The sequence below is a fragment of the Diplotaxodon limnothrissa genome, linkage group LG5 (genome assembly GCF_057381915.1).
Source record: "Diplotaxodon limnothrissa isolate DT_005_m linkage group LG5, D_limnothrissa_male_GT1.1, whole genome shotgun sequence".
NCBI lineage: Eukaryota > Metazoa > Chordata > Actinopteri > Cichliformes > Cichlidae > Diplotaxodon > Diplotaxodon limnothrissa.
The window spans coordinates 8,504,688-8,569,240 of NC_140600.1; the positions used below are offsets into that span (position 1 = coordinate 8,504,688).

Here is a 64,553-nt window from a genome sequence, read left to right on the forward strand (position 1 = left end):
GATGAGTACTAAGCAGTGAATCCTCTGCAAGGTCACAGACTAAACCAGCATTCATGCGCTTATACAGGAAGCACCTTTTACTCCGATTGTGCTTTTTTTGAAACATTTTTAATCACGCTGTCAGAAAAGTACTGTATGGGCAAAACGCAAACTTTAGTATACTACTTTACACCGAGTCATCCAATATTAATGAGAACCCTCCACTTAACTTCATTTTTGTGGAAAAGCATTCAGCATTAACCTGAGGGTGAGAGATGATGATGGGGATTAAAAAGCCTATTGCCTACCGTGCTTTAAAAAGCACAATTATTTCAGATTAGGCTCTGCATGTACACTTCTTTGGACCCTCTGAGGTCTAAGTCAGCATCAGTGATGAACCCTAACCTGATATTTAGACGAAGGCAAAACGTTTGTTTTGGAAAAAAATGCAAACAGCTTTTAATATGCGTCAGTTATAAGGATTACTTTCTTTGCGCCAGCACAATTCCAAAACTACTGATAGCAGTGTTTGTGTGATGACCAATGAAAATGTACTTTCAGCTCCACACTCAAAAAAATATTTTTTCCCAAAATGCTGACTTAAAGTAATTTGATTACATGTAAAATTCCCATGAAGTTTAGTTACATAGGTACAGTGTAAAATTTTAACTTAAATGGAATTTTATTGGGATATATTGAGTCTATTTTCCTAATTATTAATGATTACTTCTTTGAATAAGTAAATCTTTGACTTAATATACTTTAGGTGCATTTCACTCAGAATATCATGCATGTTTATCATAGAATCATTTTTATTTTTTTGCATGCATTGCTTGTAGGTGTCATCATCATCTTTGTGTGATTTCCCCCTTCACAGCTGATTATGTGACCACCTGAAAAAGTACTGTGGAATATCTTAGGCCATGTCCACACGAATAAGTTTTCGTTTGAAAACACATCTTTTTCTCTCCGTTATGGCCTTCGGTCCACACTGAGACGGCATTTTTCATCAAGGAAAATTGAGCTTTTTGAAAACACTCTCCAAAGTAGATACATTTGAAAACACAGTTTTCGCATCGCAGCGTGGACAGCGAAAGTCTTTTGAAAACGACGATGCATTTTAGTCATATAATGCAGTCATGTGACCAATTCAGCTAAGATGGCGGTCGGCATTGTGTAGCAGTTGTTTTGTTTGCTCTCAATTTTGAAAGCCCTATTGAAAGATTGCACATGCTTCAGATAAAACTCGGCACTTTTCCCCAACATTTTGCCGCAACGTTTCAAAGAGCCGCAAAGTAAATAAACGGCAGACGGAAATGACGCAGGTCAAATCGTCTTACGTTTCACGTATGCGCAATACAGCAACGTAGCGTTTTCAGTGTGGATGAAAACGATGGAAAACAATAGTGTGGACGTGGAGCGTTTTTAGACAAAAACCCCTTCTTCAGATTTATCCAGATTAGTGTAGATGTAGCCTTAGTAATAGTAATTTTATTAGTGCTTACATGGGTGGTTTTCATATTTTCACTTTAGGTGGCATAATAAAATCCAATCAGTTGGAAAAATGCATCAAATTTATTAGAATAATTTGTACTGTAGATGTTGCCAAGTTGTGAAATTGGGGGATATACTTAGATAAATACCTTGTATGTACTGAATATTATGTATGATGAAAAAAATCCCATTATTAATACCTCTGCACTCATGCTTGAGGTGCAGCTGGTTTCTTATCTTATCTTATTATCAGCCAATTATGTTTACTATGGATTATATGCTGGATTACCCTCAGGCCAAAGTAGCACCTTTGCGCTTGACTTTCTCCTTCTCCGAGCACGATGCTGTAGTATGAGTGTTTTTAGAGTAATTAATCAGAATTTCAGTAGACTGTAGCTTTATCTGAACGCACTCTTTATCTTTTGATGAAGGCTGAGTCAAAAGATTACAAAAAGAGCCTTCTTCTAGCATTAGCTGACTTTCTGCGTCTAATGCTCTTTGGAGGTGTCACGGGGCGGCTCTTCATGTCTTAAGGACGACATAGAAGTTGGCTTTAAGTAGAAGCATGCATTATTCATCCGGTTGCACATGGGAAAAGTAAGGGGGGAATCATAACCAGAAAAGAAGCTCCTGATCTGAGTTTCCTCTGATAGCTCCTCATAAACAGAGCCAAGCATCAGTATGAATGTGGAGCATTTTAGAAAAGGGATTTAAACATCGCGAGTTTGTGTGACATGACAACTTTGTGCTGCCAAGTTTTCCCGTAGTTAACTCAGAGCTTTTGACGATGGAGGAGAATCATGGGTAGCGTGCCTCTTCTTCAATTATTCATCCGCTCTGGTTCCAGGTCAGGCCTTGCTTAGCACAGACTGATAGATTTTATAACTGGCAGGTTTTTACTAAAGGTTCCAATTATACTCCAGGCTCAGGACAGGCATATTAAACAGGAGATTATGTGCAATGCCTTCTGCTATCGATCTGTGAGGGTCTCTGAGGTGACAAACAGTGCAGGAGAAGATCTTGGTGAAACACACAAACTGTTGCACACATACGCAGTGCTGTCAAGCCCAGATTTAGGCTGAGGGAGCAGTTTGTGCTGAATTAGAGGCCGAGAGCCGATCTAGGATCGACCTTCAGGTCACCCTAATTGAACCGAATGTGAGTTCAGTACAGATTTGTGTGTTTTAGATGTTCTACAGAGCTGCAGCAGAGATATGTCTGTGTGTGTGTGTGTGTGCTTTGGGAGTGTGTGTCAGGTCTCTAATGTGGTGCAATTACCTCATTATCTCCTGATTACCTTTGTTCTATATAAACCTCGCTTTTGATTCACTTTCTCGAATTCCTGATTTGTCGTTCTGTTCGTGTTGCTGTTGTATGTTATAGCATTTGCTTGCTTGCAACCCTTGATCTGATTTTTTGGGTACTGCATTTATGTAGACATTCACAATTTGTAAGGTAACATTTTCATGCATAAAAGTCAAGCACAGCAGTATTATGTAAAGTCATGTTTTCAGATATGTAATTATTCACGACTGCAGTGACATACAACAGACAACAGACACGAGTCAAATGTCATATATGTGGATACAGCAGCAGGCAAAGTGCTCGTCCCTTGAAGTGGATCATGATATGTTGGCTGGACATACTTTAGATTTAGTCCAAATGATGTTAAGCAAGAAGAAATCACTTGCAATGAATGCAACACAGCTGACTTATTCTGCGGTTGAATAAGTTCATGACTGCAATTACACTACAGTTTAATTACAGTTAATTAGATTGCAGTGAAATTAATGAACAAAGGCTAAGAAAAACAGTGTTGCTGATCCACTGTCAACTCAGCAAGCCTGTACAGCACATCCATCCAGCTCACAAAGACTCACTGAAATCCCCAACACAATCTTATTCCATTGGACCAAACATTTGGTTAAACACAGTGAGTGACTAAGACTTCAGGAAAATAGTCGACGTGCTGGACAATTGATATCTTATCACCTTGTGCAATTATTTTTCCAAAGTGAAAAGCCTACGCTGTCACAGGGGAAATAGAGAGGGAGCTCACATGCCTGTCTAGTACATACAGGTGTAATGAATACGTTTCTATTTTGCTTCTTGGAGATGAATAAACATTTTTCTCTACAAAGATAAATTAATTTTAAAAAAGTCAAAAATTCATTGAGTAATCCTGATAAATAATCCTTATCTCGGTATTGGTCAAAATAACTGTTTAATGAGCCCCGCTGAATGATTGCTCTTTTTTAGCATTAGCTTAAAACATCTGAAGCTAGTTAGCTGTAGCAAATTATTGTGACTATCTGAGTAACTATCCATCAAACTCCTGCTTTAGTTATTGTCTAATTGCCTGTGTTGTTAGAAAAGACAAGAGAGACTCTGGTGTTTTAAAAGACCAGCTCATCCGTTAGCTTATTGCATATCGTTTCACACAGCTAGCTTGTAGCAGTTGAGTATACATTTCAAACAGCTTGTGCAAAGTGAACACTAATACAATAAAGACTGTGTATTATATTACATGATGTGAGCTATCAGCAATATTTTTCCAGTGAAAACAAGTTAGAGCTACTATCCACTTAGGGTTGACTTTGCTTTGAGTGCTGCTGTGATAAAAGAAATTATGTTTTAGGTGGTTCATTTCATACCGAAGTCAGAGATTATGCTCATGCAGGTTAATGTTCAGTTTATGAAATAATTGCAGGTTAAAATTCCAGCATGTTATTTTTGTAATGTGCTTTAAAGTGAGTCTTTTTTATACGCCATGTTTATTATTGCCATTGCAGTACACGAGGTAAAGCATGGTTGCTTGCTGCTTGACAAGAAATGCACCTCTCTGCCCCTTCTAGCGCATGCGGACTGATGCAGCCTCCTTCCTGTGCTGCAGTGGTTCCTGCCATGCCCTCAGTGGGAGGATAGCAAAGATTAGCTGAGCATTCGTGTCTTTGCCTTAATGTGTAATCTGCAGTAACAAGGTCGTGTCAGTCAAAGTGTGTGGGCGGACGCTTATGTTTGTGTGTGTATTTTCCCCTCAAGTGAACAAAGTCGCATTTAAGTTGCTTTAGCATCAGAGCACGAGCTGTGTGTGTATTCCACGGTGTGTGTGTGCGTCTGTTTGTGATTCCCCCGTGTAATTTCCTGGTAGGAATGCGCGCCCATGCAGGCATGGAGGAGTCTGCCGGGCGTCCCATTTTGAACTCCAGCCGTATTCAGGAGTAACCTCACATAGCATTAATGCGTCAGGGGGCTTTTTCTCCCTGTGGCTTTACACTTGGAATGTTGTTGATCTCTCTCCCGAGACTGTAGAGCGCACAACAATAGAGTACTAAAGCGTATGTGTAATAACAAGCGGAGTGAAATATGGTTCTAAACAGGACACGATTATTTGGAAAGAGGCTGGCTGGCACTGTGGCAAAAGTATGAGCCGGGCCTGTCACTGTGGCAAATGCAGGAACGAGCCTTAAGGCGACTGAATTCATTCATAAAGGGATTGGTATGTGAATTAGGGGAAACTCTGCCCATTCCGTCTTAACTTGTCAGGCTGGAGCGTTATCTGTGGGGACGTCTAACCGTGTACATCATAGGAGTCAATAAAAGAAGGCTCGCTCCTCTTGCTAAATGTCTCCAGCTTGTTCGGGGATGCCTCTCTCGCTCACATTTGCTGCAGCAGTGACAATTTAATTCATGGAATTCATGGATACGTCTGGCTTGAAGCAGAACCAAATGAGATTCAAATGCCATCCGAACTGTTAAGTTTCATTGATTCCTCAATTGAATTTGGGCATGGTGGTGCGCGTTTGGAGGGGTGAAATTGGTGTGTGAACTATTTTGAATATGTTTCGAGAACTCTTTTTGATTTCAGTATTAAAGGTTAGATTTAAAACTCAATAAACATGGAAAAAAATATTTGTTGGCATTGGCAAATGCCGTGTTTTGATCCAGCTTGTTTAAGGCAAGAGTCGCTATCGTGTTTTGATATTCTTCACTGGTATATTATATTCCATATAAGCTTTTTTCCGTGTGTGCTGCGGTGCTTGAGTGCAGTTGATCGTATTGCGAGGTCACAGCGACGGTAAACCTTTTGCAGACAAGCAAAAATTTTAAATCTAAAAAAGAAGAAGCTTGTGTTTTAATAGGAAGGGGTGGAACACTTCTTCACTGTCCCAGCGACTGCACCGTTGTGCCTCCTCCCATCCCTGATGCCCTCTTTGAGCCACACGTCTCTCCTACTGAAAACATTTTGCACCGTTGTGATGAATACCATTTTAACATGCAGGCGGAAAACTGTTAAGGGAGTGATTTGTGTGCCAGCAGGCTCGATACATAAGACCCTCTCATACAGAAATCCCTCTTTAAAAGGTGACAAAACAAAGCCTTAATTTCTGTTTGTCTTGATTTAAATAAGCTGCTTCTAATGAGGTCTCCTCAAGTATTTTAGACTTTATTTGAGTCCTGATTTGGGCACTCACAGCTAAATAGGACTCCAGCTTTCTCATCTTGATTAAATAGATCAAGTCAGTAGAAGCCTTGGTGTGGTGATAGTGGGTTTACGAAGAAATCGAAAAAGGCTGAGAACAAAACAGCCTCAGCCTTCTTTCTTTGACAACCATGCTGCATATTCGCAGGAGAAAATGGGTTTTGTTTTCTTGCTTTTTTTAGTCAATCTCACCTTTAATTTAGGTTTTCGAGTAAAAAGAGATGCGAGGAAGCATCTTAATGAGATGTGGAACAGTCCCCTGGCTGCCCTTCTATACAATGCCCATTGTTTTGCACCTCAGAGTCGGTGCTGAGAAAATTCCAAAATGCACTGGTCAGTCAGCCATGAAACAAAAACAGAACCATATCCGCTGTTTTCCTGCAGCAGCAGCAGCAGAGGATCAGCTGAATGACAATTGATTAATTCATTGACTCGTTCATCAAGCCAACAGTCCATTAGCCAAGAGTGAAATCAAGCAAAGACGCCAAGCTTCTTTGCTGCTTCTCCATAAATTAGGATATTCCATTTATCATGTTTTTTGTCAGTTTTGTCAGTGTCACTTAATGCAAGCTCAGCAGCCAAGCGCCACATGACTGAACACACACTGTTGTTTTCTTGGAAATGATACAGTTATTCTAACCTATCTCAAAATAACACACGTCGACCAAATTTTGCCACACTTTTGACAGTTGTTCACATTGATTACCTTCATTTAACCCCCAGAGATCCAAATCATCATCATTCGTGACCTCAACCTTAACCCCTGACCCTATGGTATAGAAACAAGGAGAACAGGCTAGGGTTACGGTTATCGATGATCACTTAGATCACTTGGACATGGTTTCCAAGATCTATTCTGGTTTTACCTTCTTATTGTTCCAATGATGGATGCTCATAATAAACATGTTTAAAGTTTGAAATTTTCAGTTCAGCTGAAACCTCTGGCTTCATATAGCAGGTTTTTTTTCATCCCTTACTGCTTTTATATCCGGTCTTTAAGTGACTTATGAACCCTGCTCTAAGCAACTCTGTGTTTATTAAGGCTGTTGTGTTTTTAACATGTTTTATTGCTTTGTATCTTGTTCTATTTAATCTCAACAAGTCCCTATAAAAGTCACTTTTGGCCTCTCTCAGTTTTTATTACCACTATTAATTTTAAAGCTCAGTTTTTAAAACCTTACTATGTAACTACAGCCCAGCCCATGCAGTAATGACTAACCTCGTATTTTGGATGGATTATCTCAGTTGTTCTCCTGACTGAAGTTTGATCCGTTTACAGCATCCTGCCATGCGATTACATTTATCCCTAACCCTCAGGAAGCCTCACGTCAACTTTTATCGAGTGAAATAAAGTTGGCGTTCATCCTCTAGCTTTACTGTGTTTATGTTATGCTAACATAGCTGTATCGCTAGCCACCACGTAGCGCATTGTTATATACCAGCTAGCCCAACTTCAGTAACCCTACAGATGTCACTGCTGTTTACTTTCCTGTCTTCATTTATGTTGGAAGTGATAGCAGAGCTGAATGTTTTAATTTGTTTTAGAAATTCCTGTCTGAACATGGTATATTATATTTAGATGGAAACTAGCGAGCTAACTTCCTGCTAACTTCTAACTCTGTTAAATTTCATAAATCCTGTTTCTCATGGATCCCTGGATGTTAAACTTAATTGTTACACCTGGTAGAGCAGCCACACAGATCATTTTATGACACATGAAAGAATTTAGACAGTTTTTAACTCTGAGTGATGCCACAGTGATCGTTTGACTTTGGGACCTGCAGCGGAGTTTGGGGCCAGACACGGCTAATGACGTCAGACTTAAAGACCGGATACCATTAAAGACATTTTGTGAGAACTGAAGCCCCTCCCACTTTTTTTTTCAAACAGTCAGTTTATGACATGTAGCCAATTGAAAGAAAGCTGGCTTAAGGGGGGGTGAAGAAGTAAAACAGCAAGTTGATTTGAGGAGCACAGTATAAGATAAATATGGACCATATCAAACTGTGGCTCATGCTCTAGTCCTAGAATAAAACGATGCAGCTGGAAATGAGTATAGTATTTCATCGTTTGGTGTGAAAATGCACCTTAAAATGTAATTTAACATAAAACAATCCCCCACAGATCATTTAACACTTGTCATATAAAAAAGTGATACTGCTGCATCAAACTGCCCCTGGCTTGTGTCTCCTGTCCTCTGACTTCACTGTTTATGTTAACCTTGTGGTATAAAGTCTCCCCTCCACCCGCGCTCCCCGCCTGCTGGCAGATTGTGCCACAGATGTTGAACAGGGCTGCAGGCAGCCCAAAACCTGCTCTGTTTGTCACTTTCTAAGGCCAAGCAGCAGAGGACACTTTGAGGAGGACAGATCGATGGTGGCGAAGCGTGTGTGGTGGCAAATCTCATACCACAGAGAGCAAACAAACACAAGAGCGACACCCGCGCGCGCAGGGATGTCGCCGCAACTGCTGGTTCTTACTGGGACAAATTCCGTTGTATGCATCATTAGTGAAAAACCATATGCCACTGAAGAATTCATATTCCTCTTCTCTTTACCGATATGGGTGGCTCTGCAGATGATTGGGTGGGCAGCTGCTTCACGTTTCACTGGGATTTGCAGTTTGCAGGCAGTGCATAATAACTTATGCTTTACTTTGCATCGGTTTTAAGCTCACTATGCTATATCCTTTTACTCAAATGCATGCATAATTTGCATAGAACACTGGTTAAACTTCCCTTTTAATTCCATATGCTTCCAAAATAGTTTCCCTTGTGTAATAGTATATCTTTTTTTCAAGAGGCACAGATCAAAAATGTACCTCTAACACGCAGACAGATGTAGGGAGAAATTCCCCATTATGTTATAATACAGTTCTCTCTCTGCTGGCCAGTTTTGTATTTTATAGCTGTTCATACAGGAGTAAACACAAAGGTCTTACAGACATATGTGAGGTCAGGTTGATTTTGCATTGCCCCCAGGTTACCACGGTAACATGCCACATCAGGCACTCCTTAAGCCACCACTGCGTCATAAATAGGGCAGAGGAGAAACTGGTGTGTCTGCATACAGTGCAACCAACCTCCGCATGGTTTTAAAATGACAACGTCAGCTAATAGTCATTGCAACTTACAAGTGATCCAGATGAAGGTACTGTCGTCTCACAGGCAGTTTCCTCCCACGGGCCAAAAACAACCCCCATTATTCTAAATGTTGGGAATTGGCCATAGGAGTGGGTGTGAGCTTGTATGGTAGGCAGTCTTTCTGTGTTGGACTGGTCCTTGTGGCTCCAAATCACCACACCCCCCACTTTGCATGAGCAAGGGTGGATGGCCTTACATTTCCTGTGGCTACTTCACACCCTTGTTTCAACTGCATGAGCACTTTTAATATCAAGAATCAGCAGTATGTTGCAGAGGGTTACATCCAGCCTGCTGGGGGGCAGTTTAGTGCTCTTGCATTTGCATTCAATTAATGCAGCGCTGCAGACTATAAGGCAAACGGAAGGCACATGCGGAGTGTGTAGGTGTAGCTCTTGCTACTTCTGTGTAGACACAGTGGGTGATACAGAGAGATGGGGGAGTTCATCTCCCACTTAAAGCATGAAGAGAGCCAGAGAGCAAAATTAACGCCAAAATGTAAGAGACTGAAATGTAACACCTTCTAATTTCAGAAAATGTGTCTGTTTAGCATGTGGCTAAACAGACACAAACAGACTGTGACCTTAAGTCAGTATGGCAAACTGGTGACCTGGAAGTGTGAAGAAGTTAAGGCTTAACAATTGTCTGTTTTTTTGTTACAGTTAGTCTGTAAAACTAATTTGTTTAATAACTTAATGTTAATATGTAGGAATTAAGCGTTTAACATAAATTAGCTTGCAGCTGTTGAGCTAGCTGCGCCACTGTTAAGCTAGCTAGCTTGGGTGGTCAGCATAAGGTCCACACAGATAAAACTGTGGGTGTGAAAACATCAGTAAGAATAGCACAGACAGTTCAGACAGCAGTTTACTTTCTGTTTTATTTCAGAGGTTAGTGTTCTCATCTGTCTTCTTATTGTTTTACGTTTTGCTTCTGTTTCCACCTGTGTGGTGGTTGGTACCTTTCCCTATCAGACAGTCTGTTCGTCTCCCTTGTCCTCCTCATGCTCCTTTTTTGCCTTGCTTTCAACCATTGGACTTTGTGGTTGTTGTTTTTTTGTTTGCTCTTGGATAAAGTCTCACTTTTTATTGTTTACTTTGCTTATCTCTGCGTCTGGCATTTGATCCCTCTTTCCAACAAAACCATGACGTGGTTTTGTTTACTTGAAACACAAAAGTCCTTATTCATTCACATTCTGATTTTTAGGTTTAGTAAGTAAAACTGAATGTTCTCTCATAAATTTGATAGAGTTGATTACTAGCATGTATCTTTATGTAGTTTATGTAGTCCTGTTAAAGGTTGATTCATGCTGTCGTTCTAGTGGAGCTAGCTACTCTGTATGGCTTAAAATATAAAGTTTATTATTGTTATTTTTTTATTTTTACTATTACCATCAAATCGGGTTTGTTGACTCATTTTCCATCCATGCCCAACAATAATACATTTCTAAAGAGGAAATTGCTACTTGCAGATACAATCAATGGCTATTGGAGAAAAATGCTGGTAATAAATAATGTAAAAATATTATTTATTTCTCTCAGCTGCATCAGATGAGAGGATATCAGCATAAGAACCACCACAGCTGGGAACCCAGCCGAGCAGGTGGAGGGTGGAGATGCTGTTGATCCGACTGATGCTTGACTAAATGTAGCTCAGTGCATGCTGCAAAGTTCTTATCTTCAGAGCGCAGTCATAGCCTGTAGTGATCTCACAGTTCGCTGAGCATCGTGCTCAAGCTTCATTTTAATCAACACCTGCCGCAACTCCCCGTCTCCTGTTTGCTTGCTTTTATAAACTGTTTTGATATTGTTTTTGGTACATTGTTTCTTAATCCGTATTTTTACTCGACTGATTGAGCGTGACTCTCCGGTCGTATCTTTTGTGTGCTGACATTTTGATTTCTGTGAAAAATCACCTCATCAAATGTGTCACATCTGTACCTGGAAGACGTGCAAAAGGCTCTTATGTACATCTGACCCATCTGCAGAATTTGCTGTCCAAATGTTGCCGTTTAAATTCAGATTAATAATCAAGTCTAACAGATTGATTCATTTAATTTTTACCTGTAATAACGACAAAAAATAGGAAAAGAAAAAGATTGTGCGCTCTGCTTTCTGCCGAACAGATTTTTTGTCTTGGCTTAATAGAAGCCATGTGAACTAAAATTCATATCCTTTACTGTATCTATGTGTGTTTTGGCAACACAGTGAGCGCTTTATCAGCACCACCTTAATGTTAACATTAAACATGCTGAAGCTAATTTCTGAAGTCGATCTTTTGATGATTCTGTTTTTTAAAAGCTCCTTTCTTATGATAATTACGTGTCACTGTGAAAGCTTCCGCTGTTATTACCAGGCTCTGCTGCGGGGTCACACCTGCTGAGATCTGTGCGGCTTTATCTCCGCACTGCAACGGAGCTGCTAGCGGATAACGCGCTAACTGCTTATTATTCCAGGCCTATCAGATCACAAAGGGCACTGGGGAGAGGCAGAACGAGAGACAGAGAGAGAGACAGAGTGATAAAATGTTACTCTAACATGCCTCCTTCATCTACAGTCAAGATCATGAGCTGCCATCTGTTCTACGTGTAAAGATAATTGCGTATTGCTCGGCTGAAAGGCCCTGGCAAAGGTAATGCTGGGTGAAGGGTGTCTTGTGTTAAACCTCCCAGATCACAGAGACGTTAATTAGTCCAGTGGACAGGATTCGTGCTTTAACAGCTCAGCTCTCCCGCAGAGTGCTGCACTCCGCCACATAGAATACCATATGGTGTGGCATGGTGCCACCTTCTCCGTCGGGCGCTAGGGACCAAGCTTGAAATGGGCCATGATGGGGACGGTGGGTGATGCTGCAGTCTCTATTGCCATAGTGTTTTGTGAAACTGTTGGGGATAATAATAACTGATTTATTTAGCCTCTTTAATGACAGCAGAGCAATAGCAGAGCGTTAGACCACGAATAGAAAGACCGGGAGAAAACAGACAAAAAGCGCACACATTGTGAGTATAATTAAAAAATACTGAATGAATGAAAGAACAAAAAGAAGAAAGAAATGATGGAAAAATAAGCGAGAACATTAAAAAAAACAGTTCTTTGTTTCTCAGCGTCTCGAGGAGGTCGTAACAAACCTGAGGGGCCTTCATTGCAAAAGCAGGCACAAGCACGGTCACCTTTACACCACTGGCTTAAGCGATTGGCTACATGTGTGCTGCACAGGTTGTCTTGCTCCCCCTCTTTCCCCGTGTGTCCTCTCCTGCGGCATTTTGCATCCATGTGGAGGAGCTTGAGACAGCTATGACCTCTGCCAATTCACATTTTCCCTGGCATGGAAAATGTGAATTGGCCTGTATCCAAAACATTTTGGAGTGTGTGCCACTCATCTCGAATGATGGAAAAGCTCATGCCCAGCGTGTGTGTGTGTGTGTGCATAGAAGGACTGGCGATGAAGGCAAGCAAACAAACACTCACAAACTGAGTCGTGCACTCCAGCCTTCTTTGTGTGGTGATGGTCTGCACCTGCACCATGTTGATCCAATGCCCCACAGCCGCTCTGCCCCCTCTCCCCCTCACACTGTAAGCAGTCCATTAGCCAGCAGCAACTGAGGGCTGCCGGAGCTAGCCGGGCAGCAGCAGCTGCAGCAGGAGGATGCATTCAGCTGGCAGAGAGCGGTGCCACTGGGGGCTAGGCGGAGGGTCCATTTGTGCCAAAATAGCACAGAGGCCAGCAAATCTCTTAAGTCTTCTGAATTGTTCCCGGTGGACCACACTGCAGTGTTGTTCTGATGAGGTTTTTATGTTTCCATTAACATTCATGGAAGTTCTACGTAGAAGTGTTCTGGAGATGAAAATAGCAGCTTTTATCTTTCTGTTTAATGCAACAAAGGTGAAATAGTTTCCTCGATGTTGTGAATCACTGCGTCTTGCAGTATTTCATTCATTTTAGAAAGGTCGGCATGAAGCAAATTCAACTGTTCAGTGTCCTTGCATGTGGAGTAGTCCCTGCAAATTCCAGGAATTCTGATCACAAATGTAATGGGATTGCAAAACAAATTAGCTCCAGGCATCCTCCCAAAGGGGAATCCCAACAATTCCTCCTGTGTGCTGCTGGCTGATCCATGTTGATCCCCTGAGTACAGTTCAGATACAGTAAAAAAAAGATTGGGACTATAACTCAAGGCGACCTGTGAAGAGATGAGTCATGCTGTAAGGGGTTCCTGACACCCAGCGTTTCCTGTTGATTTATGGCATTTGCTATGACTTGTAAGGGTGAAAGGAAATTGGAAAAATCATCTTGGAGGGCACTGCTGTGTGCAAACGGCAGCTCAGTGTTAGGAGGCAGCTAGTTGTGTCCTTAGTATCCAGATAACCGAGTCTTGGCTGTGTTGTGTTCTCTGGAGTTATTCCAACAGAGTGCTGCTCTTTCCGATGAACTCTCTTACAAGGACATGCATTTGCAATATGCACTTGAGCGTGACCATTAGCATAATATATGCCAGCTGACACAAGGCTTCGTTGTCACGTTTGTGTGGCATAGCGCTGAAATCCTCCTGAACGTGTAAGTCGTATTTTTGATTGAGAATAAGTGGGGACTCGGATTGACTTTGGATACATCAAAAGTTCATGAAGAAAGGGCCACAAAAGATGAAAGCGCGCCCTTTTTTTACATTAAAAATGGACTGTGCTGAGACACACTCCTCTTCACTGGGTGCTCGGTTTTAAAGAAACCCTGTCTGCAGATCAGTTTTCCATTAAAAAAGAAAACTAATCTGAGCCTTGTGCCAGTCGGGCTAACACTGCAGGAAACAAAGGCGGGTATTGTATCGGTGCTTATACCAGGATCATGAGGCACGACTCACAACTTCCTGGTTGGAAGGGATGGATTTCACAACAGACTTATTTATCTCACTGTTATAGGCTGAAATATCTAAGGAGAGCTTTTTGTAACGTCTCACTAATACTTTAAATTAAAAAATCATCATTGTTATGTGAATTCTCTTTATCGAGGACAGATAGAACTGAAACATTTTCCTTTAGCCCTTTTCAGATAAAGAATATGTAGAATTACTGGTTTCATTTTTCTGCCGTTATCTTTCAGACGCTCAGTTCTTGTCCATTAAATAAATGGCTTTATTAAAACATTACTCTCAGAGAAATGGCATGAGTTTGAGATAAACTGAAAAACATGTTTCAGGAAATAATGATACCAAGTCTGAACTGAATGCTGTGGCATTAAATTAAGCTGCACTTTGGCAACCATTTCCCAAATGACACTAATTTTAAAGTATAGTGGCAAACCCTGCTGGAATATTCATTTTTCACTATTCTGGTTTGACCTTGTAATGCTCTACTTCGCTGGTTAACTAACCAGTCCTCATTCATTTCCAGCCTCCACAAACGTCTGTTTTCTATGAGAAAAAGCATCGTTAAAGTCAACAAATACCACTTATCTTACCAAAACAGACAATGGTAGAGAACCAATGCCAGTATCTTCAACTTGACACCAGTACGTCTTAGTTGAAACATTTGGTAATTTATCTGTAACATTTTACACACCACAAACAATAAAACCTTCATGCCTTGACCTGGTGTTTTCCTAGATAAAACACAGATTTTCTTTGCACTAAAATTTTTACTTTGTATATACACTATTTTCTCTGCCATGCCTTCCACAGCATGTCTTTTATCCTGTCTTCCTTCTCTCTCCCCAACCAGTCACAGCAGATGGCCCCGCCCCTCCCTGAGCCTGGTTCTGCCGGAGGTTTTCACCGGTTCGAAGGGAGTTTTTCCTTCCCACTGTCGCCAAGTGCTTGCTCATAGGGGGTCATATGATTGTTGGGTTTTCTCGTTATGTATCGCTGTAGGGTCTACCTTACAATATAAAGCGCCTTGAGACAACTATTGTTGTGATTTGGCGCTGTATAAATAAGATTGAATTGAACTGAATTGCCTTCGCACACATATAAATATGGCTCACATCCTATTCTTAATCCATAGGTTTTCCAGCTATAACAGCTTCAACTCTTCTGGCAAGGTTTTCCACAAGGTTTAGGAATGCATTTATGGGAATTTTTGACCATTATTCCAGAGGTGCATTTGTGAGGCCAAGCACTTATGTTGGACGAGAAGGCCTGGCTCACAGTCTCTGCTCTAATTCATCCAAAATGCGTTCTGTTGGTCAGGAGTCTGTGCAGGCCAGTCAAGTTCTTCTACACCAAACTACTCAATCCATGTCTTTATGGACCTTGCTTTGTTCACTGGTGTGCAGTCATGTTGAATGAATGAAGAATTTTAAAGTATTTCAGTATTGAAAAGTTGAAAGTTGTTACTTTTCTCTGTAGGAAATTGTTAAATAAACTCAGTAATGCTGTAATTTTACAAGTTAACAAGTTGCTTGCTAGTTAGCAAAATGGAGAAGTTAGCCACCGAAGTGGTAGAACAAAACAGAGGTAAAAGGATGACATACTGAACCTAGGCACACCTTTAACATCAACTGAACCAACATACGGGATGACATACTGAACCGCATGTCACCTTGACATGGAAGCAGCTACCCACATCACCTTTAGAGCACCTTTAGTATCTTGTTGAGAGCTCGTTTGCTGCCCTAATTGGCTAAAAAAAAACAATTTCTATAAAGCTACAGCAGCACCAGACACATGGAGAGTTTGGTCACTCAGTGAATCAGCATTATTTGTGCATTGCCACAACTGCTATTGAAATTTTACTGAAGGCAAGAATAACTGTAAGCATGTAAAAATGAATGAAAAGCCATATAAACATGAGTTGAATACATACGTAGAAAAGTAATTTAGCAGATTTAACGCAGAAAGGGCAAATCAAAGAGAAAGTGAGAGAACGCCGGCGTGTGGGGGTAAGTGTGTTTGTGCATTTCTTCAAAGGGAAAAGCAAAATGATTGACCGAGTTTGTGTGCTGTGTGGAGGCAAAACTTGAAGCCGTTTGGGTCATCAGACGAGAGCAGTTTGAAATTGTTAGCGGAGATGTGGATTTGTTGACAGCGTGATCGCAAAACCGCGGAGCACAAACAGCAGCTTGTTTGAGATTCGAGTGAGAAGGTTGCACATGTACCTTGTGTTACAGGCTTGAACTTAAAAACTGACGCATGCCAGTGTAAACTACAAAGCTAACAACTGATGTGTTAATGCTGTCAGCATCTTAACAATGTTTACCCTCGTTTGTGCCCTAGTTTCCTTTAACCCTGCAACATTAAACAGTACAAATGCTAGTGAGCATAGATTCCTTCAAAGTGACTCTCTGAACTGCACGGACTTGTTTGCTGTTTGCTGTCATCAGCACTTCTCCAAGAGCCAAACAAACCCAACAGCTGCAATTGTGATTCTAAGCAATAGGAAATAATTTTCCTGTTCAGAGATTACAGTGGTTGAGAATCTGGTTTGGGAAGTGCAACCATTGTGACAGTCTCTCATTAACTGTAGCACATTGGAGGCTTCCTGTGGAGACAATTACACATATGGCCTTTGACAATGTGACAGCGCCTTTTCTTTTTCTTTTTCACACAACAACAGAAGCACATAGCCTCACATCTAAAATGGCTGCATTTAATTGCCGCTTGTACATGTTTTATGCATCTGTTGGGACAAAAGTGGAACAAACTGCACTTTTTCTCTTTTGCTATTACCTGATAAAATTAAGTTAGTTACATTTATGAACTTTAGCTGGGAAATAACAGATATTCACACACAAAGTGGGCAGTGTGAAGAAACAAACATTGCTGGAGGACTTCTTTTGGAAGCGACTTTGGCTATTATTGTCTGACACTCTCAGGAGACCCAAGGAAATATGTAAAAAAGACGCAGCATTAAAGGCCTCTGCCCTTCAAGAAGCACCGATCAGTGAGTTAGGTTTTTGCACAGCTTTGACAGCGCACCGACGAGCCGACAAGCTTCGTCTTGCTATCATGTGTCTCCCTGCCCTCGAGGTTCGTGATGATGCCTCTTCGACCGCCCATGTGTTCCCACGCCCATGTCCTCATTTCCCTGTTTTAAACTCTCATTAGCATGCTCTCAGCCTGCTAGGTTTCACTTTAGTTGCATTGCGTTCGCTTGTTTATCACAATATCAGCTGTGAGCGTGGGGAACGAGGGAAGAAGTGCAAGGGAGGAGGAAAAAACGCTGCATTTGTAGCCCCCGCTGCGAGCATCTTCTGGGCACCCACAGAGACTGATCCATCAGAGGTAAGGTCCTCGTGCATACTCCAGTAGTCTCCGGCCCAGCATCAGAAAGGTCATCTCACATTAGATACGCTGTGACAGAAGGATGTCTCTGCAGCAATTTATACTAACCTCAACTTCTGGCCCTCTCCATAACTCTGCTCTCTATCTGCAACTTTGTGTGCTGATACTTATCTCTTGGTGAGCTCGTATCTTGATTCACATATTTAGTCTGGAGAGCGACACTCCTGCTAGGCCTGCACTAAGGAAAACACAGCCTGTCTTCCTCTGTGGTGATTCCAGACACACTGTAGGAATGTGGAGCTTCATGCTGCTGTTGTTATTGTTGTTGTTGTGCTGTCTGTCTGGCGAAGCCTCATCTTGTTATTGTACTTTGGTTGATGATCACCCATGATTACTTCATGAGTAATGAGAGGGCACTCCAGCTACAAGAGGTGCCCCGACGACATTGCTGTTTAGGAAGAGAATATCATTAGAGCGAGTGAGGGCAGCGTCCTTGAGTCTCTCTTCCTTCTCGGTCGGATCGACTTTATGAACTGCCTCTGACACGTAGCTGTGCGCCTCAGATCAGTGGGGCCGAGACATGCTAGCAGCAGCACTGCTGCTTTTTGGGAGGAAGAGCCAGAGTTGCTGACAACTTGATGAGGTAGCCTATTGCCCGGCACAGTAGCAGATGCCCAGTGACCTTAGAGTGAGGATAGAAAATGCATGGACCACATTTTATCTTTCAACTCTGCAAAAAAAGTTTAACGTGTGGCCAGTATTAAAAAGTTTCGTGCTAGGGGAAAGATGCAGGATTTTACAGCATTTTTCAGTTTTGGTCTCTTGACTTTACCATAACGATGTTGTACAGTTCACATTTGTATTGGCTGAGGTGTGGCCTAGCAGACAATTATGAGCAACTGCCTGTGTCGCCACATCTGTCAGTTACCAAAATCCAAATGGGTGAGTTACACACTGGAAGAACCGGGCTCAATTTGTATAAATTTATCAACACATTAGCTGCAAATTTTGATATTTTCATGAAAACGTGCATCGCCTCTAAACAACTCTCCCATCTAATTGCACTTAGAGTGGCTACTTCATAAATGAAAATAGAAATGAATGAACCTGCAAGTAAAAGTCAAATCAGAGAGCTAAATAACTGATTTGAAACAGCGTTCAGGTAAAACAGTTGTGATAGTACACAGACACTGACAGCACAGTGTGGGGAATAAATATATAATTCATGCTCTGTAGCCCTCTTATTGATATTTTTTTCATCTTCAGGTGCACAGATATTGTGCTGTATTGTAGATGATTGTTTCCAATGTGTATAACATCACAGAAATTGCTTCATAGTGACTCCCGCTATTATCACTGGCAACATATTGTATTCTAACACTCACACTTAAATGCCTTGTGTATGGTGTGTGCATTGCTACTGCAAACAATCCCAAAATGCAGTGTTGCCGAAGTCAAAATGCCCATTGTGAATATGAATATGAGTCACATAACTTTGATATGCAAAATATTCAGAGAACTGTTGCTGCTGGAATGTTTCACAGTCGCTTCTTCGACTTGTTTTTACTGTACTTGAACATCAGCCCTGAAGCAGGGCTGAGCGAAGGCGCCGTGTACCAGGAACCCAAGATATCTCTTTTATCTACATTTTATACCACATATCACTGCTGTTGCTTCATCATCAAACAGTAGGACTCTTTGGACTCTTTCACTTGGCTGCATTTATCCTACATCTAGCATACAGCCCTTTGCAGCAGCTATTCTGTTCACTTCTTTTACTCTCCGGTGCTCTTTGATTACTCTGAAGCATTGCTAATGGTAAATGAGATTAAGATCACCTATTGTACAATCCAGAGTGGTGGATTGTACAATGGGATTAGCAAAGAGTGGTGAGCACAGGGTTCTCATTGCTCAGCATGTAGTAGAAGGAGGTTAGCAGGAGGTGGCCTGCAGCCTCAATGTCAGTCCCTGTGCGCAGCTCGTCCGACGCAAAATCAGAGGAAAGGCTGCTTGACATTTCCTCTGAGTTGCGGTGCCACATCAGCTTATTTCCTGCCTCTTGTAATTTCTTTTCTTTTCCGTTTATCCTCGTTCCCAACCTCTCCACCCCCATCCGCCCGTCTTTCTAGCCGCCTCATCTTTCCCTCCTCGTTCGCTCGGTCTTGCTGTTTCTCTGTCACTCCTCTTTGGAGAAACAGAGGAGAGCGGGCATGAAAGAAAGAAAGAAAAAAAAAAGAGAGGCGCTCTAGGCCGTTACCATGGCAACTGCATCTCAGAGCCGAGCCAGTAGTCTTCCACAGACGTGCGTGCTCCCTCCCTCGTTTTCCCTCCACTTGGCTAGCTTAGATGAAAGCTCAGCTCTGATGAGAGTGAAGAGAAAGAGGCAGAAGAAACACGAGGGAAAGGCTGCACTTGTTAGGGAAAAGTAGCGTGTCATAACCCTCTGAGGAAACAATACACCGCTCCCTGTAATGAATTATTATTACTGATGGCAGATATCAAAGGCAGACCTTGTCAGTAAACTGCACCCAGCGTACAACAAAGGAAGCATGCAGCACATTCTGCCCTCTCAGATTCTTTCTTCTCCTCCGCAGAGGTCTCGCTGAGAGCGGTGATCGAGGCCGTTGTGGGTAATAGTCTGTTGCAGGAAATTAATGCCTTTGCAGAGCTTGACTGCCTCGCTCTGTGACATCAATCTGCGTTAATTTGGTAATTAATCTGATTTCAAGAGATGTCTCAATAAGAGACCCCATCGAGCGCCGAGCCCGCTCCGGATCGTGTGATTTGTATTCTCTCTTACGTGTTACCTGCTTGAACGCGCGTCCTCGACAGGCTTTCTCATTATCGGCTGGCGTGAATCGAAGATATCCCTTCAAAAGCAACAGTAGCTATCGATCTGAGTATGGTTATAAAATGTGTCACGCTTGGCTGTGGGCTTGCTAACGTGTTTGAAGTGAGAGTGAAAAATGTCCACAGCCGTGAACAGACACTGTTAGAGCGGAGCTGCTCTCAGGTAATTTGTTGCTGTGAACACAGCACAACTGAGACAGATATATTCACAGAAACGGCTGTAGATGAATGCACCGTGTCATGTAGCCCAGATGGATCTTAAACGGTGATGGTGGTGGTGGTGGGGGAGGCACGTCAGCTTCTGTTTCTCTTGGACAGAATGAGAAAGCGCGCAGCTGTAAAGCACGCAGGGGAGAGGCTCGGTGTTTTCGGCTTGACTGAATTGGACCAGGGGAGGACGCCGGTGTTGTGCTTCCTCCTCCGTCAGAATGCGATACCTGAGCTTTACCTCTTAACTCGGGGAAGTTTACTTGGCAGTCATACCCACGATCCAGCCAGTGACAGAAAATTGATTTGGCACCTCATAGCTCAGTACTCAGCTGGATCAGACAGCGAGGAGGAAATGAGGCCCTGAGCAGACATACCAGTCCACGCTTCACTTTTGTCCCCAAGGAGGAGAATTCATTTCTGTCAATTTGCTGTGATTGTAAGTAATGGTGCAGTTGTGATAGAGCTGCAGACCAGGAGGAGGAGGAGGAGTGAGAGGAGGGGTTCACACTCCTTTAAACACGTGCGTGTATGTCAAGACCTCTGGTTGGGAGTCGGGAGGGGACTGTCTTTTCCTCTGAACCAGTGTGAACCGGTTGTGCTGCCCATGCTGGCTGTGATTGCCTACAATCCTCAGGTGCATTATTTTGATGTGATTTGCTGCTTGTGGGGCATAGAGACCTCCAGGGTCATATACAGTATGGATTATATACAGCACAGGCCTTCAGGGGACTTCTGTATAACGCAAGCATTTTTCCTGCTATGCACATTATCTACACTGCCTTCTTTTGATCAAAGGTTAAGGAAGAACGTGTTCCTGGGTCATCTTTTTTTGTTTTAATTCGCCCCTAGACTGAAAAAATAATGAGCAGCTTCTTCATTGTTCAGTAAATTGCAAAAATAAAAGCAGGAGCAGGAAGTTTTAACTAGTGTGTATCTGGGCCATTCGCACTAAAATGTTTCACGGCTTCAGAAGCTTCATGCTTAAATCGCTGCTCTCCGCTAATGTTCAGCAATCATACAGTGAGAAATCCATTGTTGGCAGGCAGAGCTGCCTGTTCCCTTTTAACAGACGACTAGGCAGTGCACACAGTGTCATTTTTATTTTTGAATCTCGCACGTAAATGTATCTAACCCACGTGAGCTTCCGAGACATTAAACATGAAGCCTCAGCGCTGAAACAAGACTTCTCAGAAAAGAACATAAATTATTACACAGAAAATCTACAATGTGAACTGAATACCTCTCCTGTGATGGCGTTTCTAAGTACTACAAACAAAATCTGAGTCACAAAAAGCTTCCTTGTTTAAAACTGAAAAAAAAAAAAAAGTAATATGGTGCCAGGAGATGGGGGGGGATATTGCAAACAGAAGTCCTTGATGTATCCTCTCCATTAGTCATTTTATACGAGACAGCCTGTTTTGTTGATGCATGTTTGCTCCATACCATATATAACACTGGCTATTTACTGCACATATTGTGACTGTTACACAATAACCTGAACACGCAGGCATTTTAAGGGAAAACCTCTTTCATATCAGCCTGGAAAACTTCTTCCTGAACTGAGCACAAAGCCCAGAAAAAGAGAGAAACAGGCTAAAGCTCACTAATTACCACTCCAGACTCAGAAATGTTGCTAAAGCAATGTGAAATGCCACATAAACCCTGGAAAACTCGCAGCCTAAATTTGCACCTACTTCTGTTTTTGTATAAATTTAATTTGCGAGTATTGTGTGTTGTAAAGTAGGTGTAAAGTAAGCCTTTAACGCAGACTTCTCCACTGATGTAGATAAACGAACACATCCTAAGCTAATCTACAATAAGCTAAAACAGGCTAAACTAATCTAAGATAAGATATATAAGACTACAGTTTTTATGTAGTTGTATTTTTATTTAGTTTCACTTTTATTTCTTTACTCCACTACAGTTTGGAAGGAAATATTGTGATTTTTACTTAAAAAAAACCTTGTTTAGTCACTAGTTAGATAAAACTGACACAAAAATATGCATCCATGCAAATGCTAACCTACCAGTTTTGCAATGGATGCTTACTGCTCTGATTCCTGAACCAATTAAATAAACTGAACCTTTACTTGTTGCATTAAGTTGGTAGAATAGTAATTCAACAATGCATCTGCTGCAACATTTCTACGCTGTGGTTTCTAACTAGTGCAGAGGTGTCTGTGAGAGTGTCTTAAGTGTCTTAAGTGTTTATCCTCTGGGCCTCTGTTTAGACGTGCTAACAGTACACACCTCTGCAAACCGATATAACTGGCTGCTCTGCTGTGTGTCTGCAGTTGCAGTTATTGTTCTATCCACCCACACCTATACCCTGCAACTAAAGACAGCAAGCTCCAACAAATATCCAGGAAAATTAACACTTGACTTCAATCGCTGATGATACATAATAAACCTACATAACTGAAACAAAGCGTCTGCTGCTCTCTATGCATTTTTAGATTTATTAGGCAGAATGTTTTCTTTATGCGACGAACAACGGACTATTAGGTTTAATAACTTCTGTGCACATATGCACTCAAATCAGACAGACTGAAGAATTACAGGCGTAGCTGCTGATGGATAAGTAATCTCCTACTGTTACCCTTTTTTTCTCTTTAACAGCTGGTATTTGAAGCAAATACTGACTATAGCGCTCACAACCTGATTTACTTTTTTCTGGTATTCGTCGCCTGAGTGTCAGAACTTGCCTTGCTTAAATAGATGATCACTATCTGGCTCAGTGAGGGATTTTATAATTAAAGTAAATGCCCTTGACGGCAGCATGAATTATGTCTTTGCAAGTGGTGTTTTACAAAGAAAGCATAGCTTTTAGAATTTATAATGAAGGCGCCATTATGGTTTGGGAATACATGCAATTGTGTTTAGAATGTTTCACTTTCTAAAATTTTTCTTTTTCTTTTTTAAAGAGGGGAACGATTAATGACGGCGATATAGCATTGTAGCCCTGCACGCAGTTATTTTTCATTATAAACTTGATATTATATATTTGCAATGCTCTTGTCTCTTCTCAGGTTGGTGTTACTTTGCTGAAGTGACAGACGAAGGCCTCGAGTCAGAGGTGAAGAACGCAAACAAGGAGTCCTCCCGGACAGCAGGGGGAAGCAGCAGACATGCAGGACTCAGCCTCTGACAGTAAAATAGCGAAACAGGTGAGCATGGATCTCATAGTGCTACGAGGCTACTGTTAATGCTACAGAAATCTAGTTGGTGGAAACACAGTAAAAACATGATATAATAACTTTTATATAGTAAGTTTGGAACTGTTCTAAGTAAAAGTTAATCTGAAAAATAATTGTTGTCTACACAACCAAAGTCTTTGTTCTTCATTAACCTGTTTACGTCTACTCCATTATCTAATCTTCTTGACTAATCTGTGCCAGACTATTCCTGTATCTTGTAATGCCATACACACATACTGGATAGTGTATAATCACCAGTTGCTTTGGAAAAATGTGTGTTCCTCCACTGGTTGAAAGTGGTTCCTGGAGGCTGCTGGGTCTTGCTGCGTGAAACTATAAAGAAAGTGAAGCACCAAAAATCTCAGCGTGATTGTTTTGCTTGCTAGCTCATTTCTGTGTTTGAATGGAAGTACAGTGGTCCCTCGTTTATCGCGGGACTTACATTCTAAAAATAACCTGCGATAGGTGAAATCCGCCAAGTAGCCAACTTTATTTTTTTACAATTGTTATAGATGTTTTAAAGCTGTAAAACCCCTCACTAAACTTTATACACTTTTCTCAGACAGGCATGAAAATTTTCACATTTTTCTCTCTTGTTTAACCACCTTTGTAGAAAAATAAGTCCAGTATTATGTTTCATTGACATTGTTGTGTTTGTTGGGGAGAAAACTGACAGACACACAGTACAGCACTATAGAGTCACACTGCTAGCGAACGAAGATTTATGTAAATTTGACAAACTGAACGCATTCTGTACTGTACAGGAGGTCTACAGCCAATCAGGATGCAAAACACAATGTGCTGTAAAAAAAAAAAAAAAAGCAAACTGTTGCAATGTGCTAGTGAGCAAAGCGACTGCTGTACGGTTGCAATAGATGACTGAAAGTCTGTAGGCCTGTGTAACTGGAGCTGCAGTAATCATTTTCCCGGGAACTGCCATCAACCTCCTCCAGCCACTTCATACCCGTCTCTAGGCCTGTGTGGTCGGGCTTATTCGCTTAATCCTAGATTGTCACCAAGATTGTCACATGTCCAAAATGGTGGACAAGAGATAAATGTATTTATATGAATTAAACTATTCAGGCAGTCATGCTAACTTAACAAATGTTACTAATGTTCATAACATGACATATTGCAATTTGGGGTATACGAGATTTAAAGTCTTTCCAGTGAACATCATTACTAGACATTGTGACGTGTCGAGCCATATACTACTTAGAAGTGTAAGAAAGAAGAAGAAAAGTTTTGGCTATCGGTTTTGTTAGCTAGCAGCAGTTGCTATTTAGTGGGTGTGGTGAGAAACTGTCACCAGCTCACAGGCCTTTTTATAGCCACCACTGTATAATGCAGGTCTGACTACTGATGTTGAAATGTATCTAAATATAACTCAGCTGTTTTATGTTTATGTGTCTGCAAAAATGATTTGTGTTTATGGATTTTTTGTTTTTGTTGTTTTATTGAATATATTTGTGTCTTCTGACAGTTTGGCACCGAAGCTCATAACTCACACAGATTTTTGCAAAATACAACTCTCACACTTAAAAAATAGTTTTTGTCCAGACTGTCTTCTCAGGACAGAGCTTTCATCCACTTATTTTGTCATATTTCAGCACAAGATTCTTTCATGTTGCCATAACTTTCTTTCTTGTAGAGCAGAGTGGTTGTATTTCATTTCAGATTGTTGTTTAGCGATTACTTTAATGACTGAAACTCAGGCCCATTTACAGCAGATATATATTATAATGTATTTGCCATTATTGGACTTAGTATGCGTGAAACTGCCATTTTAAAGTGTGAAAACATTTAAACAGATTCAAGTGTCTGTTCTGTTTTTGAGACTTTTAAATCTGTCGTTTCATTTTCTGTATATTCTTTTATGTAAAGGACCAGAACAAGCACATGGATGGACACAGAGAAACCGATGACATGTCTGAAAAGACATCTCCCAACAAGAACCTCAAATCTCCCCAGAAAGGCTCCAAACGGCTTAAAACAGCCCCCTTTAAAGTGACCCTACTGGATTCCTCCGAGTTCGAAGGAGAAACTGAGGTACGCCAGACGGAAAACAATTTGCATTTAAACGTTTTCTGGAATTAGGCTTATCGTGCTTTGAGCAAACAGTTGGAAAAAGGGAACATTATGTTTTTCCCTTTGTTGTTGGTTCCCTCTGTGGGCAGTTGTGTGTGTTGTATAGTGTTGCACAAAGCGGATAAAAGGGGCAAAAAGAATAAAAGCGAGGGTGCCATGCTGAGAACTCACCAGAGGGTGAATTCAAAGAAATGTTACACATTTCTGTAATACACACAGAGACAAAAAAAAGTCTTCATTCCACACAAGAGATGTGTCGTCATTACACTGCAGAGTGAAACAGGGCATTTGCCGCTTGCTGAGAAGGGAAACTGAATGCATGCATAAGTGAGGACAGAAGCGATAGATGTAAGTCTATTTCCTTAGATAAATACAAGGCGTCGACTTGAACGTGAACTTGGAGTTTTATGACTAGCAGCAGCATGCACCTCAGGCAAAGGAGGCCTATCTTTTTTTTGGCTAAAATATCTTTTCAGGATGTGAAGGATGTCGTTATATTCAGTTACTTGACTGTGGAGATGACTGGGCAGCAATATTTCAAGCTATGTGACGTTTTAACTTTTTATCCCACTCAAAAGAAATCTGTGTGGATGTACATCAAAAATCAGGAAGTGAATAGCCTGTCTGGAGCCATCGTGTGTGTACAAAAGCTTAGCGGGCACAGTGTTACAACAGATGGATGTAGCCATTGGTTTCTGGAGTTTCATTTGATGTATTTTGGAGCTAAGACTGACTATATTTGGATGACACACTCGATTAGCAAACTCCATCCAGAAACTGTTCATTAGCAACAAACTAATGAAATCCTAGAAATTCAAAAAATCTCTGTAATAAAAATAACCATCCATTGTACAGCCATTGTTTTCTAATGGAAAAACTTTAAATCTGAACTGTGAAGAATATTCTAGGGTGGGGTAAAACAGATTTTTGTAACATCTTGTAAACATGCTTTGGAAACTGACATTAGATCAGTTTTTGCCCCTTTAGCGATTCTAAATAGCATTACAGCAGATATTGCTGCAAAGACACAAGTGTTGCACCACATCGCATCACTTTTCTGCTTCCCCCGAACCCTAGCAACCACCGGCAACACAGCACATGGACACAGAAGGAATAACTGCGCTCGCGACCAAGAGTCTAATTCAGTTCAGTTCAATTCAGTTTTATCTGCATCAACTGAAGGCTTTTCGGGGAGATTTTAGACTCAGCTAGTTTTTCACCTTCACTCTTAGACAGGATGTTTCGAACTAGAAATATTGTGGAAATTTAAGAAAACAGCCCCATGTATTTGTTTCATATTTAAGGACATTCCCTGCTCAGAAATAACTCCAGGATTCCTCACAGTGTTACTGTAATGTGATCCAAAGAAAGTATCTAGACACCACATTTCAAAGAAAACTGTCCTTTGTTACAATTCTGTATTCTTACGCTCCTTATTTTGCAAAGAGGACGGTGGAAAGGCGTTTCTGTGAACGTGTTCTTCGTTTACATTAGTAATTCCTCGATACAGCAGATCCTACTATTTGTTCTCTTTATGTTCACCTTATGGTTACTTGGCAGTGATGCTTACAGGCAGTGTTTTTGAACAGAAACGGAATTTTTTTATGGCTGTTTTTAGTTTACAAATCATTTTCAGGTTGCCAGTGGTTAGTATGCCCCTTTAAGCTCCAGTGACACAGTTCAGTAGTATGCTGAAGGCAAATGAAAATAGTAAACTGCAGAACAGGCAGCCGCATTTTGTTGTTTACTGAGTTTAAATAACTTTCATGTATATTAACTATTATAAAGCCTGAAACTCTCTTTATAGCCACCTGGCACTGATATATTGAACTCTCCTGTAAAAGCGTCTTTAAGTTCAAGAATCACATGGTTACATGATCATATTAAATAATTTGGTTACAATATTGACCAAAATTATAGTGTGAGGCTGCCCAGTTATACTGAGTAATTCCCAAAGGTGTCAATAAATTCTGATTTCATTGCATTTTTTAATAAAAAGCCCCCAGCACAGGCTACTAACTGGGTGTAAAGAAATCTATATACCTATTACATGATTGGAGACCCGGTGCAGTCAAGGAGAAAATAGAAGAACAATATTATTATGAAGCAACCCTCAGGACACTAACGCACAAGTGCGTGAAACCTTGTGTATGTGGTGTGATGACGGAGGAGGGGGGCTGTTCATTTACAACAGTGTGTGAAGTAAGACCATCAGCATTGGTGTTCTGGTGCCAACCTCTCCGAGCACTGTGAAAACATCTGGGTTTTATCCGCACCTCAACAGACAACAGCATTATGCTTATGAAAGCTTTGGTATTGTAAGTGCACATCTGGATATTTGTCTACCTACACACGTTTTGTAAAAGTCTAGTTTGCCGACGGTCTCGGACTACAGGCTTGTTCCTGCTAGGATAGAAGTTTTTGAACCTTCCTCATACTTCCAGGAGTAATCATGAGGAACCTGTGAGGAGGCAGGATACACCTTGGGAGCGCTCTCACTGGAGGAGGTGGTACTCACGAGTTAATTAATTCTCTGAGCCTCCCTGCGGCCCTCAAACAGGGAAGGACACACCACACCCTTACCCACTTCTCTCACCCAGCCCCTTCCTTCATGCTTGGTCATGCTGATGTGTTGAATGAGGCCATTTTGGGTGGAATGGCTGGTTAGTTGACATCCAAGATTTCCCCGTCTATTGAGGTGTTTTTTTTATTTTTTATTTTTATTTCGCTGTTTAATTGCGCCGGAGCAGAGAGCAAATAGATGGGATCACTTCAGTCACGGCTTATTAAGACTCCAAGACTCCAGTGATTTGTTTATTTCATTCTTTGTGCCGCCTCCGATGGCAGCGTGCTCTCGTTGTACATAAACAGCGCTGCTGTCGGGGACTCGCTGACTGACAAGATGAGAGCTTAGAAGCACTTCCCAAGTGTTCCTCCACCAACCTCCCTTCACTCATTGTGACGAAAAGGAAAAATACTTTTTCAAACTCTACCCTTGAGATATTAAGGAAACAGACAGCACAAGGAAAAAACTGCTTCAGTTTCCCTGGCAACTCCTCGCTCAATCTTGTCACCTCTTAAAGTAGGCCTTGTGAAAGGATAAAACTGTGTATGCATACTTATAAAGTGTTTTTCTTGTTCTATATTTACTATGGAGTATAAGCCCATGCACAAATTGTACTCCTAATATTATATTCCCTTTATAATACGTATATGCAGCCCAGCCCAGTGAAATATGCGCTGCTTGTTTAAAGATATTCGTACACAGTTATATGCTAATTAATATGGTCACATCCATCACTGTCTGCATTTTTTTGGCAGTCATTCAACATCATTCCTTTGCATCCTGCTAACTGACCTCCTGATTTTTTTTATTTATGAGGTTTTGAAGTTTTCATTTTTGGATTTGAGTCAGATGTTCCACTATTTTAGGAATGCAGTGGTATGGATTTCAAAGGAAAATGTCAAAATCGTTATGATGGACAGAATTCGGCAAGAGTATACAGCACCCTACAGTCTTTGATGTTTTGTAGTTTTGCCTCCGTGCATCACCACAGTGAGCTGTAAGTCAGACATGTGATTGAAGTCCAGACTTTCAACTATAATTCAAAGGATTTACAGAATGTTTGTGTAAAATGCAATTTTTATACATAGTGCTTCATTTTCAGAGGTTCAAATTAATGGGATAAACTAACATAAATGTAACATAAAATAAAAGATTCTTTTTAATAGTTGAATTAAAAAACAAACAAACCAAAAAACTGAACTTTGCAGCCAGTGTGTTTCCTCCTTTGAGTGCTCTTCTAGACCTTTAACCCAAATTGGTGCCTAATCAGTTTTGCAGCTTTTGATCCAGAATCTTCTACATTTCTCCTGCAGATTTATTTTTATTGAACTCCATGCTTGCAGTTTGCATACACCAGAATAAATAGATCTCTACCAAATATGGCTGACTGTGCCTTCAGTAGTGTGACAGAAAATATTTTCTTTTGTGTGTGTTTGTGGACACACACACAGAGAAGCCTGTTTATTTAATGTGACAGGAAATATTACTAAAATTCACCTTGAGTTCTGTCAATAGTAAGTATCAAATCTCTGCCTGTAGTGCAAAGTCTAGTATTCTGCAGCATGTCGCAGTGACTGTATAACCGCACCAAATGAGTTATTAAATTGTGTTTAGGTCCAGAGAACCTTAAAAAGCCCTGCTGCCTAATAAAGTCTGATAGTGTATTAGTAACCCAGTTCTTTCCATATTAAAAGCTAACTATTACAGTAAAAGGCACTTAGAGTATGCACGTACGATAGTCAAAAATGTAGCAGGCACTGTTTCTCTCTCTCTTGACCTTTTTCCACACTTTTATGTCATGTATGTTTGTCTTTGCAGAAACACTCCAAAGGACAGACCCTGATGGACATGGTGTGTGAACACCTTAACTTGCTGGAGAAAGACTACTTTGGTCTGACCTTTGCCGACACAGACAGCCAGAAGGTCAGTGAGTTGTGTACCACAGTAACCTCTCAGTGCATAAACAATGCTCGCTAAACAATCTGTATTCCTCCCAGTTTTTTGCTGGCACTCTCTGGGGTGCGCTATCCATCATTCAGAGAAGAATGGAAAATGGAAATGTCCGTGCTAAAGTCTGGGCCTGGACAAAAGACATTTGAATAAGTTGTACAGTTGAAGAAGAAATGAAAGTGCCTCATCTACTCTTTGCAAGATGCATATATGAAATTTAGTGATAGAAATATTTCTCAGAGGCAGAGCTGCTCCGGAGGTAGAATAATTTCATGGGTTGAGTTAAATCTCCACGGGCCCCAGCTAAGAGCACAGTTGAGAAAAAATTGAAGAGCTAAAAAGAAAAGTTAGATCAAAATGACTTCAGTGACTTTGCTGTTTCTTTCATTTATGACTATGGCAAGGTGAAGAGTAAGCAGGATGACTTTCTGCTTTTTCTCAGGCAATAGCTAAAGGCAAGTTTTAACTTTTAGGTCGCACCGGCTAATTAGCTAATAAAATTACCTTATTGAGTATTTTTTTATTTGAAATTAGATAAAGGAGAAAGGTTCTCAGTGTTGGTCGTCTAACCATGCATGGATTTGTTTGACTAGGTTTTTTAGAAATGTATTAGGTACGCAGTAATCAGTTAAAAAGATCGATTAGCAGACTGCACTCATAAACTGCACACATATCTGCTAAATAATGCTAAGCAGCAGATTAATAAATGCTGAACTGAAGCACAACCTTCTTGACAGGCTGTACCACACGGGACCATTTTTCTGTGAGATATTTCTGTTAAAAATGCAACAAAAGACACGAACATCACAAAGAGGGTCTAGAGGTCCAGTTCAGCCAGTTTAATTAGCAGAGGTAAAGTATGGCAGACAGCTATCGGCTACAGCTGCAGGTGTCTTAACACCTGTCAATCACAGCAGCCGTTGCCTTTTATCCAGATGGATGGGTTATAAAATATAGTTAGCAATTAACATAGGAGTCTTAACAGCATTAAATCATTTCTAGATGTGCTGAATTTCAAGCCTTGATGTTGCCACTTGGTGCTGCTAAAGATACAAGTAGCTGATTGCTGCGTTTAGTGATCATGTAACATAAACGAAAATGTGAGTTAGAGCAGTAAATATGTACATTAGTTCAGTGCGAACTAAGACCATGAATATAAGGATTCATTTACACAGGCCTAGAGACTGATCAGCTACTTCATGGTAACATCAGTAACTCCAGTAAGGAAAGAAGGTATATTCCAGACCAGTTGGCTAGTTTTTGCTGGGTGTCACTGGGTGAAATAGGTGAGTGCTAAACAACAAAGCTCCTTGTGATTGCTCTGGTCGCTGCAGTGAGTGTTTGCAGACGAGACAGGCCCTTCCCTACAAACTACAGATGAACGCTGCTAGTAACAAACACAATCACATGGAGGGTATGAGATAGAGCACCACATCTTTGCAACCTATATCACCTAGCAAGCAAGTTTCACTGATGGTTAGCATAGAGTGACTCTATTGCCCAAAGGAAAGAGTAATCAGAAACCACATGCATTAATAATGTTGACTGGATGTATTGTAGTGGTGTAGCCATAACAAAGAGCACTGGCTAAATAAGGCAGTGCTTTTCTTTTAAGATAGCAAGACATGCATAGATCAGACACAAAATTAGCATTTAGTTTGATTACATGTTCACTAGATAGTTACTAACTTGTCCATCAATTGGTACCTTAGGGGACAAATTATTCATGATGAGCAGCACATCTTTGTTCTCATGTACTCATAATAAGTTAAAAGAACTCACAAGTTATTAGAAAAATATTGATAATTACAGCTGAAACAGCCTCACATAGAGTGAATCTGTGTGTTTACAGTTCTGAACAATATCTCAGTGGAAGTAATCTCTCGGGTGAACTGACCCTTAAGATTCGTGGCATTATCTTGCTTGTTTTTGTGTCACTTGACTTTCGTTTGCCTCTTTTTTCCATCATCTGAAGTTTAATTATTTCCTGATAAATGGGCTCTAACATTAATCTCCAGTCAGCACACCAACCTTTTTGACATTTTGAAACGAAGGTCTGAATATGTTAGTCACGGATTGTTGTTGCTTTGTTATAAGGTGTGCGGACCAGACTTATCATATAATCGTATAATTAATACGGACCTGATGGGTCCTGGCTGTCAACTCACATGAGAGTGCTGTGTTTGATGTGGGTCTGGGGTTTTCATTGATGTCTTCCCAGAGGGTAGGTATGGGATTGCACAACAGGCTACAGAGGAACCTCCAGTCTTTTAAAGATAGGACAAGACCAAGCCCCTTTTAACATCTGGTGCGTATCCTCTGCCCCAGTCATTGGCTTGTACACAGTTTGTCAGCTCACATGCTGTGACTCGAGGTGCACAGGATAATCTTGGACCTCACAATATGACAGTCTCATCAAAGACGGCCTTATCAGGGCACAGCGTGAGCTTAGTGTCAGGGGTCAGTGCTGATTGGTAGACCAAACAAGCTTGAGAATTTAAATGTCATTTCAGATGCCCTTTCCCTGTCTCAGTTGGGGGAACAAGAACTCAATCTCCGCTCTCCAAGAGAACATTTATTCTATGTGATTTCTTTAGAAAGTAAAGTTGAAAAACAAAGTGTAAAATAATGAATCAGTGATGAAAAGTTTTTCCTGCTTTTCAGCACCTGACTAGTTCTCTTTACCCTTAGCTGATCGAAGGTGGATTCATGGTGACAATCGAATGGCTGCGGCTCTTTAGTCTTTAGCAGTTCGATTAAACACCAGAGGAGTAACGCAGGAGGCAAACTGTGAGAGATACAGTTTGCAGTTTGTCCCCGTTGAGGCCACGGAGTTGCAGTGTAGTGTAACAACCCTTCATGGTTTCACTCTGATTCGTGTAGTACCAGCTGTCAAGACGACGGTCAGCATTAGGAAACAGCTGCTGTGTGGTTTTCAGGTTAGTGCAGATCACTGTCAGCTCTCTGCATCGTGGATTGCTCAAACACCCGTTTTTATGTCTGTAAGCATGAGGGTGGAATTTACATAACAATAGACACCCATTGCAACTCATTTTCTTTAATTAGGTTTTTGCTAGTCCACTGACCTTTCCTCTAGCTCCGCTGTCAGCATCACAGTTTTGATTTCTCCTGAAACTTCTTGGTAACTGCTGATTGGTTTAAGTTTAGATGATTCTTATGAATGACTTGAGCAGCATCTTAACTTTGCTTCCACAACATCCACTGTAGACAGACTTGTTATATGTGCTGAATATAAACTTTGGGGGCTTTGGGGGCTGCATCCTCCTGAGGCCGCATTTGTAGGCCGATTACGTCACAGCGACACGACGAAGGCTGTCCAAATTCGTAGACTCCTCCGAATGTGGCCGACAAATGCGTCCTCCTTTTCCCAAGATTTGAGGGATGGGTCGGGTGTATCCTTCGTGGCCATATCCCAGAATTCATAGCGTGGCCCAGCCAATTCCAGTTTCCAACAATAGCAGCAGCTACTTAGTTTTAATATTACTCTTACTAATCTTTCTGGGTCACAAAATTAACTTTTTAAGATATTTTCAGGTGAGAATGTAGCTGTGTAAACGTCAAACATCTGCTCAGTTTATCAAGACATCACATATTTGCAAAAGTACTCCGATGTTTTCGGAGGCACCCATCAGCTTGATAGCTAGCCGGAGGTTCAAGGCTCTCCAGAGCCAGTGAGAACAGCGAACCCCCGGCACATCGTTTTCATTATTTGAGATTACAGCTGAATAAACGTCAAACAGAAAACTGATTAAACAGAAGTGTGAGATGATCGAGAATTTACGCCACTGTCCTGTTATATTTTAGATAGAAAGGAACAGACGGCCGAGTTTATTAAACGCCACTGAGACAGCGGTGACGCAAAACTGAAGGCTAGACCGTCCAATTTCACAGCCGTTTACTTCCAGTCTACCCGGCCTTCGGAGGACCTCAGGAGGATGCAGCCTATGAATTTGGACGCGGCATTTATGAGCATTGACAGTGGGAGTGTGCTAGCATGCTGTGACGAAGTTACCGACCAGCAAACATGCCTATAGACTCAGTGTGGTTCACTTTTGCATGTTTGGCAGAAATAGCCGTTTCAGATTATTTTGCATTCCATTAACTGTTTGTGCTGTTAAATAATCTGCTGTTGATATGAAATTCAGTATGTTATGGCATAAAAACCTTAAATTAGCCTAAGAACAATGCAGTTGTTCTTTATAATAAAAGTGTTGCTGCAATTTTGATCTGTTGACATCGTAGTATATAAACCAGGAACCAATAAATTCATGTTTACAAAGGATATACTATGTGTTAGCTTATTTTACGTCATTTATACAACAGTGGGTGCACATAGACAGGGTTCCAATTAAGGAGGTCAGTGTATGTTTAAGTGGGACTGTCTTGGAGACTAAACTCAGGCTTCATACTGCTCTAAGCCAGGATTTACTCATACACATCACTTCACTGATTAATGGTGGGCGTGCCAAACATTTGGGGACAAGACTGGTACAAACAAGTAATGTACCCAAATAAGGCAAGTCAGGGGAGCTTAGTTTAGAAGTTGAGCCAAGCCGGGCACCTTTTACAAACTTTATTTATAAATGACGAAGTGGTTTCTCACCGCAGGGATAAACTTCTTCATGTCAAGGCCAAACAAACTGCACAAGCAATTTTACTGGCTAGCAGCAATACTACTATTACTCTAAAGTCAAATTTTCGCTTGACTCCGAGGCCTGTGCACCACAAGGTGACAAATGGTTTGTGCCTCTGTGATCCTCCGCACAGAAGCACAAATCCTGCTGAAGTCAGGGGCAGCCAGTCAGAAGATAAGCTGGTTTAAAGAGAGAAGCTGCTTATTTTAAATGTAAAAAATATACATTTTTCAGACTTTTCTGATTAGAGTATGTATCATGTATTAAAATTACAACTATGAGGTTGTTTTGGTTGAATTAAATAATGGAAACAATGCATAAATAACAGTAGTAACTGGATATAAGGTCAGAAAAAGACGTCATCAGAAGCCTTGAGAAAGGTAAAAAAAATAAGAAAACATGACATTGAACACAGAAAACATTGCAAACCCCCAAATGGAACCAAAATCTTCATCACGCAAATGCAACCAAGTGTTTGGAATAACTGATAGTGAGTCTTTCACACCACTTTTGAAGACTTTATGCCCACACTTTTGAAATCTTATCAAAGCATCACAATCAGATTGAAGAATTTTGGCTTTTTTACTCATTCAGAGGTGGTCTTGCGAGTCTGTTTTGGATCATTGTCCTGCTCTTGAGCTTCAGGGCATGAACCGATGGCCAGATAATCGTCTCCCTGATTGTCTAGTAGAGACAACGAGGTCCTGAAGCAAATCAGCCCCAGATCATGACCATCACCATGCTTGCCTGCTGGCATGGTGTTCTTGGTGTTATGCCAGATGTAATGGGACTCAAACCTTCCAAAAGTTTACCTTTTTACTCGGCAGTTCACAGAACACTTTCCCAACAGTCTCTGGGATCAGTGAGATGTTGTCCAGTTGTGTTCTGTTTACTCAGCAGTCCCATTTTTGCACAGTGTTGAATCATGAACTCTGACCTCAAGGCGAGTGTGACCTGCATTTGTTTAGATGTTGTTTTTTGTTCATTTATGACCTCCAAGATGAGTCGCCAATGAACTCTTGGAGCAATTTTGGTATTATTATTGTCTAATGTTCAAATTTGTTTCATGTTCTGAAATATTTCGTTGTGACAAATATGCCAAAAAAAGAACTAAGGAGCAAATACTTTTTCACAGCAGTATACATCGTTTTTTCCCTAAGAGTTCTTGTGGGAGATATTGTTACTGTCTTCCCGCTGACATCTGTCTAAACAGCATGATTTACAGCTGCTGTAACAAGTGAATTTGTCACAGTCTGGCGAGAGCAGACTGTATGTATAGTGAAGAGTGGACCCAAAATGCAGACACCAAGGAACTTGGATCAAAACTTGAGTATCAACAAAAAGCGAGCCGTTTAATGAGGCTGGCAGAAAAGGTACAAATAAAGGGCAAGGCAAACAGAAATAAAACTAACATTAACCTAAACTGGGAGAACTAAACAAACAACATGGGAAAAACCTGGACATGAAACCTAGAAACATGGCATGGAGAACATGGCGAGAACAACAGACGACCTGACAATCACACACTGAAAACAGAGGACTTAAATACACAGGAGGTGATTAGGGGAAGTGGAGACACATGAGGAAACAGCTGGCACACATGAACATAATGACGTCACAGTGGGAGAGTAAAACTGAACATGATGAACACAGAACACCAGACCTCTTCACAATAAAACAGGAAACATAATGAGACATAGACATGACAACCTGAACTTGACAACGTAAGACACAGACATGAAACGCATGAAGAGCAGGGGAGATTTAACATGGTTGGAAACACGAGGGGAAAATAATAACTAGAAACACTTAGGCATAATAATACAAACTTGATAACAAATGACACGCAGCATGAAACACGAAGGTTGAGGGGAAACTTAAATACAGGGGAAGAAAACACAAGGAGTCTAATAACCAAATGAACTTAGATAACCTAATGAACAAAATAAACTCAAACTTAAAACGCTGGGTCAAAAGACCCAGGATCATGACAGAATTCACACAAACTCTTCGGCTAATGAAATGCTCCAGCAACCAAATCTGAAATGGTGCCCCTGTTGGTGAACTGGTTCACTGAACAATCCGATGTTATGAGATCACATAGGTAACTGGCTGACAGTGAGTTTGTGGCGCAGTGATAAAACACGACTGCTCTGTGCGGGTTTGAATGCCTCAGCAGGGGAGGGCTCAGTCTCTTTGTTTACCATATGGAGAGGCTTTCATAAGGAACACATGCGGCAATTAGAGTAAAATGTGACACCGGGGTGTGCATTAGCCATGTTTCCAGTCTACTCTGTGTGATTTCTGCCTTCTGTCTTTCAGAATTGGTTGGACCCCTCCAAGGAGATCAAGAAGCAGATGCGCAGTGAGTGTCTTTTCCAAGTAGCTGTAGTGGATTAATATTTTAAAATTCAATTAGCAGAGACATAAAAGTAGCTTTGTTGCTCATTGTACTTGGAGTTGTCAGCTAAATTGCTAAGAAGAGCTCCAAAACTGCCTTCTAATGAACACTTTTTTTCCGTTATACTGGATGTGTTTAAGCTTCCTGCTCTCAATACAATCTCTCACCAGACTCTCCGTGGCACTTTGCCTTCGCTGTCAAGTTCTACCCTCCTGACCCCTCCCAGCTCATGGAAGATATTACCAGGTAGAGTGCTGACACACACTTCTACTACATCTCCAGTCATAATTCCTCTGGCTGTGCTGTCAGGTGCTCCTCAGAATTATTCAAAGGATAAATCGCTAACACGTGTCAGCAGTACAGATAATTTCCTTTTTTATATATTCCCACTGATGGATGTTTACATAAACACATTGTAACAATTCTCATGGCATATTTGCCCCAGTGTCAGAGCAGCCCAAATCCCTCTCTTCTTTTGAAGGATTAGCCCTGGAATGCTACTAACTGCCATGGATTAACTAGGCTGAATACTTGTTGGAGCTTGCATTGGCTCGGGCTTGTTTGACTGCCAACACTCCTTCCTCTCCTCCCCTTTTTCGTCTCATCTGACAGATACTACCTGTGTCTGCAGCTGAGGGATGACATGCTGTCAGGTCGCCTGCCGTGCTCGTTCGTCACTCACGCCCTCCTGGGCTCCTACACCGTTCAGGCCGAGCTGGGAGACTACGACCAGGATGACCACGGCACCGACTACGTCAGCGATTTCCGCTTTGCTCCCAATCAGACGCGCGAGCTGGAGGAGAGGGTGATGGAGCTCCATCGAAACTACAAGTACATGACACGCTGTTGTTTAAATCAGACCTTTGTGTATCCACAAGTGTCTTAGGGTGATCATCTGATGAGTTTTCAGTTGCATCAAAAACACTTCATCATGCACATTGCTGATAGATGCCGTCTGTCACTGAAATGTACACAGTGTGAATCTTGCCAGTGTGACAATACTTCTCAATTCACATGGTGATGCTGTGGCACTGCTTTTTGGCATTCTCCCAAATGAAGTACTTGATGGGAGGAACTTAGAAGAGAATATATCAAGCATGTTCGAATACTGCTCCCGCTGTTCACCATTCTGGATCTTTTATTTAAGAAAGTCTGCTACAGTATTGTTATTATTCTGCTCTTATTCTAGGGGGATGACTCCAGCAGAGGCTGAAATGAACTTCTTGGAGAACGCAAAGAAATTGTCCATGTACGGAGTCGACCTCCATCATGCTAAGGTTGGCTATTCTGGCGTTTTTTGATTTTCAGGTGTCATGAATGCACTCCTGAATAATTTCTGTCTGTGTTTGCTGCAGGATTCTGAGGGGATTGAAATAATGCTTGGTGTCTGTGCCAATGGCCTGCTGATTTACCGTGACAGGCTGAGGATCAACCGCTTTGCCTGGCCAAAGATCCTTAAGATTTCATACAAGAGGAGCAACTTCTACATCAAGATAAGACCTGGAGAAGTACGCATTATGGTTAAGGACCAGGAGGGTCAAACATAAAGCCCAGGGGCCAGAATTGGCCCGGCGAAAGACTCCAATCCGGCCCTTTCCAGGGCTTTTGGAAAAACTTTTTCCAAAGTTTTGCAGCTTTTTCAAATGAAAAATGTCTTTAAACTAACAGAAAGAGAAATTTCACTCCTTTGGCCCACTTAAGATCAAAGTAGGCTGTATCTGACCCACAATCTAAAATGAGTATGAGTATGACATGCCTGAACTAGTCTGTTTATACAACAATCAAAGGAAATGGGGCTCTTGGTTTTTAGGATCTTGGTGCACTCTTAGAACAATAAATCTTCATACAAATGTGTGCATAACCAAAGGGAGATGTGAGCCTCAATTTTAAGAATTTCCTTGCTACAGCCACCATTGTGCTAGCTTTAAGTAACACAAGGACTGGAAGTATAGTTTTGTACATTTCCATAGTCTCTACCGGTTGCCTGACCCGCCCCATAAGGCCACTATAGGGCGTTTGTGCACCTGTAGCTTATGAAATAAAGAACTTAAATTCGAGAGCTTTTGAGGTGTTAGTAGATGGACGTGCCTGGCCACAATGGCAGCACCCATTTGTCAGTAAAATCCCATTGGGTGTCACTATCTTGGTGTTTTAATGAGCGAGGAGGTGATCTGGCTGACACGGCATGCTCAGAGGGTAGCAGCTGCTACCCTAGTACTACCATACAGCTTTAATGATGACCAGAATTATTCAAATCTACATGCTGACAACTACAGATCAAGCCCATAAACTTAGTTATGACCAAGTTTATGGACTATGACCTTGTATGAGCTGAGTTATGCCCATATTTTATATACAGCATGTAAGATATTTGAAATCAGGCTGGTTATTGTTTCCTTTATGTATATATATATATATATATATATATATATATATATATATATAAAGGAGTCATAAAGGAAACAATAACCAGCCTGAACACACACACACTAAACACAGCCTTATACCTCTATTATAAGGGTCTCTATTTTGGCCCTCGTCATTGTGCTGCAGCTTATCCTCCATGCTGAGCCTCAAAGTGTCAGGCTGTCTGGGCGAGACCCAGTCAAGTGACAGAGCTGCACAGTGAGCCTGTGATAGAGCCAAAGAAAGAAGTCTTTTAACAGAGCTGCTGCAGCTGCAGCCACAGTCAGAACAGAGGGATAAAGAGTGTAAATATAGAGCCATGAAGTTGTTTTCCACTCATTTGCTCCCAGCCTCTGAACACTGCATGTTATCCTTCCTGCCTCTGACCTGCTGCCTTCTGTCCAGTCTGCAGAATATATGTAAATAATAAGGTAGCTTATATATTGACATAAGTTTGGTGCCAGCAGTTTTTTGCAAGCACAAAACAAGGACTGTTTTTATTGATTGGCTCCAGTGATCATTCAGATATGAGATGCTGTATATTTATAGATTTTTAGGACTCTCTCTAAATGTTCGTCCAACAAATTGATGCGCCCTTCAGCAAAACAGAGTAAACATACCTGGTGGTGTTTTCAGCTCTCACCTTCCCTGTCTCTCCATATTTTCTCTCCCCTCTAGTATGAACAGTTTGAAAGTACAATTGGTTTTAAGCTCCCCAACCACAGAGCTGCCAAGAGGCTGTGGAAGGTCTGCATCGAGCATCACACCTTCTTCCGGTAAGAATCGATCCGCTCTCATGGTTGGAGGGTTTTTCGTTCGATGGCCATCAAAGCAAACCGAACACTTCCCTGTGTACAGCTTCATTAGGCACAGTCGCTCGGGCTACTGCCATGGTCACCGTGGCTTTGCTAGTAAACTTAACTTATATACTGATTTAGCATTACAGAGGTCACACATGTATGAACTGCATGATACAGCTCTCTATGTGATAGCACGCAGTTACAATTGCATGTATGTATTATAGAGTGATAAAGGAGAAGTCTAGCTTTACCCTAAAGGTCAAGCTAGTTTACAGTAACAGTCACCACAAGGCACTTTATATTGTAAGGTAAGGCCCTGAGATATTAAAGGGAAAACCTCCAAGATTCAACAGTTAAGCAAACACTTGGTGTCTGTGGGAAGAAAGAACTGCTTTTTAACAGGAAAACATCTCTGGCAGCCATCTGCTGTGGCCAGTTGGGTGGAGAGAGGAAAGAAAATAGTAGAACTCTTCCTGGTCAGCAATTGTTGTATTGTAATGGTTTCATTAGAACAGGCAAATATAGATCAACAAATATGGATCAACAATGGACCAGAGTTTATGAAAGGTGTGAATAAATCTTTCTGTGAACAAATAAATGGAACCATTTCAATCCATGGGAAGCTTGAATCTGTGAATTTGAAGCTGAAAACATGATGCACATTTATTTAAGTTGGACTTGAAATAATTTATTCAGCTATTAGTAATCCACATATCTCTGTATTTTGCCTTTGAGAGATCTAGATTGCTTGCTTATCACAGTCTGTTTCACAGGCTGGTATCTCCTGAGCCTCCTCCTAAGGGATTCTTGGTGATGGGTTCAAAGTTTCGATACAGCGGAAGGACGCAGGCTCAAACCAGGCAGGCCAGTGCTCTCATAGACCGGCCTGCTCCTCACTTCGAGCGGTCGACCAGTAAGAGGTATCTGCTTTCCCGGAGCTTGGATGGAGGTGAGCAGTGCAGCATGAAGGCTTCTCAGGGAGGAAAAGCTAGCTTCACTTTGCTCAAAGAGTAGTGTTGTAAATCACACTGTTTTTACCTTTGAACAGCATGTGAAGCTAAACTAAGTTAAGCCAAAGACAACCTTTTCTCATCATCTGTGGAAGAAAGTAAATTAAGTGTCCTTCCCAGAATATCCAACGCTTCTCATCTGTCTGACCAACAGAGTTCTCACGGCCGGTATCAGCCATGTGCGAGAACCACGACGGCCTTTCTCACCGCAGCATCAGTGAACACCGACGGCTGCACAGCCCCTCCGGGGACGAGCAGGAAACAGAGCTGGAGCCAAGTTTGGAACAGGACGAAGAGGAGAAGGAGCACGAGCAGGGCCGGGAGGCGGAGCAGGACAAAGACCATGACGGCAACGTGACTCCAAGCAGAAAAAAAGAGATCATGGTAATAAAGACCTCCCGATGGAGCTTTAATGCGTTTCCAATGACAGAAGGGCTAAACGCACACTTTTAGTCACCTTGCCCACAACTCTGGCTTAAGTGCAGGGAGGCGATGATGTAAAGAGGTGCAGTGCAAGCGTCTCAGTCCAGCTGAGGTTTATCCAGCAGGGGCATAACGCTGTGGCAGCTTTGCTGGATTTAGCATTCACTAACTCTTCTCCTTTCACTCAGGCTTACATGCTTACTCTGCACTGCTCATAAATCCTGCTAACGGCTTTACAGTTTTTAACCCTTTCTCATTATGCTGACAAATGCAGACCCGAGCCGTGCCTCTGTTTACTAACATGCTTTTTCTATTTTTAAACTCCTGCTGGCGAGAAGGAGGAGGACGGGTCACCAATTGACAGTAAACAGGAGGTATTTGGTGTCTGGTGATTTGGTCTCTGTCTGTCTGTCTGTATGCTGTCTTTATTATAAATACTGTGTCTGTTAATTGTTCCTCGCCCTCTCTGCATATCTCCCACTGGGTTTTGTCTCTGTACCTGTGGCTGTCATCACTGACAAACAAAAAAAGCTATACTGCATTGCACCACATTAACAAGTGATCCAAAGGCTGTAGTGGCCTTTAAGGAACGGTTTGGCATCCCAGCAAACATTTGAAAGACACTGATGGTCAGAATTAGGTGTAAAGGTTCACTTAAGATTTAGATATGGCTGTAATGCTTATAGTTTTATTAAATGTTCAAAATTTACTGGGATGGCTTTATTTTCTCATTTCAGAATCTGTCTCAGCATGATACGTGTATCTGATAGCTAAATCTTTGCTTTCTGTCTGCCTGCTTGTCCTCTCACCGGCTTACCGCCTTGTGTCTGCATCTGACCTTGTTCCTGCACTCTCTTGCCCCGCACTCTTCACCTTTGACCCCCTCTCTTGCTCGCCCATTGTCCTGCAACCAACTCAGCTCTCTCAGTTGGACCAGGAGACTACTCCTCGGCACAAACAGGAGGTACAGGTTCTTGGATTTTGGCTCTTGTGCTTCTTGTCGTGTGTGCCTTTAATAGACTGAGGTTTGCCCGCATCTTTTCAGTCAGTTTATATTTGATTTATTTATATATTTTAAAAGGTATTTGAAACATCCAGCAACAAATCTCTAGCACTGCTTTCAGAGATAGACGTGAGCTTCTCCCCATCCTTAAGTGCCTGTAATGCAGCATCGGTGCATTCTTCTCTGGGAAAAGCACTCAGATGCTCGACTTAAGTGAATGTGCTGGTACAAGTTCTCCATTTTTAGGTTGTATTACAAGTCCTTCATTCAAAGCTCTACTTTAAGCACAGTAACATCCACTGAAAACATCAACAACACTTCATATTGTAAAATGCTGCTGTATTCTGACACCTATCAGAACCAGCATGAACTTTTTCAGCAGTATGAGCTATAGTAGCTCGTCTGTTGACAGCCTTTGACCCCACGTGCATCGATGAGCCTTAGCCGCCCATCGCCTTTGTTGTTTCACCATCACTTTTGATAGATACTGAGCTCTGTAGGCCAGGAACACCCTACTATAGCTGCGTTTAGACATCCTCTCACGCAGTGGTGTATCCATCACAGTTTAAACGTCATCAAACTTGCTCAGATCCTGACCCTTGCCTGTTTTTCTTGCTTCTAAAGCACCAACTTTGAGGATAAAATGCTAATTTGCTCCCTAAAATATCCCACCCATTAACAGGTGACAGGATTAAAAGATAATAAGTGTTATCCACTTCACCTGTCACAGTTTATAATGTTATGATTGGTGCAGTTATATCTGTAGGGGACATTTATCAGATAAATATTTACCTGTTATACTGTTAGTGGAACTGAAAAGCTCAAAGAGGGGATGTTGCACTAGAAACAGTATAAGTTCCTGTTCTGAACAGCCGTTTCTTCAGGTGAACTGCAGAATACTGTTTATGCAGGTGAAGGAATATGGGTTTTGTTTTGTTTCCTGTAGCTGTTGTCCAATCTTCCAAAAAGAGAGCTTTCTGAGTTTTGATTAGCGAACGGCATTAATTGATTATTCATATTCATTTTGTCTTGCATCCTCTTTGCAGTGCGTGCCTTGATTGTTGTGCTCATTCGTGTTTTGAAAGCTAATTCTGTCGTAACTTATTGAAGCCATGCTGTAGCTTCAATAAGCATCTTAAATGTCAGTGAACACCAGCACAAAGGACCAAAATGTTAGCGGAATCTCTAACTGGCATAAATGCGAGCAGTTTGCGTGGCCTCCTCTCCCTGTGTACATGAAGTATTACCTCACAACGTTCCCATACATGCCATACAAGTCTCAGGTGTTCATGACAGACTGATGGACTGTTATCTTCTGCTCTTCTCTAGTTTCTGGATAAGTCGCAGGACGTCTTGCTGAAGCACCAGGCCAGCATCAATGAGCTAAAGAGAGCCTTGAGGGAGCCCAACAGCAAGCTGATGAACCGCGAGAAGCGTCTGTCAGCGACCTCCCCAACCAGCACACCAGAGAAGAAGGCTGTGAGTGGGGGATGAGGGTAGGGGAGCTGTGGAGGGCTTTCAGGTCCATTATGGCCAATATCTCAAATCTAGCGACCTCTAAAACTTGACATTCCATTAAAGGCCATCGATATTCCCGTGTGCCAGTGTCCTCTTTCCACTTCTCGCTCTCGTGCTCGTTATGCAGGTTTTTAACTGCTTCATTAGCCTAAAGAGATACTGCACGGTCATATGATTTAAAGAAACATAGTGATTGAGCGTGATTGTTGAAGATAGATTCTGTTTTCCCTGCAGGCATTTCAAACAGGTGTCTCCAATATCATGGCAGTCGGAAACAAACATACAAATCCCCTGTTTATTTTAGGACAGCCGTGTAATGAATTGCTTTCTACCTTTTCTCTGGAATACCAGGATAATTCTCTAAATATCTCCGAGGTGCTTGAAGATGACTGACAAGTAGCACACAAGGAAACATCTTGAAGAGATTAGATCCGAGATGTTTTTGAGATTTTCTCAATGCGAGGCACTCGAGAACCAATCATCAGTCGTTTTTTTCTCCCCTGATTGCCTAACAGTTAGATCGTTTTCTTTATGCTAGATCACAAAATCTCTCAAGCTTTCATGGTATTGTGGTAATAGGGCTTTTAAAGATGAGATTGGCCTCTTCAGATAGGATAGTGTTTGCTGGTGCCTAAGTTGCCTTCAGACAATCTCTCATCTGCTGTCTGCCACAATCAGATTATAACCACAGAATGTCAAATGTTGTCTGTGGCAGAAAATGTAATCTGCTGTGTGCTTCATTCCAGAGGTCGGGGTTGTTTCTGTTTGAGTGACATTCGAAAGCTGGGAAAGTCTTGCTGCTCTTTACTGTTTCCAAGAGATTTAGTGAAACTCAGCTCTTTGATGTTGTTGCAGAATAAAAAAAAAATCTTTTTGCATTGCAAATGCCTCCAGATTTGCTTATGTGGATTTGGTGGCTGTCAGGTACATGGAGCTGCATGATTTTAGTTTGAAGTTCATTAAAAAGTTTCTGCTAGAACAACTCGCTTGTATCCTGTTAACACTGATTCTTTCTGCCTTTTGCTTGAAGTTGTGTCTCACAGAATTGCTCTAATGGCTGTTCTTCCTTCTCTCTTTTAAACCCTCTTTTCTGCCTCGTCTCGGTCAGTCGGTGGGCCGGGCAATGGGAAAGGAACCTGTTAACAGCCTGTCTGTTGAGGGTTTCGTCCAGAAGACTCTGGTGACTTCACCCGAGGTTGCACATCTCTCACTCTTTCTCTTTCACTAAGCAGTTTACTGTTTGTAGCATTGGCATGGTGCAGTGCAATTCCTATTATGTACTGCTGTCTTTCCCCACCCAGCAAAAACTTGCTGAAAAGATGACTTTGCTATGACGTATGACAAAAAAATTTGTTTCAATAATAATGTCTGTTACAATTGATATGCATAAAGCCAAAGCAGGAGCACCTTAAAGCTGGATTCTATCTGAAGGCTGCTGGATTATGATAGTTGTAGCTGCAGAAAGACTTGCGGTCCTTTAGAAATAAAAAAAGTACCTGTAGTATGAGACCGCATGCTCATTGCATAACGAGCTGTCAATCTCAAGTCAACAGGCAACGAGCGTGCGGTTTCTCAGTCAGCTCTGCCCCATTTTTGTCAAGATGGCAATGGTGGAAAAGCTCATCTTGAGTCTTCCTAACTGGACTTTGCCAACCAACATCACGGTTGCTACATCTATCCTTTATACTGTCTGGACTGTAATAGCGCCTAAACATTGTGCCCTAAAACACAGAGCAGGACTGAGGAGCAGTCCACAAAGAAACATTAGACTAGTCTGTAGAGTTAGATGTGTCTTCATTTTACTCACAGTTAGTCTATTGTAAGTTTGACTGTTTCAGAAAAATAAATACCGAGTCATTTACAGCCACAAAAAACGACCCCCTGTCGGACTCGAGCCTCTTACTGATGTTGCCCTGGTAACAATCAGCAACACCTGCTCTGACTAGTGGCACTCAAAAAGGAAAGAAGGGCTTATATTTTGTACTAATGCTATCATGGTGAGTTGTTAGAGTCTGTAATGACTCACTGGCAATATAAAGCAGTGAGGATACTTTGTTTGCCCTATTCAACTATCCTAGTCTGACTTAGACTTAGCAAAGGCACTGAGCCTTTAGAAGTTATTGTATCCAAGCTATGGTGCGGGTGTTTTATGCTACACTCACTAGAGTTTTGTGTTTCATAAAGTTTTATTTTTAATTATTGCCACACTTCTAAAAACGGCCTTGTTTATGTTAAATTCCTCCAAAGTCCCTCAGTCAGCCATTTTTTTACTCCTTTGAAAAAAGTCTAAATTGGCCCAGAATTAGTTGTTAAACATAAAAAAAAACGACTAAACTCGTTTATTCAGCTAATAAATGTGATGTTTTGTAGATTTAGTGGGAGTATATCAAAAGATGAGGCTTTTCAACAGCCTGAAAGACAATTTGTAGCAACATCTGATAAGTTTGTCTTTTTAAATGAATATTATTGTTATTACTTTACATCTTTTCAACAGGTTTCTGCAGTGTCTGATGTGAGTCTATCAGGGTTACATGTGATCCCAATGGGAGATCCATTTTGGACTAAATTTAGACTAAATCAAATTAAACTCAGCGCAATTTCAATGACTGTTTTTGGGTTAAATAAATGTCAAGACCGGCTGACCCGATTCAGCACAAAGGTCTGCCCATGGTACTCGGGTGGTGATTTGTTTACCGTTTTAAAGAAATGCATATTGAATAGGTAATACCAATGTTCACTATAACTCCAATATGTAAATTTTGGGCCCTTTTCTTGGATTGAAGTCCTTGTCTAGATTTGATTGTTTGCAGTAGCTGTGCTTGTCTAACTGTGTTTAATCTATACCAACATGTAGGGCTCTGAGGAGTGGGTATTGATTGAAAAACAAGAACCTTATCAACAAGACCATGACTGGAAGGCTGAAGAAAAGAACAAATCTCTCACACCTGATTCCTCATGGGAGAAAAAGGGTCTGGAAAAAGAGATAGACGTTAGCAAGATGATGCATAAGGAGGTAGCAGGGTATGACAGAAAAGAAATGAAAAGCCATATTGATGAGTTTCCATCAACAAAATCGTCCAGAGAGGCAGATGTATGCTCTGAGCCTCGACGTTTTGTGATCCAATTATCCGAGAATGCCGACTCGTTTCAAGACAAATCTCAAAGCAAACCAGCTCGAGCCTCAGACCCTGAGGCGAACAGCGATGCAGCCCCGGGCTTGCGGCACATGAAGGAGCGCACGGCTTCTAAACCGAGGAAAAAGAGGAGACCCCAGAGCTTAAACCTGGGAATGCCCACAGAGCTCGTCTACAGGAAAGGAGGAAGCGATTCCACCGAAGACGAAAACGAGGGCTCGGACTCAGACAACAACTCAGAAACAGCACCGAAGAGAGGAAATCATTGCGAGTCGCCCCCAGTCGCAACGATGAAAGATGATCAGGGTTTAGAAAAGGATCAGCTGGTCAGGGTCTATAAAGACGGCAAACAAGAGGGTAAATTAGTTGGAGAAAGCAGGGAGGTCTCCACCCAAGGAGCAGAGCAGGTAAAGAAAAAAGTGAGCCTTGTTGGGACAGCAGATGTCGATTTAGGCTCAGTGAATGGACCTGGAAAAATAGAGCATGATAGCTCATTCTCAGGGTCTAAAGGAGAGTGTGTGCTGAAGATGCGAGGGAAAGGCTTCATTGACAACAAAGAGTTAGCAGAGGTTAAACTACGACAGGTCAGGACACATGAACGGAAGGTCAGTAGCTCTGGAGGAGAGGATGTTGAGGGTTTCTTGGGCGACAGAGGTCAGAGGACGTCTCTCCACCGACTGTCAGGCAGCAGCTACCAGTCGGAAATAACCAGGATTGTTCCTCTCAAGCCGGAGCGTTCGAAGAGCGTCACGTCCAAGGACGAAAGGGACCATACGGGACAGGACGATCCAAGACGGGGGATCAGAAGAGAATACCGGTGGTCGGTTGGCTCTCCGGAGGGATCCTCAGACCTCAGCTGGACCGACGGTTCCAACTTTCATCCAGCGTTCGCGTCAGATCTGGAGGGCGTTGCTAAAATCGAGCATCCAGACGATAGCTTTCAGTGTGGTAGAGTGTTCGCGGAGAGCCAGTCGTTCAGCTCAAAGGTTTCGGGGCTTCCCAAAATGGCCCCTCCAGCGCCGCCGGTGAAAACACAGAAGGCGAGAGAGTCCGTGCTAATACTCCGGAACAGCAGAAACGCCAGCAGGGAGCCGAGCCTGGACGCGGCCAAAAAGAGACACTCGGTAACTCCTCTTGGCATCTGCTATTCAGTCATTGGAAACAAAGCATGAGCTTCAGACAGACTTCAGCATGAGCACGCCATTATTCTTTTTTCTACGTTTTCAATGACTTGAAACACTCATCCATCTTGCCTTGTTCGTGCCTGCATGAAGAGCAGGCGGAGCCGTACCTCTGCTCTGTCTTGTGGCAGTCAAAAAGTGTGGACATTTTCCCATAAGGCAGTCCAGTTTATCCCCCCCTCCCATTGCCTTTTGACATGCACCACACTGTCTGGCAAATCTGTACAGCTCAACACTGGCTGTGAAAGTTTAAACACACACACACGCAAAAAAAAAAAGTCATGTTTCGGTGTTTTGGTTCATCTTTTTCAGCTGCTGAACCTGAAATTTCCTCCCAGCTCACATTGTTCTCTGTCAGAGGGCGGCAGACTCACATATTACCGCCGCTCCGATGATTTATCCTCATCTCCATGTCATTTCCAAGCTGGAAATACAAAATAAGCGATTTATTGCATATGAACGTTAGAAATTAAATCACTCATTTGTGAAAGGAGAGGGTGGGGGTGTACTGTCATCCATTACTTTGTTAGAGAGCTAATATCTTCCAAAATTAGAGATAAATGGAGTATAGAATTGGTTTGTGCGCAAAAGATTGAGGAACCACATCAAACTGATAACCCTTAAAAAAAACTACTCAGAATTTACAAACTGTCGCTGGATCCGTCACATGGGTGGTAATAAATCAGAAATCATGCGTTGCATTATTTCCATTTACCCTCACCTGGATTGAAAGCCCAGCGGTGTTCTAAACACACCAGTTCCTCCAACTGTGAAAGCCCAGCAGGCAGCAAGCAAACAGACACCACAGCTCAGTGCCTGACACAGTCAGATTTGCTGCTTTCATTTCACTGTTGGTATCATTGGGAGCTTGCACGTGTTTGGCACCGGAATGAAAGGAATTTGGAGTGAATAGACATGACAGCTTTCATCATTCCCCACCTTTTCATCTGAGTCAAGCTCTTGCATATATTGGATTAAACAGGCATGAGGAGAGAGGTGTTGCGTAGCTCTCAGTGTGCGAACAGACCTCACTGGCGAGTGACAATCACATTAAGATCTGATTGAAGTGGGAGAGGGGGGGGGCTGGGAAAATATTAAGGTGCTCCTCCAAACACGTGGACCCACTCTCCCAGTCATTTTGACAGGTTTTGAAATGCATCACGGCACCTTTTTAAAAAAAAAAAAATTAATCAGAAATGTAACAACATCATTTGACTGTATTTGTGTTTAAATTCACGGTGAACCATTGCAACACTTTCTCAGTTAGTGGATGAGTGGCTGCTCTTACTACCAGAAACCTGCTCGTTATACAAAGTGCATGATTTTCTTGCCCTGCCTCTGCTAACTACAACAAATGGCTGTAGATATCGTGGTTGCTTTTCTGTCCTCTAAACTTCTACTGCTGTTTGCTTTTGTCACTGTAGAGCAGTCCTTGAAATTTGTGCTGGTATCCATTCTGAACCTGACTGGATCTGACTGGTCAGAACCAGCGGGCTTGAATTGGGTCTGGCTGAATTTCTCACCTAAACTTGGGTTTGAGTTAATAGCACAAACTTACTAGTGTGTTTGTGTTTTGTATTTACATTTGGACCCTTCAGGATCCCAGTTTAGGTTTACGCTGCAATATTTTGTGCACAGAACCCCACTGGGCTCATATCTTCAGACCCCAGTCAATCACTGCTGTGTCAGTCAGTCCACACTCCATTCCAGCTTGTGCTAACCCTGAGATCCTCTCTCTGCTCTTTCCTCTGCTTCCCTCTGCAGGAGCCTGTCTCTACTCCTGCTATATATGAAGAGCCATTTGCTGACTTCAAGGTTATTCATTTGTATTTGAACCCACCCTTCATATCCTCTGTCCATTTTTCTCTTTTCCTCCCTCGATGCATGTCTCGTAGCTGACTGCAGCTTTTACTACCTGTTATCAATGTATGTGACGTTCAAGTTGCTACTTTTACCAAAACAAGAGTGAGTCTGTAAGTGGATTGTCAGAGCTTTGGATACAAGAAAAGTCGTGTGTTTATATTAGCAGAAGACTAGCTGTTGCATTGCTAATGTTAGTAAGCTAGCTGTTTAAGGAAACATATTGTAGCTAGTTTATTAGGTAGCTAGGTAGTTGGAGCTAGATGGAATATGCACACCACTATGTCTGAAGCCGGGTTGGTTTTTTTTGGAGTTAGGTCCAGCCCTCATCACATTCACTGTCAAAACGTCAAGGATGCAGTGGCAAAAAACTTTCCTCTCAGGGTCTTCAACAGGACTTTGCAAACTAATGGATAATGGCTAGCTTGAGTAGCAAGTTGCTTCTATAACATCGATGATTCCCATTTCTTGCCATCTCCATTCAAAACACTGTAGCTGTGCGATGCCAGAGTTTTGATCCTGTGTCTGTACCTGCACCAGAAGGAGTTTGGGGAGAGGAGGCCTCAGCCGAGCATAGCCTCGGAGGAGGAGCAGGAACGAGACACCGTGGCATGCATGAAGGAAACCCACCTGGGCATCGAACGCAAGTGTTCCAGCATGACGGTCAGCTCCACGTCCAGCCTGGAGGCCGAGGTCGACTTCACTGTCATCACTGACCTCCACTCGGGCCTCGAGGACTTTTCTAAGGGTGTGCCCGAACTGGGAGAGAGGGAGCGACAGCCAGAGGTGGGCCGGGAGGACTTTGAGGAGACCTCCAGGTTCTACTCTGCCCGTCTAATGGGCTCCCGGGACAAGTCTCCCATAGAGGAGAGGCTTCCTGAGGAGGGAATGCATCATGAGGTAGACAGATGAACGCATTTATACGTATTCATCGCCATCATCACCCACTGGCTTCACCCTGCCTGGCTGGACTTCAGTAGCCCCCTGCTGTATTTTTTATTTATTTTTGGACCATGATGTGTTCCTTAAATTTTGTTGATTCCTTATTGTGTTCAGTTTTTGTTCTACTCATTCTTATGTATTAATTGTAATTCACCCATTTTATTTTTGTTGGTGTTTCTTTGAATTTATTGCACCTCTTGCATGTTGTCATCCAGACTAATAAAAATGCATTTCACAGTTTGTTCCTATAAGTTAACATCGCTCGGTTGCTTTCTTTTGTTTAATATGCTGCTTACAAGAATGGGTCTGAAGTCTTCAGGCGACTTGCTGTGAGCAAATCGCTTGCTGCTCTTTGACTGTATTGTACTGTTTGTGTTTGATGCAGCCTCCCGTGGCAAAGAAAGACCCCAACACGGTGAGCGTGGCCAACAAGCTGAAAAGAGCTGACAGCAAGACGGAGACGCACACAAATGGATCGGAAGCCCACGCCAGCGTCGTTAATGTCTCTTCACAGGTAAACCGAACGCAAAAGCAGTAGAAACAACAGCACTATAGTCTGTGTGAGGTGTGTGCGTGTGAGCGTTTGAGCCGCCATGTTTCCTGCCAGGTAAGTGACGCTCCGCAACGTGGTGACGTCATTCGGGGCGACTGGAATCGATAAGGGAATCGTTTGCAAAAATGACAAACAATTCCAAGGAATTGAAACAGTGGGAACCGGTTCTCAACAAGAACCGGTGTTCGGTACCCATCCCTAGTCCTGACTGTGTACAAAGCAGCATAATCCACCGACCTGCACCTCTAAAGTGTAAAAATTAATCTTTGCTTTAAAATGTACAATTTTAGGTTTTTTGTTTTTTTTTACAAGAACCTCCATGCCACTCAGCATGGAAGGTGCTGTTGGCTTTACACGTATTTATTTGCACAGCTTTAACTTACAACATGTTAGATACTGGGCTTTGGATGTGCCTGAAAGCTCTAGACTGAGCTTGGCTTGCTATCTATTCCTCTAACTCATCAACAAGATGAAGATCTGTTTTCCCAAATTGACAAAGTATTTACTTTTTTTAACTTCTTTAGGAAATGTTGGGTTGAATATGATGAGTACTTTAAATACTTATAGGTGAGTGCTAAAGAATTAGGGCTACGGGACTGGCAGAAAGAGGAAATGAGGATCAGTTCCAACAGTCGCCATCAAAGTGACTCGCGATTAAGAATTTCTTATTTGTACAGAGCTTGATTAGAGGAAAAAGCGTCTTCTTTGAGCTGCAGTGACATGATGGCCATATTCCCCAGACACGGATGGAATAATAGCATCATTATGAAGTGATTAAAGTATTGACAGTGTATTAATGAGGATGATGAAAGCAGGTGCGAATCCCATTCATCTCCGGAGGCAGAGATTTGAGTGCCGGCTGGCTGTCCCACAGGAGCCTTATTAAAATGTAATCATCGCTGGGATCTTTAGCCATTCAGCTAATAGTGTGGATGAACTCAGGCGATGATGTAGAGAGGGTGCCTTTGAAGTGCCACATCAGCGTTGAGTTACATTTTCAAAGATGTCAGAGAAAGCCACAGTACAGAGTGTGCATGTATGCTTCTCAGGCAAACTGACGTCATTCGTGGGCAGACACAGATCCTCAGCAGTGACACTGCACAGCCAGCAGAGGGAGACATGCTTTGTCTGTTGAGCTTGGGTTCTAAACAAAAGCACAAAGGCTCAGCAGCTGCTCCGTTCCAGCTGTCTGCAAAGCACCCACACTGTAGGACAATTTATTTTGCTTTCACAAACAATTCATCACGTATAGTTATGAAAATACACCAGCAGCCTCTTTAAAGCAGAACAATAATGGAAATGAATGACACACAAAAACAATTTTAAAGGAATAAAAACAAATCAGTCAAATGCAAAACTTTGGATATAAAGCTATAGTTAGGACACCATCAAAAAGTAAATCTCACATTCCAGTTTAGTACCAATTACTAAACCTTGATGTGACTAAGCTTATCTAATCTGACGTTCTCTCTGCTACTGAAGTGCCATAATGACAAAATCTAGAGAAATTGGTTAATTGTGGGTGCCCATGAGTCTCATTAGGGATATAAAAAGATTTAAAATATATATAAATGAATTATTTAAGCGTAAAAAAAATTCCTGCTGGTGGGTTATACTTCCATTCCAGTAAATTACACCAAAGAGGAGACTGTTTTCTGAGTAAACTCTTTTTATGAGTCTGCTGTTACAAACAGGGTGTATATACACTCACACTTTAATAGGTACACCTCTTCCACTGCTTGCTGATGCATAATAATAAAAATAATCAGCCAATTACGTAGCAGCAACTACAAATTTGACAAGGTTAGCATCTTGACTGTCTAGTAATTTAAGTGACTCTGAATGTGGCATGGTTGTTGAGTATTTCAGAAACTATTGATCTGCTTAGATTTTCCTGCACCACCATCCTTTGGGTTTACCGGGAAAGGTCCAAAAGAGAGTAACTATCCAATAAACGGCAGTTCTCTACACAAAGTCCTTCAAAGCAAGGTGTGCAGAAGTGCGTCTCTGAATGCACAACACATCAAACCTTGAAGAAGATCACACCAAGCGCCACTCTAACCGGCTAACAACAGGAAACTACATTTTCTAAAGGCTCACTAAAACTGGACACTGGAAAAACTGGAAGAGTGTTGCTGGTCTGCAGGTCTGCAACATTTGCATGGCAGGGTCATAATTGAGTGTAAACCACACGAAAGCATGGATACAGCCTGCCTTGTATGTATAGTTGCTGCTGGTGGTGTGATGGCTACCGGAGTATTTTTGCTGGCCATGCATGGCTGCATTTCAGCAGGATAGTGCACCATGCACACCAACATGACTTCATCATGAGTCTGTTGTACTCAAATGCCCTCCACAGTCACATGATCTCAATCCCATGGAACACCTTCGCGATGTGGTGGAACAGGAAGTCAAGGACATGCAGCTACTGGATGATGCTGGCATGTAAATCTCTGAGGAATGTTTCTAGCACTTTCTGCGGCACAAAGAATTATTCGACGCGACTGGGAGGTTCCCGGGAAAAATGTGTTTGCTGTTCTTTTTGAACAATCTGCTGGATAAATGAATCAAATTTCAGTTTTTATTTAACCACTTGCTTCTCATGCCATCCAAATATGGTGATAGAAAATATCGTCACTTTGGTGACATCAAGGACTGGGCAGCTAGCATTTAGCTGCTAGCTGATTCATGTCTGCTGGAAGACATTGTAATTTACCTGAGCTGACCTTAAAAAGGAACGAGACCTTTCAGTGAGACAATAATCTTGAACGCACTAGCAATTCTACCAAGAGATGCCCTCGAATGAAGAATGAAGGCTCGTGAAAAGCTCACTTTGAAGTCCCATTGAACCGTTGTACATTTAATACATTTAATAAAATCCCTCAAATATCTGATTTTGCATAGAAGAGTGAAAAACTTCACCTTTTATACAAAAGTCCTGCACAAAATAGTTATTCTTGCTAAAATGCCAAAGCAATACTTGTTTCTGAGCACACTGCTGTACTTATATTACCTTTACTGTATCCATATGTACTGTTTGAGTACAGGGGTGTACAGAGGTTGGTGTTCTTATTTCTATATATTACCTTGTATATATCCATGATGAAATGGATGCTGTCAGCACAAACACTGTTGACTTGGATTTGATGGAGCAGTAAATCAGTCCTCATCACTTTCTTTAAAGTGAGACTTTTTAACGAGTCAGTGTAGAGATAAACAGAGATAAACAGCAGAACTTCACCAGCAGACATGTGTGATGTGCTTTAGATCGCTTTCACTGTATCTAATGACATAAATAAATAAAGACAGTAAGGCAGCATTAACAGCAGGTCTTTTTGACTCGACAGGAAAAACAGATGAAACAAATTAGAATAAATTGTCCAAACAGCAGTGACACCATGAAGCAGCTCAGCGACGGTGCTCATTATGTTGTTTATAGCCACTTGTCCTGTTTGACATGCCAAAATGTCTGTTGTGGAGGTCCAGCCCTGGCATTGTCATTAACTGAGGAGCAGCCTTAATTCAGGTTTTTGAATATGACCATTATGTTCCTGCTGTAGTGTGTCAGAATGAACGGCCTCATTTCATCATATATATGTTGTCTCTATAACAGGGGTGGTTCAAAATGTAAATGTGAAAAATTGAAATGTAAACTCTATGAAAAAGGAAGTAAAATCAAACTCCTCAAAGTGCAATGTTAAATCCACTACAATTAGCAGAGAACAAAACCACACTATTCTATTTTAAATATGCACTAATGCTTCTTTGCACTAATCACAGATTGTATTTAAAAAGCTCATTAAAGACTGTTAATAAGGGCCATTTCCTCTTTTTCAGAACTATGGAGTCGTCAGTCCACAGGAGGCTCCTGCTGCCGTCAAAGAAAATGGCTCTCCTGTAAGTATCTTTGATGAGGAGCAAAGGGACAGTACGTGTGTGTGTGTGTGTGTGTGTGTGTGTGTGTGTGTGTGTGTGTGTGTGTGTGTCCACAGTGAGAAACCCTAGCGATTTGTCCACTGATTTCCTCTCTTCTTGCGTTGAACTTTCATATCCTGTTGAATGACTGTAGAAATGAATAATGTTACACGAGGCAGCTGTTTGCAGGACCACATTCAGATATCTTCACGTGTTTCTTTGTAATATAGTCTGTTGATTCCAACATTTACATTCTACCAGCAGTGATAGCTGTTTTTTCTTGATGCTCATTATATTTCTGTCCAAGTCAAAGTCCTGAAAATGCTAAACTTAGAGTTTTGCTTGATGTTTTAAATATGTGGCCAAGTACTAAAACAACTGCTCAAGGCTGTATGACCAATCAGCATGTCTCACTTGATGTGATGAAACGAAACATTAGAGTACATTAATAGAACTAACAGTTGTGTTCATCGTCCCCTTGTCTTTACAAGCCCTGCAAGCATATTGTGCAATCTTTTTGTTCATTGGTGTGAAAAATGTGATCAGTGTACTAGTGACGAATTTTCTGGCTCTTATTTTGAAAGTTCAGTTGTTGCTAATCGGTTACCACTGACACATCCCATCTCGCGCTTTCTTACCGGTGTGGCTACAGCTAGCAACTTTAAGTTCTGCTCTGAAAATCTAATTGCTGGAGTACCTGCAGCAGGTGCAGCGGCGTTGCAGAGCAGAACAAGGACTGCTGTTGCCAACTGTCATTCAAGACAGTGGAGCTGATTTTTGTTGTTATGCACAGTCCACTATGATGAGACTCACTGGTTTATTAGGCGCAAAGTTACAAAGAATGTACTTCTATGGGAAATCATTACAAGATCAGCTGTTAGTGAAGTTTTTTTTATAACGCAGAGAAAGCAAATTGTTGCTGCACACATCAGCATTGTCAGTGGCTTGTATTATTACCAACAGCTGATAAAGAGAGTTTTGTTGACCAGGGCATGTGGTGCACAGAAACTCTGATAACAGTTAACAGATTTCAGATCTTTGATTTAGATCCCAGGAGGCCGAGACCCCCCAAGGCTGGCAGAGCGGTACACGTTGTGTCCGAGCATGTTTTTGCTGTTAGCTTCGTCTATTTGTGTATAACTGCTCTCTAATGACTGTGCTGCAGGTAAAAGCCAGCACCCAGGGGAGAGAGTCTGTTGTGTCCCCGCTGACCATCACTGCTGAGAACGTTACCTCAGCAACCACGACACAAGTTACCAAGGTAACACTTCATGAGTTCCTATGGTTACAGTTTGATGGCCGAAGCATTAGGTCAGCGCCATCACATCTTTGTCTGCGTTACCCGTCCTTATAGATGCATTGGAGTGGAAGATCAAATAGATTTTATTTTCCTAACTTCTTAACTTCTTAATTAATAACAGGAAACTGTAATTAATATGTTAACAATATATTTTGATAAGGTGATCGACTCTGATAGGCTTTACATGAATACTAATAATACAAATCATTATTCCCTGCAGCTCTATTAGGACTGAATTACTGTTAGACAACATGATTCAGTGTGTTTCTACGTTATCAAGACTTTTAGTGCATAAAGACACATTTAGTTTTACAGGACACCAGTTTCATATCACTTAACAGTTAAAAAAGTCTCACACTAAATAAACTGAATGGATCTGTGTAAATTGGAAGGAGGACATGGATAAAATAGACTACAATAACAACACACTGCTGCTTTTTCTTGTGTGTCATTTTATATGATTCATTAAATTTCATTCTTTCTTTATTCAACAGACTGTGAAAGGAGGCTACTCAGAGACCAGGATCGAGAAGAGGATTATAATCACAGGAGATGATGATGTGGACCAACATCAGGTGAGAGACACTGTTCACAGAAACCCTCGCAAAGCAATGTTCGGATGAGAGGGTTACGACACACGCGTTGATGGTTTTTATGTCCCCAGGCACTTGCCATGGCAATCCAAGAGGCAAAGCAGCAGCATCCTGACATGCTGGTGACAAAAGCAGTAGTTATCAGGGAAACAGAGTCGCCCACTGAGGAGCTACAACAGAAAGCAGAGGTAAATATCTCTTGTTACAAGAACTCTGTACTTTTTAAGGATTACTTCAAGCACTTGACAGGCACAGAGCCTATGCTTAGACTCAAGGTTTTTTGTTGGAAAGTTAACCAAATGATTACAAAACACAGAACAAGTACAGAGGGCCACCTAGGTGCAAAGCTAATCCAAAGAAATGCAAAACAATTATAAACAGTTGGGAAATGACTGCCGAGAGAAATAAAGCAACTAGACATCAAAATGAGATACAAAATAACTACAAAGGAGATAACAGATGATTACAGAGGGATGCCAAATGACAATAACTATATATTAAAAAATTATTGTAAAGATGTAACTGGACTATAGAAGGATGAAAAATGACCTTAAAGAAATGCCAAGTACCTACATAATAATGCAACTACAGATTCAGACCAAATGACCAAGAAGATACAAAGTGGTTTAGACTTGCCAGAGATGCACACACATTACAAAGGAGAAATGAAAACAAAATGATGCAAAACTGTTCCAAATTACTATAGAGAATGAAAAATATGCACAAAAAGATATACAAAGACATAAATTGACTGCTAAATGACGTGCATAATAACCATGAGTAACATAGGGATGCAAAATGTCAACCAACAGAAAGAAAGATATTACATACAGATACAAAACATCTAACTATACAATAAATATTAATTGAGAAGAAAAGAGTAATAAACCCGATGCCTACAAAAGATGCAGAACATTATCAAACAAATGGAACTAGAATAGATACAAAAAGAAAGCAAAATAGCTAAAATGAGATGAAAATGTACCTCCAGCCTCTTCCAGGAATCACTGTAATCACCTCTGAGTATGTTAACCCTCAGATAATGGAATCTCAGCTTTTCTGGCTCAGCAAACAGGTCAGAGTACTGAGTCCTAAAACAGATAAGGATTAGAGATTCAAACCAGATCAGCTCCACATCCAGTTGGACTGTTATTTGCCAGTTCATCCTGTCTGGGTCTGTTTGGATCTCTTCATAGTGGGTTATTCGGTCCCAACATGATCTGTATTCCTTATGGAAAATGGCCCATCCTCCGAAAACTATACTAAAATATTGCCTGTCCTGTTTTTTATTTTATTTTTTGTTGTTAAATTTGATACTATTATTTAACTCTTGGTATTTATGGCTATCAGTGAAGGCTGATATTAGATGAAGTTGTAAATGGTTATACTGGGGAACACTAAAGTAGATTATTTTCTGTCAAACTCATAGATTATTTCTGCCATGACTGGATAAAAATACTTAATAAATGCTATGGTGAATCTTGGTATTGTAGCGCCATTGATAATGGTGTTCTTTCTCTACTCACATGGACTGAGGGTGATTGAACTCAGAGCTGATTGAAGTAACACTGATCGGCTGTTCTGGAACCAAAAAAGTCAGTTTGTAAAACGTTCTCCGTGGAAAAAGGGCTCAGCTCTCTGTGGGATGTAGTAAGATACAAAACCATTATAAAGACATCTTAAATGAACAAAAAGGAGAGACGAATCCTACAAAGATGCAAAATTAGTGTATTAATGTAGAGTGACTACACATGGCACAAAAAAATGAGAAGAAAGAGAAGAAAAACAGATTTATACATGCTCACGAGCACGAAACATCTTTTTATGTATGTGTTGTCATGTGGTTGCAGTCCTGATTGAACATGGTGGCTCCTGAGACGGGGGACAGGAGAGGATCCTCCAGCTGTGTGTCTCCGGCCCCGCCCTGCAGTATGCCACCAACCCGATAAGAGGACTTTCTACCCCACTGTGTACACACCAACACGACAACAGACTGCGTTCCACGAAGCAGTAGACCTCCACTCCTTTCCCTTTAGACGTACCAACTGTGACTGGCCTCTGATCTGACCCGGCTTCCCATCCCGTACCGGCCGATCCCAGCCCTCCACCCTCTAGTGGAAAGAGGAAAAATCTTCGATTGGAAGATTTCTCACATTTCTTCCATATTATTTAATGTAACATGTTTTGGCTCGTTTGAACCAGTGAGGTGTCACCTCTCACAGTTTGTGTTTAAGGGTCACACGTCTACCCCGTGCTGCTGTTATTATTAGAGAAAAGGAGGGGTGGGAGAAAGTATGGGGACAATGCTGGTAGCATGGGTAGGGATGGGGAGGTGCCAAGTGGCAAGAGCCAGCCTTTTTTGCTTGTTGGCCATCTCCTAGCCATGCCACCTTCAGTATAATCAACTGCTGTCTTATTAGCTTTTTACATTTTTATCTATAGAGGATCTAATTTATGTTCAGTGTTTGCTTGTTTATGAAATATGTATAATATCAGAAGATTATAATCTGCATGATTCAATTAAAAATAGCAGGGGGAATGAAAACAAAACAAAAATACACACATGAATATGTCCGCCTTTGGAAGCCCGGAGAAGTGGGAATGAGGACCGTTGAGAAAGTGTAAAATACATGAGGCCAATGAATGGTGGACAGACTGTACTAACTATTCAGAGGACAGCTGAAACTGGTCCCAGTCTTCAACACACAAGCATCACTGTCCTCGTCCAGCTTCACTGTTATTGTTTTGCTGTCAGCTCACCACCAACACAAAGAGATGCTGGTCACAGTTTTAGGGTTTTCAGAGGAAATTTTAAATATAAATAATATTCTATTTGTGATATATATTTACTTCTTTTTTCCTTACTTGCTTTACTGACTTCCATTGGGAAACAGAGTTTGTTTGACACTCTTGTGTTTTTGGACATTTCAGCCTTTATGTGTGAACATGCTGTAAATTCTCCCTGACAGAGCTGTAACCAACTGGCTCCAAACTTAGAGCTGGTTTTCCAGATTGTAAAGTTGGGCTGCAAAAAGCCAATGTTGACATCAAAGCCACCAGCTGTGATTTACTAATGTTGGCCACGTTTAAAGAGCTTAACAAGCCCAAACTACAAAATCGACGTTAGCAGTATCGTAATAACTGTGCATAAGCGGTAGCTGGGATATTTAAAAAATATTAATAGCGTTAGCGATGCACATATTATAACAGCATAAATATTCATGTAATTGCTCTTTTTTGTGTATTTGTACAGTTATAGTTAGACTTTTGTCATCTCTGTACTTTGTACTTTGACTTTCTTTTTTGCAAAAAAATCACTACTCTGACTTAACAGCTATGGTAAAATTTAAACACTAGCATTATTGCTATCATCATTAAATTGTCAAAAACTTTTTTTACTTATTGACATAATATTGCTATCAAGATAATTATGATATGGCGACATGACGACAGTCTTATCTGTCCAGTTTCACGTTTAGACATCTGTGATAATGAACTTGTTAGCATTTAAGCAAACAGCCAGATTAGCACAAATTAGCATTTATTTGTAGCTCTTTTTCTACCAAGCTAATAATTCAAATCCATTCCTTAATCGCTGTCGGCACTCTTATAGTGCTGGTATGATTTGTTTCTTTTTTTTTTTTTTCTTCAGGGATTTTGTTTTGCTGTAAAATTCTTCACTATGCTAACTTTGCTAACCTACCTGCAGGCTCATGTTTAGACGGTAGCAGCGCGAGGTTTTATTAAAAGCAGCGTAAACCATGCTGTAAAAAGGTGTAAGAGTGAACCAAAACAGTGAGCTGAAAGGGGCTAAAATGCTAAGGAAACTACAGAGTCAGTTTTTTTCTTTTGATTAGCTTGTTATGTAAAACCACTGATCATAGCAGCTCTTTAAATAGCGACTGGTTCTTGGATTGTGCGCATGTTTGCAGACACAGCCTGAAGAGTTCAAGACACAAGATTAACAAGGGTACTTTTTCTCTCTCATTTTTTTGTTTTGTTTTCAGGTTAACCTTTTGAAGTTGTGGTTTATGAGTTTGTATTTATAGGAGTGGTCGGCTCCTCCCTTTTTCACATCACAGACAAAGCGTATAGTATGTCATGCGTTAAGTGGCCTCCACCCACACAGCGTGCTGGTTGTCTCATATTGTATATCCGTCGATTCTGGGTGACCTTTAATACAATACTATGCATCAGCTATCAAACATACAAATCCCTCTAACGGAGCTCGACCCGTGTTAGCCTGTGTCCCCGCTGTCACTGTTAACTTTTCGTGCTACTGTTACCTGAAGCAGTGACGCGCACTGCTTGTGAGATTTGCAATAAGCAGACATTCTTCTTATTCTGTGTCCTCTAAAGGGAGAAAACTGTGAACTGTCGTGTGTATCAAAGCGTAACCAAAACCAACAACACGGAGTTGTAAAATGACATTCGAAGGAATCTTTCCAACACTTGTGACCATGGCTTTGTTGCCCTCTTCATCTAATCCTCCCTTTGCCCTGATTTGAACCTGTTGACCTGCTGTTGGTGGTGTCTGTGGAAAACAGGAGAAAACTGATGATTTGTATATTCCGTTTTGCTCTGTTTTATTTTACCTGGTCATATGACACTGGACTGTTGAGAAGGCACTTGCTTGCAATGATTTGCAGCACATGTACTGTAACCTGCTGGGGGGGAAAGCCTGTCTTTGCTGTAGGTCTGGACACACTACTGATGGAAAAGAACAACTGTAGGCATCGGGAGAGAAGCTGTGTAATGAGGTGGCGAGTTGGAGGATGGAGGACCTGTATTTATATATAAATATCTGTACTTCTGTGTATTAGCCTGTACACTTTGTAGAAACTGACAGGAACAGAGATGTGTTTTTATGTGAGGGACGAGGCAGTAAGTAGAACCCGAAGGACAGCGGTGCAATAGAAATGTCACACGAATGGGGCCTTATGTTAAGAGCCGCGGGAGCAATTATCAGTGCACGCCTGAAAGTGCTCTTAATCACCACGAGGCAGATGGAGGAACGACCTCTCCTCTCCACCCAAGGTGAAGAGGAGCTGTCTCGAAAGCGAATTACTGTCTTGTAAAGAATATGACTTTGAAGGCAGCGAGAAAAGGAGTCTCTCTGAATATGAAATGTTGGTCCTCAACGAGATGACGAACGTTTTTGGCCCCATTAACTTTAGAAAACCAGCACAGTATGGATCACGGATGTGAGTTTTTTTCCCTCTGTGAAGACCATCAAACTGCTCTGCTGTAAAGCCTCCACCTCCAAGTCTCCACTGCCTTTTGCTCTACATCCCCTTAGTGCTTGGTGGTGTGTATTTGCTGTATTTGCATTCAGTCTAAATGGAAAAAAACATACATGCATAAATAAATGTCTCAGTATGATTCAAACACTGTCTCTGATTCTGTAATGAAGGGAGAGGGATTTCTTTTTGAACTTGAGGAAATGTTTGTTTTGTTTTTCCCCTTCTGTTACTTGAATATTTCCATACATTTACAATTCAGCTTGTGAAATAAAGGGCTTCTTTTGTAACACCAGAGTAGTGAAGGATTCTTGCTGGAGTGAATATGATGGAAACAGCCTTGGTCTGTATTGCCATCTTGTGACCACGTTCGGTACATGCAGTAAAAGTGGGCTGCAGTGGGTTTCTGGGTGCTCTTAGTGCCACCTAGTGGATTTCTGAAACCAAAGAAGCATGCTCAACATTTTCACTGAACTTCAAAAATCACTTGGTACTTCACACAGAATACAATCACCTTATATTAGTCTGCGAAACACCTGCAGGATGTCTTCACATTGTTTACAAGTCACAATAGTTTCACCTTTGCTGGTACGGAAAGCCAATTATGTCAAAATTCTTCTTTTTTCTTTTCCCCACATACAGTCTCATTGCACAGATTGTTTTTTTCTAATTGCCCATGATGGGTAGATAACTATGGCTGTGTCCCAGTTTTATCATTTATTTATTTATTTTGCTCTGGCTTTTCCCATACCAGAGTCTGTCACTGCTGCTACAGAAATCCACTTATGTCTTAATTCACCCCCTTGATTTCTTTTTACCAGCTTTAATTTAGATTTATATCACCAGCTGGCATTTGCACATTTATAATAAGTTTCCATTGCAGGTCTTGATTAATCAGTACCGTATCACCCCAATAGAGCACGTTGCTGTCAGATTATCGGTGGCTCCTATGGTATTTAAAAGTAGGATGGGAGTAGGGTTGCCAACTCCCTGAAAAATAAATAAGGGACACCTCGTGGCCAGGGCCGGGCGACCCAATTGTCTTCACCCTTCCCAGTGTGGTGAATTTTCTAGCTCTTTTTTTGTGTGAAATTATTTTTTTAACCATTTGACTTGAATTTGATTTAAGTAGATGTGTATTCTTTGTGATATGAACACATGTGAAACAAATGATCATTTAGCCATTTATTTTTAGCTCAAAATGACAACATTAACACAGTAAAACAGGTCTCCTTCTTAAACAGAAGCCTGTCATGCTTAACTTTTGAGAATATAAGTAAATCTTTCTTTAAAAGAACTCTGCCCTGCTTAACTTAAAATAATAGAAAACAATAGAAAGAAAAACATTCTTGTAACAGTGCACATTTAGTGCATTTAGTACAATTGGCTTCAGTTGAGGTATTATTTCAGCTTTTCTAATGCTAATCAGCTGCTCCTGTTTGTAAACCCACTTG

General features: G+C 41.5%; 1 protein-coding gene across 1 annotated transcript; it reads left to right on the forward strand.

The window, feature by feature from the left end:
- The first annotated feature begins 23,430 nt into the window (after positions 1–23,430).
- On the forward strand, positions 23,431–59,766 carry LOC146631562 (uncharacterized). Its single transcript, XM_085353767.1, has 24 exons — positions 23,431–23,531; positions 25,446–25,610; positions 30,034–30,138; positions 37,143–37,185; positions 37,392–37,467; positions 37,834–38,052; positions 38,411–38,498; positions 38,577–38,729; positions 40,306–40,403; positions 41,201–41,376; positions 41,592–41,821; positions 42,199–42,234; positions 42,780–42,824; positions 44,193–44,342; positions 45,490–45,576; positions 47,236–48,639; positions 50,461–50,511; positions 51,097–51,456; positions 51,884–52,012; positions 55,889–55,948; positions 57,132–57,227; positions 57,761–57,841; positions 57,931–58,047; positions 59,710–59,766. Exons 1-24 carry the CDS (start codon positions 23,493–23,495, stop codon positions 59,713–59,715), a joined length of 4,014 nt encoding a protein of 1,337 aa, XP_085209893.1. The 5' UTR covers positions 23,431–23,492; the 3' UTR covers positions 59,716–59,766.
- The last annotated feature ends 4,787 nt before the right edge of the window (positions 59,767–64,553 follow it).

What these genes read in the sequence shown, in the direction of transcription:
- LOC146631562 (XM_085353767.1), top strand. Translation starts at nt 23,493, where the DNA reads ATGCAGGACTCAGCCTCTGACAGTAAAATAGCGAAACAG. An exon ending in TCGACCTCCATCATGCTAAG is followed by an intron (nt 38,499 to 38,576) that starts GTTGGCTATTCT and finishes TGTTTGCTGCAG; the next exon opens with GATTCTGAGGGGATTGAAAT. An exon ending in CCACGACACAAGTTACCAAG is followed by an intron (nt 57,228 to 57,760) that starts GTAACACTTCAT and finishes TTTATTCAACAG; the next exon opens with ACTGTGAAAGGAGGCTACTC.